This window comes from Canis lupus, chromosome 38 (genome assembly GCF_048164855.1).
Source record: "Canis lupus baileyi chromosome 38, mCanLup2.hap1, whole genome shotgun sequence".
NCBI classification, from domain to species: Eukaryota; Metazoa; Chordata; class Mammalia; order Carnivora; family Canidae; genus Canis; species Canis lupus.
This window is the reverse complement of record NC_132875.1, coordinates 4,240,112-4,312,200: the sequence shown is the minus strand read 5'-3', so window position 1 is coordinate 4,312,200 and position 72,089 is coordinate 4,240,112. Positions and strand designations below refer to the sequence as shown.

The window sequence follows — 72,089 nt, the reverse complement described above, 5'->3', positions numbered from 1 at the left end:
GAAAAGCTGAAGGAGAGAAGACGAAAAAGTTGGGCTTAGGTACAGAGAGAAGGGACCTTACTTTATGCCTTTTCTCTTGGTCAGATGATGTAAACGGTAAAATCAATTGTTTCTTGTTTAAAATTCATCTGGGAAGACTTTACAGTTCAAATGAATATAGGAAGTGAGATGACATTTCTGAGTGTGTGCTTTGAAAGACAGCTAACTCTGGACAACTGGGGTTTGAACTGCATGGCTTCACTTACACACAGATTTGTTACAACAAATATAGTACAATGTTATAAGTGTATTTTTCCTTGCTTATGATTTTCTTTTTTTTCTTTTTTTCTTTTTTTTTTTTTTAGAGAAAGAGAGAGCATGTGGGGGTGGAGAGGCATAAAGAGAGGAAGAGAGAGAATCTTAAGCAGGCTCCACGCCCAGCTCAATCCCAACATGGAGTTCAATCTCACAACCCTGAGATCATGACCTGAGCTGAAATGAAGAGTCAGTCTCTTAACTGACTGAGCCACTCAGGCATGTCCTCCCACACTTATGATTTTCTTAAATAACATATTGTTTTCTCTAGTTCACTTTGTTGTAAGAATACGGTGTATAATACGTATAACACACCAAATATGTATTAATCAGCTATTTATGTTATTGGTAAGGCCTCCAGCCTAAGTAAACTATTAGTATTTAGGTTTGGCAGGAATCAAAAGTTATATATGAGTTTTCAACTCATGGGGTGTCAGTGTCCCAACCCCACATGGTACAAGGGTCAATTGTATTTGCAATGACTTCTTCGGTTCCTAATGACACACCTATTTTTGCCTATGAGTGGTTACAGCTTCCTTTTTCCCCTGCTGCATTGGGTTACTGTCCTATTCCTTATGGCTTACCTATACTTTGCCTACACTTTTGTAATTAGTCCTATTATGGGTAAACCCTTTTCCAATTATCCTAATTTGAATGTGCCATCTGCTTTCCTACTGACACACTAGTATTGTGTCCTGACTATAGCCCAGGAAGCTTATAGGTGCTTCACATAGGTAAATTTGTTTAATCCTCACTTAGTCCAAAAACTAGCTACATTTATTAATTGCATCTCATAGATGAAATAACTGACATCAGAAAGTCTAAATAGCTTGCCTGAAGTCACACAGCTAGTAACTGACAGGTGTTTGGATTAAACCCAAGCCCCTAGCTCCAGAGCCTCTGCTCTTAGTCACCGTACAATGCTACCTCTCAAGTAAATGATTTTGAATACACGTGTTGGGATACAATATAGCATTTATGATGAATTTCATAGATAAATATGAAAGATCTTAAAAGTCTAAAGTTGAGGAAAAAAGAAAGTTTCAGAATTATTCCATCTTATGTGTGTTTTAAAATAAATATACAGAACTAGATTTAGATTGTTTATGGGTATATATGTATAGATATAGATATGTACTTATATATGGTAAAGTATATGAAGTAAAAATGAAAAGATACATATTTATATACAGCAAAATACAAAAAATGATTTGGATACAAATGAAATCTATCATAATGATTTTCTCTGTAATGGAAGGGAATGTCTAAGGAATAAAACAAAGGGGATTTCAACTTTATCTGTGATGATTTATTCATTTAAAACAACAAAACATTAAAGAATTTGAAAAAATTAGACAAAATGTTAGCAATTTTTTATTCTAGGTCATGATTGGATGACTGTCTATGTTATCCATCACACTCAAACAAACATTTATAAAAGCCCAGTTTCAAAAAGCAAACAGCAGCAATAAAAATATTTATAGAAATACAATGTGAATAGAAAAATAGGAGGCAAAGTTATGGAGATTGAATGTGGAAAAAATAAAGAATTTTGATCATGAGGGGAAAAGAGTCAGAGGTGGCTCTGGGCAAGGAGTTGAGATCAAAGGTAGATTCTTGAAGATAAGCAATGCTAAAGCAGGTGAAATGATAATGGAGAGTGAATCATAGAAAGAAAGAGATGGACGATGGAGAAGATGGGAGTTGGGGGGTATTTATACAAGGGAGCAAGACCTCTAGAAACTTCAAGGGAGGAGGTAAGTATTTGGTGAGGGAAAAATGAAGGAGTTAATTTCTGAATATTTCAAGTTCTATTTTTTTTTTCTCCAATATAATATGATGCAAGAATTTAAGGAGAAGATGTCAGACAGGTCTACAGTTATTTCAGCAAGTGGGAAATGAACTTACTAGAACAATCTAGGAGAATTGCTAGGGAGAGCTGAGTACCACTGGAAGTTGCAGATCACAAAATGGATGTGAAACCTGTTTATCATGTGATATCTTATATAATTCTCAAAAATGCTTGATTGCTTCTTGAACCCGGAGTTGGGTTTTTCCATACAAATAAGTTGGAGGGAGAAGATGTCAAAGGTGTGGACAGTGTTTGCCAAAGAGTGGTCATACTTTAGTTTCATGAGGTCTTACCTGGGAGAGGAGAGAAGTAGGGGAGGGAGTGATGAAGTGAAATAGAGAGCCTACTAGATGGGTGATCAGATGAGGTCAAAAGATTGTCTTAATGGGGTTACTCCATTAATTAATCTTGTAGAACAAGAGGTGGTGTCAGAAAACGGAAGGTTGGGATTTGAGATTTGGGAGGTGCAGTTTCTGGTTAGGACGAAATCCCAAGTGAGTCCTTGGTGGAGTGAGACAAAGCTAATTAGAAATGAGTTGGAAAAAAATCTTTATGTGTAAATGTCGATTGGCCCCTACCCGGATACTGACATCACAGTGAGGGATGGCAAGAATCAAAGTGTAAGAAAAGGTTGTGATCCCCAACAGCCAATCCCATCTAAAGATGAATGGATAAAGTTGTGGTCTATGTATACAATGGAATATTCCTCAGCCATTAGAAATGACAAATACCTACCATTTGCTTCCATGTGGAGGGAACTGGAGGGTATTATGCTGAGTGAAATAAGTCAATCAGAGAAGGGCAAACATTATATGGTCTCATTCATTCGGGGAATATAAAACATAGTGAAAGGGATTAAAGGGGAAAGGAGAGAAAATGAGTAGGAAATATCAGTGAGGGAGACAGAACATGAGAGACTCCTTACTCTGGGAAACGAACAAGGGGTAGTGGAAGGAGAAGTGGGTGGGGGGGGGTGGGGGGTGACTGGGTGACGAGCACTGAGAGGGGCACTTGATGGGATGAGCACTGGGTGACGTGCTATATGTTGGCAAATTGAACTCCAATAAAAGAAAAAGAATCAGAAAAAAAAAGGTTGTGATCTCACAGTCACGGTTCTTGAAGAATAAAAAAGAGAAATCAGAGAAGCTAATTGTCATATTTAGCTTCAAACATGGGTTAAATAAATAAGTTCTATTTTTCTTGCATAACAAGAAGTCAGGATACAGGCTCTCTGGGCTAATACCAAGAGGCTTCTTTCCTCTAAATCATCTTTAGCTTGTAGCTTTTGCCCTCGGGCTTGTTGCCTCATGATTGCTAAAATGTCATAACAAGTTGTGCTACCCAAGGCAGCAAATTGTCATTACAGTCAGGAAGAAGGAGAAGGAGACAAAAGTAGAGAGCCAGCTAGCCGAGTGGGCCTCCTTTTCAACTGAGTTCCTGCAAATTCTATCCAGTGATTTCTGTTTCCACCACATTAGATAAAACCATGGGACTTGGCTAATCTTAATTACAAGGGAATTTTAATTTTAATTTTTAATAGGTTGGGCATATTGCTGCTCCAAGCGAAATCCATTTTGTGTTTCGGAGAGAAAAAGAGAGTGAGTAGCTCATGGCTCTGCTATGTATTCTACCCCGGGAGTGCCAATCTTAGAGAATAAGTAGATCTTGTGAGAGCAAGGAGGTCTGTGAAGTGATGATGTATAGGGAGAAAATGAAATTATCTCCTAATCCTGAAATCCACAGGATGTGAAGGAACAAAACAAAACAAAAATAGCAAAAAAAAAAAAAAAAAAAAAAAAAAAAAAAACCTCTAATCTGAGAAGCAGTTCAATTTCGGTTAAGTCCAGGAAGTGGTGGGAATGATAAGAGAGGAAGCTAAAGATAAAGAAAGTAAGCCAATTTAATAAGTGACAGAAAGACCAGCAATATGAACGTGAGAAAGGGTCAGAGTAGTAGGAGATTAGTAGTTGGCAACAGGGAGGCTTTACATCTGGAGATCCCTGAGGTAAAAAAGGATGTGCAACATCTCACTGTTGATCCCTAATAGGATCTGAGATGAGGATGTGTGGGTTTTGTGACTGTGTTCTGGGTGCTTAGGTTGGTGGCATACTGGTTTCCTCAGGACAGCTGTCCCCTCAGGTTACATGCAGACCTGTGAGGAAGCTATGAGGACCCGCTGCTCAGGCTTCACAGGAGGTCAGGTGATGTATGACAGCAAAAGGGTTGCCCAGTACACCTGTTGGGGTTGCATTCTGAACAAGAGCCCATGACCAAGAAAGGAGCCTGGGGGTGAAACTCAGCCAGAGCCACACTAAAGAAGCCATGTAGGTAGGTGTTTCTGCCACCTGGACTGGCCTCTCTTTCCTAATCCTCATGAAGGTGCCAGCCCCAGGCAATGCTACAATATTTGAAGGTATTGCCATTTATTTAATTAACTCATTTTTTATTTTCAATCATAGATATTTACTGACACAAGCAGTCCATCCTACGTGCTTTGGGGAAGCCAAAGACAAGACATGTTCATTATTTAGCCCCAAGGCGCTGACCTACTGCTATGGAACTAAGGCACAAATGGCTGTAGACTCCCAGATTCAGAGCCCCAGAATGCTAGGAATGGAAGAGAGCTTAGAGGTCATCCACTGAAATCCCTTATTCAGATGCGGGAGCAGAAACTAAAACAAAACAACACTTGCAAGGAAGATGGAGATGAAAGACTGGAAGACTTATCCTTCATCCAAAAGATCCTTCTTGTTTCATGGAAAGGGAATTAAGTCCAAGATATTTTGGCTCAGAACGTTCAAGAAAGCCCTTTGTTTTTTAAAATGTCCTCCAGTGCTAAGTTGGATAATATTTGTAGTGAGAACATGGACTTACAGAATGTTCTTCCAACAGAAATTATTTGTCAGGGGAGGATGCTGTTCTCCAGGGAAAGGACAGCCGTTTTAACAGCCACTACTGACCTTGAGGATAAATACTGCATTAGGGTAATTATACCAGAAAAGCAGCTCCCACAGAATTATGTTGGCTGTCTGTGCCCTTTAAAGACAGAGCAGGACTCCTTGTTTTTAGTATCTTCTAGAGACAAAAAAGCATGGAGTCTGGATCCAACAAAGATTCATCCTTCTTCTGATTTAACATATGTAATGAGACACTTCTGGAATTTCCATGGGAATCATCTTGTTCGGCAGTTGAGTGGTGTTCAGATACAGTGAGGCCATTCTTAACGGAGAATTCCATCCATCAAAATATGTAATAATTTGGCAAAACATGGGGTTTCCAGTTGCAATTCTTCCATGAACCAAATGGAAACAGTGAATGAGTCTTTTCAAAATGTCTATGCCTTCACCTCCTTAACTGAGGAGATTAGGGCGACCAAAGACACCTGCTCATCTTCTGTTTTTTATCACCAGACATTTTCCTAGAATTATCATTCTCTCATTTTCCTTCCATTCTGTCTCAGACCTACCTCCTTTCCAAACCTCAGCCTATCTACCTTATTCCCCCTGTAGACAGGCTCATATTTCATTCATCCTTTTAAAGATAATTCTTACCCTTAGCACTGCTCAAGTTATACATCATTTCTCTTCTTCCAATCACCTCCAAACCTCTCAAAAGAATAGGCTTCACTCCTTGCTTTAACTTCTTTAACTCCCATTCATGAGCAAATTTCTTAAAATGGAGCGCTGCATGCACAACTTCTCCAGAAATTGTGATCTTCAAGGTAGTCTCTCAGGAATTAACTCGGTTAAAGCCTGAAACAAAGTATACCCTACTTACTCCTACTTCCTTCCAGCCCAGGCCAAGAATCCTAGTGTGAGTTTTCCAATATGCATGACCTAGTTTTAAACTCTTCATTCCCCATCCCATCATCCATGTTCCACCAACACAAGACAAGATCTGGTTCCAAACCAATGCATCCAGCATAGCCTCATAGACAGTAAAAACCTGTCCAACCTATAGCCTTTGAAACCATGACACTCCGTTAAAAATTCCTGCAGGAAGTAATTCCACAAAAGAATTAAATTCTACAACCAGCTCCCTTTTTTTTTTTTTTTAAATAAACACAAAAATTTGTGAAGTATGCTCCCACTCTTGCTGAAAAAAACTACTAAACCAAGAAGGAAAATGAACTGACAAAGAGTGGGAGACAATAAGCCAAAAAGCAACACAGGTTAAGAAAATCAGTTTAACATGAGGATAAACTTCTAGTAATTGTAAGGAACTAGAGAAAAATAAAACCAATAACTTACTATTTCATGTTTTTTTTTTCTTTATCTAGAAAATAATATAATTACAGGAGAGAAGGAGTTATACTCAAGCTAAATGGGTTTTTTTTTTTTAAGATTTTTTATTTATTCATTTGAGAGAGCAAGGTAGCACAAGCAGGGGGAATGGCAGGCAGCAGAGGAAGAGGGAGAAGCAGGCTTCCCACTGAGCAGGGAGTCCAATATGGGGCTTGACCCTGGGACCCTAGGATCATGACCTGAGCAGAAGGCAGACGCTTAACCCACTGAGCTACCCAGGCATCCTACAAGGTAGGGTTTTCATTTGGTGAGAGGAGAGAGATACTTCATAATGTTTAGACTGTTAAAATTAATTTACTATATATATATTAAAAATCTATGGATGGCCATTAAAATAATAGAACATGTAACTACCAAATGAGCAAAGCATAATAGAAAGGAATAAATAAACTCTGTCTGAAACATAAGGTTGGAAAAAAGGAAAGTGTTAACACAAAATAGGGTTATAAAAACACATCCAAATATATTATTGATTACAGCAAATGGAAAAAAAACTATATTCACAAATTATTAAGGGGCATAGGTTATCAGGTTTGAAACATATAGAGCTATGCTATTTAATGTTTTAAAAAGTAATAAAGACTCAGAAATGGTGAACATAGGCAAGTACTAACCAAAAAACGGTGAGGTGGAAATGTTAATATCAAACAATATAGATTTTAGAGCAAAATTAAATGAAAGAGACGATGACAGATATTATAAACAGATTTTTTTTAAATAAAAAGGTATAGTGATCAGACCTTGTCGACATTTAACAATACAGTTTCATAATATACAAAGCAAATACTGTCTTGGTTACTAAAGAAATGGAAAAATCCACATTAAATTTAGAAGTATTAAAAGATCTCCATCAGGAAGTGATAAACAAACATAATGAGTAAGCATAGAGAAGTTTTGAATAAAATGAATAATTACAATAGATGAAGATGTGTAGAACCTTGTATATACCCAACAAAAAGAACACAACATACAGTTTTCCAAGTGTGTGAAGAATATTTACCAAAAATTGGCTAACAGACAACAAATTTCAACAGAAACCCCAGGCCAAAATAGTTCTTCAAGTTTTATTTACTACATTTCTACAGAACAGATGTGGACTTCTGCTTATATTTATTTTTTGCCCCTTTTCTTGTTCTAAGAGTCGCTGACGATTTGGGTATTTCTAACAAATGGAAGAATGGCTGCTGTGTTATTTAGCATAAAATATTTCAGAATATTAGTATTTCCATTGTGAATTATGGCTTTTAAGCCTTAAAAAATATTTTCCTTTGTCATATTTAACACTTTTGGGCTTGAATTTCTTGTGTTAGATCAGAATTACTTCTTGGACTTTCTTGTTTTTGTATGTCCCTTATGCCCTGGTCCGTTTCTTTGTGTTTAATTTTTCTAAATAACTTTATTTTAGAAAGTCTTTATCTACAGAACATAGTTGGGTGTTACCTTGTACGTCTGATAACTTTCCTTTTTTTTTTTTTTTTAAATTTTTATTTATTTATGATAGTCACAGAGAGAGAGAGAGAGAGAGAGGCAGAGGGAGAAGCAGGCTCAATGCACCAGGAGCCCGACGTGGGATTCGATCCCGGGTCTCCAGGATCGTGCCCTGGGCCAAAGGCAGGCGCTAAACCGCTGCGCCACCCAGGGATCTCGATAACTTTCCTTTTAATAGGAGATTTACACCCACTCCCATTCACAGATACAACTTACATCATTGGTCTTAACTCTGTCATAATATTGTACAGTGACGTGTGTTTTGTAACATTTTCTAGTTTTTGTTCTCTGTGAAATGTGTATTCTCTGCTCTTTCATCTATCATTTTTAAAAAATTTTGGTACTTAGGTATTTTTGTACTAATGGTTACCTTTGTACATATACTGTTGGTGGTGCTTTCATTTCCCTGTTTCTTTATTTAACCTGTTCCTCTTTGGTTTCCCAGATTTCTTTTTTAATTTTTTAAAATTTCTTTTTATTGGAGTTCAGTTTGCCAACATATAGCATAACACCCAGTGCTCATTCCATCTAATCCTTTATCAATAGAGGGCAATCTTCATTCAGGGTGACTTCTTCTTCTTTTTATATACATATATATATATATAAATTTATTTGTTATTGGTGTTCAATTTGCCAACATACAGAATAACACCCAGTGCTCATCCCGTCAAGTGTCCCCCCTCAGTGCCCGTCACCCATTCACCCCCACCCCCCGCCCTCCTCCCCTTTCACCACCCCTAGTTCGTTTCCCAGAGTTAGGAGTCTTCCATGTTCTGTCTCCCTTTCTGATATTTCCTACCCATTTCTTCTCCCTTCCCCTCTATTCCCTTTCACTATTATTTATATTCCCCAAATGAACGAGACCATATAATGTTTGTCCTTCTCTGATTGACTTATTTCCCAGATTTTATGAGGATCCTTGAACACCAACCCAATGCCTATCCAACAACCAATGACCTAATTCTACTCTTCTCTTTCTTTTCTCTTCTCCCATTTTCAGTTCCATTATTTATACAAAGAATTCTTGCCTATCAATATTGAAAAGCCAATCAACAAAGGAGTAAGTTGTTTTAAAAATGAGAATAGACAACTACAGGAGAAAAACAACTGCTATGTGGCCCAACACAAAAACTACAGAAGCTCAAATCCACTTGTCATCAGAAAGGTATATGTTAAAATGGCATGATTCTTTTGCCTGGCAGTGGCAAAACATTAAAGCCTTGCATATGTTGTATATTGAAGGAAATGAGAGGGAAATGATGCTTCTATACATTTCTGTTGGGAGTCTATATTGGTCTGACCACTTTTTAATCTTGTAGTCTTATATTCACCAATTCTACTTTGTAGGATACATTTGTGGAGCAACTCCTCCAGGAGACACACATAGGGATATTATTTGAAGTCCTTTTGCCAGAAGCAAAAAATTGGAAATGATCTAAGTCTTCAATAGTAAGTCTACAGAGAAATGCAATTATATATGCTCATGATAAATTCTCACCATCAATTAAAAGGTATAAACTGGAGGTAGAGTGTAAGCTGTACACTTGCTGTGTTAGTATTAATGCTTTTTAAGCCTCAACAACTTCATCTTCACTTAAAAAGATCACAGTGTTCCTTTCTTTAAAAAATGACATTAGGGGCACCTGGGTAGTTCAGTTGGTTAAGGGTCTAACTCTTGTTTCAACTCAGGTCATGATCTCAGGGTTGTGAGATGGAGCTCCGAGTCAGCCTCCTGGCAGAGTCTGAGATTCTCTCTCCCTCTCCCTCTGCCCCCCCCCCCCCATGCTCTCTGAATAAATGAATGAAAGAATGAATAAATAAATAAAATCTTTTTAAAAATGACATTAATTAGAGCACTTATCTCATGGTTTCATTGTGAGAAATAAATATGGAAATGTGTGGAAAGTGATTTTAAAATCCCTGGCACATGGAAAATGTTCTGCGCTGGTGTAATCTAGAAACAAAAAATTTGTAATTCTGAATAAAAAAGCAAGGTAGGGATTATATTACTATATATATATGTATGTATATATATATATATATATATAAATGAAACATATATAGATTATAGTATTTATGAATCCAGTGTAAGTGAATAGAAACATATATAGGTTATAGTATTTATGAATCCAGTGTAAGTGAACAGATTTTTAAAAGAAAAATTTAAAAGAAGAAAACTACATACCATAATCTGAATAGGGATTGTGTATACTGAGGATGGGAGGAGAATGGAAATAGGAATGTGCATGTAAAAGGATTTTAAGTTCTATCTAAAGCCTCTTAATTTAAAGGAAAAAAGTGTGGAAGCGGATATAACAACTTGCTGGCAGTGTATACTCCGGGAGGCAGAATATAAATTGAACTAATACATAATTTTTTTAAAAAATCAGAAAGAAAGAAATCCAGCACCATGTAAGGTGAATACTTTACCTTATTTATCCTGTGCACTCTTGGCTGGCCTTAGGGTGGAACTTGGCAGCATTAAGAGAGATTAAGCAGTGAGTGGATGGATGCCTATTCACCACTGACCACATGGTCCTAGGTGTCCCCAGATCAGAGGTTCCCCCCACAATGTGCCATCATTGTTTATGAAAGGCATCTCAACAAATGTGTTGTTAATGATAGTTAAATAGACACATGATTTAGTTAAGAAAATGAATTAGAGGGCTGCCTGGGTGGCTCAGTTTAAGACATTAAGCCACTGCCTCTGGCTCAGGTCATGATCCCGGAGTCCTGGAATAGATCTCCACTCTGGGCTCTCTGCTCAGTGGGGAGTCTGCTTCTCCCTTGCCCTCTGCTGCTCCCTCCTCCGGCTCATGCTCTTTCCCCCTCCTCCTCCCTCTTCCTCTTTTTCTCTCTCTCTCTGTCTCTTGCTCTCACTCTGCACTGTCTCTCAAATAAACATATAACTCTTAAAAAATAAGAAAATGAATTAGTAATAAATCACAGCAATTCTGTGGGGTAGGCAGGAGACCTTTCCATCAGACAAAAAGCTCAATTATCCCCACTATTGTCGGCTCCATTGCTAATTCCTGCCTCTGTAGTATCTAGCACTTGGAGCCTGCAGCCCTGTGGCATCCTGCAAAACGGATGGATACCTCTTTGGCTTGTTTTCTGAATTCTATTCACTGCTTTTTTAGTGACCGCTCCTAACCACCCCTTTCTATCTTTTGTAGAGATTGAAACCACTCAGAATTGATGGCCTACTTCCCTTCCTCTATGTTATAGCTTTCTACATTTTTCATACATTTTCTATCATTTTGAGGGATGTTTGGGAAGGCAAGGAACAAAGATTAGTTCAATTTATTTTAAAAAAACTTCAAATTTATTTTATGTGAGTGTATTGGTTAATTTTATGTGTCAACTTGACAGACCACAGGGTGCCCAGGTATTTGGCGAAACATGATTCTGGGTGTGTCTGTGAGGGTGGTTTTGGATGAGATTAACATTTGAACCAGTAGACAGAGTCAACCCCTTGGCCTCCCCAAAGTGGGTGGGTCTCATCCAATCCTCTTAAGGCCCGAATAGGACAAAAAGCTACTGAAGGGAGAATTCATTCTCTTTTTGCTTATCTTCACTGGGCCATGGGTCTTCTCCTGCCTTCAGACTTGGACTCAGCTTGGAACTTACACTGTAGGTTCTGCTACTCCAACCTTATGAAGGTTTTGAAAACAAATAGATGCCAGATTCATTTTTATTTCTATTGCATCTTACATCCTTTGCCTGTTGGGCTCTAGTCTGCCTTTTAGTATGATTGAGATAGTTTTCATTCTTGAGTAGTCCACCCATTTGTCATACAAACTCTTCTGAATCAGTCAGAAACCCGCTTTGATGCTTTGACCTTCAGCCCTGGACAAGACATCACCCTGCTTTGCTCTACATTATTATTATTATTATTTTTTTTTACTTTATTCTATACTTGATCCTTAAATATCAAACTGTAATTTAGGCTCTTGCCCCATGGAGTCTCCTCTGCTAGTTTTATATCTCCAGTCTAAGACTCAGTGGTCAACAATAGTGTTCATATCTCTATGAACATTAAGTGTTGCATCACTCAGATTAGTTGATCAGCTGGCGTTTATGCAGTCGGCAATCAGCAGAACTTGGACAGTTGCATTTAGCTCAAGCATTATTTGTAAATGTCAATGTGCTAATGTTGTGTTAAGTGCTGGGGTTGCAGAGGTGATTATGACGGGTTTCTTTGTTAATAAAATATATGGTAGAGAGCTGTGGTCTTCGAACTTTTTTGATTATAAATTATAGTAAGAAATATAGTTAATATAGTTAATTTAATGATGTTGTTCACAGACCCATATGGATAATTAAAGCAAAAATCTCAGAAAAGTATCTAGATTTCTACATGCAATGTGCTTACGTGTCTATTATAACCTATTCATTTAATTTAAAACATTAGATCATAATAAAGTACACAGACTTTACAAGCCAGTAACGAGCCCTAACCAACAGTGTAAAACAAATAATTTTAGACAATGGGGAACATTATGAGAACCATCTTTAATTCTATATTTAGAGCTTTTCTTACAGATGATGTAATTGCTGTTTATTTTTAGCTTAGACTCATGCCTACCCTTCAGGCATCTGTATTTACATATTAATTTATCAAGCTCTTGGGTCCTGATAGGATGAAACACAAATAAGGTAGCTTTTGGATGGGAATAATCCTGGAGTGATTGGAGACAGGCAAAGGTCAGGCAAAGGCCAGGCAAGACTGACCAAGGGAGGTGGGGGCAGGGTCCAAGGAATTACCTGATGTTGTTATCAAAGTAAAGAATAATCAGAAGGACAATTATAGAATTAGGGGAACTTGGGGGCAATATCTAGTAGATAGAATGGTGTAGCATATTTTGTCTCTTATATCACTAAGTTCAGGGCTTATTTCCTCCCCCCAGATCTTCCCTGGTGGCCCTTGAAAGCTCACACATCTTGGGCCTGCCTCCATTGCTCACTTACATTGTATTGATAGGATGTTCTGGGGTCTTGAGAGCAGGCAGTGCCTTTCTTTGAATTCCTAGCACCCAGCTAACTGCCTGGCAGCCTGGCACAAGTAGATACTCAGTCCACATCTCAGCTTTTCCAAATCTCCCCTCCTCCACTGTGGCACAGTTAGGCTAACTGATCCCTGGGGCTCTTGCAGTCCTAACAGGCTAGGATTGTGACGGATCTGGGGTAGCCCAGGGCTGCTCTGTGGCTGGCTCACACTTATCCATTAAAACATGAATGGCCTGTGCTGGGTTTGAGGGCTCTGCCCTGCCCCAGCAGAATAGTGTCCTCACTGGAGCAGTGGGAAGCCTAGAGCAGCAGAGACAGGATCCCAGCCTCCAGCTCCTACAGTTGCTGCTGCTCCCCAGCCAGCGATTTCCTCTAAGGCCTGGATTGGTCCAGGAGCGACAGAGGGCTGGCAGAGAGCCTCTATATATTCCTCAGAGGGAGAGGCAGACTCAGACAGTTGTGAAGTTTTCAAAGTCTCGCTCTGCCGTTCAGAATTTGTGCTCAAAACTGAGGAGCTAAGCCACTTGCCAAAATGTGCAAAGGACTTGCAGCTTTGCCCCATTCATGCCTGGAAAGGTGAGAACCAAATTATTTGGGTTTAAGAGATGGAGATACGCAAAATCTCTGCTCAGGGGGGAGGATATCCAGGGGCAACAGAAAGCCATTGTTGTTTGTGCTGCAACAGGTGTAGGATTGTAGACTGGGGCTTGCCTCCTCTCTGCCAACGGTACAGAGGCTTGTGTGGCCTGAGCTGTAGGACACAGATCCACCATGGGGTAGTTTATGCACCATTTCATATCCAGAGCTTCATTTCCTCCAAGGAGATGCCTATTGCGTAGGTGCTTGCTCAGAGTCAAAAGTGCATGGTTAGGAGAATGGATTCCAACATCACACTGCCTGCCTTTGAACCGTGACTCCTACTGACTCTTTTGTGGGCTTGGGCAATTTACTCTTTCTGTATTTTGATTTCCTTCTCTGTGAAACGGAGATGCCAAGAGCATCTACCTCACGGACTGGTTATTAGGACTGAATGAGCTACTGTATTTTAAACACTCAGCACACTGTCTGGCACATATTAAAACTGTCTAAATGTTAACCTTTGTTAATTGATGTGTGTGGACTGAGAGAGGGGAGCAGGTTTGTGAGGAGGAGGGGATTTCTCATTGTTCTTTGTATCTTGATCCCATTAGATGGAAGTATCTGGATTGCTTGAGGGAAGAAAGACATTGGGACACAGAAGTTATTTATTAGCTAGGATTCTTTTTTTAGGTAAATAGGAAAACACCATTGAGATTCTCTGGTAATCCTTAAACTGGCCTGAATTCTGGAGGGAATCCTAAGCATCTAGGCTGACAACCCAACAACCCTACTTGACACGGGAAGCAGTAAAGATGTTTATCCTCCTCTTATTTCTTAAGAATAGATTTGATTACATTTGGGTCGAGTTTTCAGTATTTAAAAGTAATGAAGATGAATTTCTTGCAACCCAACTCTATCCATAAAGGCACCAGCAGTGTTTGCCTAAGACGATTTTGTTCAATGGGTTATTTATGATTTATCTCATCTCTTACAAGCTCAGGTCTGACTCCTATTACTACTTTATATCTGACATGTGAACATGAATATTAATATTGAATCACTTTTTGTGTCGTTGAGTGCACAGTAAAATCTTATGCTCCATGATATAACTAATGTTCATGTGGGATATTTTAGGGTGGCCAAGGAGCAAGCATTTTTTCCTAGATTGCCTAAACCTTTTAATTTACTGGCATGTGGTAGACTCTTGCAATTTCTGTTTCCTATTCATTTTTTTCACATTCTATTTCCATTGCAAATAGAATCCTATTTCCAATGACAATCCTGCCTGACAGGGGTGTTTTGGAGAAATGGAATTGTGGAACTGTCGAACTGTTAGCACACATGCATGGAAAAATCTGAGAGTATCCTGAAGCATAGGATGAATTTGGATGAATGAATGCATCCAAAACCACCATCCCTGCTCTTCTGTTTGTTTCATTTCCCTCGTCCTCAGAAGCTCCCCCTTTCCACTTCTCTCCATGCTGCAAGAGGAACGTGGATGGGCCTCAATGCTTAGATAAGATGTTTGAAGACTCCTATAAAATAAATCAGGACAACATAGATGCTTACAAAATGAATCTGGTTATAATGGAAAGCCCTACTGAAGAGTTACATTGCACCTCTGGTTGCATAGGAATAAAATTCAGTTTACAGAAACCAGATTAACATGTGATTGATCACAAGGGAAAGAGGACTTGCAAAAGAGTGAAAAGCTCACAAAACTCAGTTTTGTCATTATCTAAATTTGCACCCATGAGCAAGTTCTTTCACTCCCCCAGGATTCTATATTCTCATTTAACCAGTGAGAGTTGGAGTTACTGTCCTCTAACATCTTTTTCCATGCTGACATAGTTTAAATATTTTTAAACCACAATTTATGTCTGTGGCCAACCAGAGATGCAATTAAAGGGAAATTTATCCTAATTAATTTCTCTCTAAAAGTTTGGGAGCAGAAAAGAGTCAATTAATGAAAAATCATCCAGAACCTAACGCTGTGCTGAAATCATGGCAGCGGCAGAAGCACCTACTCAGAGATTCTAATTCTGATTTACAAGAAAGTAAGATTTACTCCATGTTCCAGGAGATTTAATCCTAGAAAATATTCCTTGTTTAATGTGTAGGGAAGCGTTATGCCAGAGTCATCTATGATATATTCGTAGAAACTATTTTTCTTTCTTTAGATCTTTAAGACTATTGCTTATTAAAACCCAAAGTTGACCTCACATATTTTTATATATTTAGAGAGACCAGTAATCCAAATATATGGGCAACAAATGGCCACCACCCCAAACTTCTGCCTTGTGGCATATTGAAACCAGTGCCGTGTGGGTAGCAATATGACAGTTGGTGGAAAAATGAAAAAGTTGAGTCAATTTAAAAAAAAAAAAAAAAGTTGAGTCAGTTCAAGTTCTTATTTTTTCACCCATGATTTTCAACTTGGGTTTTAGGCTTCTTTTGAAAATCCATTTTATTTCTAGAGTCTCTTGAATTTCTCTGAAAGAGTTTAAGTTTTAAAGTAAACACTGCTCTTTGGAAAATGACAAAAATACTGTAAAATTAAAGTGTTTTTGTGATGATTTCCAAAAAAGTTGTTAGCAAATATAAGGAAGCCAGCGTGATTATTAAGATTGTTCTCTTTCAGTACTGACCAGTCCTGTCGCCAATTTCAGTCTCTACTAACCTGAAAAGGAGAGTAGGGAAGTAATGAAAACTTAGCTTCTGACAGAGAGTTTTCCCTGGGATATTTATAAAGTGTCACAAACCTTATACCTCTGTCAGCATCTGCCGTAGCTCTGACTTTTCTGTTTATGATTATAAAGGCTGCTGGTGGTGAAATGTTTTCAATCCACAGTTCACATGGGAGCTTCTGGTCATCTCAAGTTTGTGACAATGTTGGAATTTCAGGACCTGTAGAAAGTTAATGAGGAAAGTGACTTTCTGGTTCTTTAAGTTTATTTTTATTTTTACTGAATAGATTCCATTTTTTTCTCCTCTCCTGATTTATAGATGGGTCTAAGTGTGGGAAATTTAGAGTAGAAAGTCGCCTAATAAGCAAGGCCACTAGTCAACTAATTCTTTAAGGGCAGTAAGCCACATGGAAGCACCTTGCTGAGTAGGCTAAGTCTCCTGGGTCTGAGGATTAAATAAATACTGCTTTTTCAAGGATATGAACATATCCTTGGGCAAACTATGGAGGGTAATTTGCCAATGAACTTGAACAAGTCATAGCTCAGTCAGAGTAGATAAAACACCATCAAAGAAGCCTACAGAGATAGTGAGAGTGCCTCTAGTTGACTTTAGGATCATGCTTTCTGGGAATAAGTATGAATCTGAAGCTTGCTGTAGCTCGTAGAAAGTCTTGAGATATAATCACCAGTATTTCAGTGAAACGTTATAATGTTAAGAAAGTAAAGGAACTGTTTAATAAAGATGAGATGTGGTGAGTCACTTTTGTTTTGGTTTTTATTGCTGACACAATATTGATTATTTCTCTGGATTGCTTTTCAAACTCCATACTTGCCTTAGGCATGAGGATGAACGACACAGACCCTGCTCTCAAGGAAACTGCAGTCCAGTCAGGGAGACAAATAATAAGAAATGAGTCTATGGTGTTGAGATCCTCTATGAAGGAATAAATGATGGAGTGCAAAGAAGTACAAGACTGGGAGGAGGTGGTGGGGAGCTCAGAGAGCTTTTGGGTCAGGGAAACTTGGCAAGAAGTTATAAGAAATGATACTTAACCCAGGCTCATGAATGAAGCCTTGGGAAGGAAGAGTTGGTCAGGTCTAGCTGAGAAGAGTCGAGAGAAAGAAGGCATCCCAAGGCCAAATCTCTGGTCTGCCTGAGCAGAGTCAAGGAAGGGAGAGGGCCCAAGGAGCTTGGCTGCTGTTAGGACATCTTTGGACTTTGTACTATCCCTGTATTATCTCTCTGAAGCAAGCAAGAAGGGAATTTGAATTTCTAATCAGTTAACCTCCCATGCCGCACATCCTGTGTACTGTTGCCTTGGAATTTGTTGAATTCCCTTCCACTCCTGTCTGTGAAGATCGAAGAGATTTGTTCAGGGGAAAGATATTCACCCCTTCCCCTTCGCCTAAGGAGTTTATTTACTAAATAATCAGACAAGCAGGCACATGGTAGGCACTCAATAAATATTTTGTGAAGAAAATGCACAAATACATTTATAAGTGGAGACAGGGCTGCTCCCAGTTTGGCCTGGTGCTTCATCTGCTTGCAAAGAAAGGGATGAGAAGAACAGTAGAGTAGCAGTGGTGTTAGAGACCATGATACGGAGAGTGCTCCAAAATAAAGAGGAGCTGGGGGGCAGGGGAGGGTTAGGAGAGGGAGGCAGGTGGAGAGGAGCCTGCAGCATTCCTGCAACTTCCTTAGGAAAAGAGGCAGGTCTTTCTGTCTCTGGTGAGGGTAGGCCTGGGGCTGCCTGGGGAAGCTTCTGAGCCTATCACCCTGGCTCTGTCTCCTGCAGCTGCTGTCCGAGCTTTCCCGTTGGATCACATCCCCGATTCTAAAGGGGCGCCTCTTCCTAGTCTTTCATTCAGTCTGGGCTAAGTTGAAACACCAAATCTCAATTCAAAACACGTTTGGGTCCCAGAACCTGAAGTTTGGGATGATCCTTGAAAGGTTATCTAATTTTTCCTTCTTGAGCAAAGACTCTCCACTGTTATGGGACAGCTGCTATCTAGGGACGGGGTTAATGCTTCATGGTCATGGCTTTTGTCTGTCCTCCTGGCCAGAAAGCAAAGGAACTGAACTTTAATTAGTTCAGTCAGGATCAATCCTTAGTAACAGGAACCAGGCTCTGGCTGGAGACCAGAAGATAGCAGGTTCCTATCTCTTTCTTCCTCTAAAGTCCCAATCAGTTCTCAGATAACACTGAGCCTGCACTGTATTTCCAAAGCTGAGTCATCCAGAGGATAAGGCAGTGAAAGCCTGTTTTTGATGGCCTGAGGAGGTAACTCCTAAGATTACACATTTTAGGAATATTGGAGAAAGCCCAGAGTAAAGAAGGAGGCAAGTTCACAGTCTACCCTCTGCCTTAACATCAGCAAGGAGGTGGAGTGGAAAGAACACGGTGCTCGTAACTCTACCTCTATTACTTCTTAGCTGTGCCAACTGGAGAAAGTCACTAAACCTCTCTGAGCTTCATTTCCTCATCTGTAAATGAGGATATTTTTCTTATTGGGGAGAAATGCTATAACCCCTATCAAAGAATTAATTTCCTTCCATCCTTCTTTCCCTCTTTGCGGGTAGTCAGGAAATCATTTAAACCTCAATTATGTGCCAAGGCCTTTGATAGAGCTTATTTATTTCCAACCTTCCTCATCATAATTTCATCTTTTTAAATAATAAAGATGAGTGTGTCGGATAGTACAGAATTTTTACCATTTCATCCATAATTCTTTCAGCGGATATCTCCTTTAAAAATATACCAACTTTTTACAAAACATTAAAAGCCATGATCATACTTAAAATTGAACAATTCTTTAATATTAGAAAATATTCTGTAAGCATCCAAATATCCTCAATGACTTTCTTGCAGCTGGATTGTTTGAACCAGGATCAAACAAAGGTCACACTTTTTTTATTGTTATTACTGATTTTTATTATTATTAGATAGATAAGCACCAGCCATTGATCTAGCATTGATTGTGTAGAAGTACTTCTTACAAATGCACTTAAGGACGCCTTGAGACTGAGAGGCCAGTGCTTTTATCTAGTGGGGAGACATTAGCAATCTTATTAGAAGCAATTCGACAGAGCAGGTGTGGTGAGGCAGGGAGCACTGTTCATAAACAACACTGACCTGAGAGGTTTGTCTCCAGTGCCCTTTCTCCCCCTCTTCCTGTCCCTTCACTGAGTGCAAAAAGCCTCTCACAGAGCCTGCCTGGCTTCTCTACATCAAATCACATTATCTTAGTCTCCAACTGCTTACAACACACCTTGCCAGGAGCTGGAAGTCTCTTGGGGTGCAGATCCTTTTTCTGTTCTTACTTCTCTTGGTGTGGGAACTAGTCCCCTTCCCTAACTTAACTGCTGAACTAGCTCACATGCAGCCAGTCACCCTTCCAGCCAGGACTGAAGGATATCCCCAAATCTCCCCCAACGAGCAGATAACACATAAACGGGCACTGAGGGGGGCACTTGATGGGATGAGCACTGGGTGTTATTCTGTATGTTGGTAAATTGAACACCAATGAAAAATAAATTTATTATTAATAAATAAATAAATAAATAAACCCCAGGATTGCTTGAGGGACCTTTAAATCTCTCTATAGTCAATAGGCTTCCTGTCTTTTATTTCTTTTTCTTGCAATTATTTGTAGAACACAGAATTTTTATTCATTTATTTATTTACCCCCCCCCCCACACCCCCCCCCCCCCCGCCCACAGCATGCGTGCATGCATGAGGGGGGTGGGGAGGATAGGAGCAGGGAAGGGCAGAGGGAGAGAGAGAATCTTAGGAAGTCGACACAGGGCTTACCACCCTGCGATCATGACTTGAGCTGAAATCAAGAGTCAGATGCTTAACCTACTGAGCCACCCTGGTGCCCCCGTAGATCACAGAATATTTAGATGCAAGTGTAAAAGGTTATATAACACATGGAAAAGGTAGTGGGTGGGGAATACAGGTGTCCTGAGCTGTAACCTTGGCCTCTGCTAAGCAGCAGCAGGATGAGCCCTGAGTCAGTGCCTCTCCCAGTCTCATCACCATACTTGTAATGGTGATGAGTCAACTCTGTGATCCTCTACCCTCCTTCCAGCTTCACTGCTTTATTGTCCTTAATTTGGACATTATATATTTTGAAGAAAGATTGTACTTTTATTCTAATTTTACATCTCATCCCAATCCCACAGGAAGGCCAGGGAGCTAACTTCTGGATGTAGCTTGAAAGCAGCAATCACTTAAAAATGTGCAATTTTCTTCCAGCCACTTTGGATCTCAAAGGACTAAATTAAGAACCCCATATTTCTTGAAAATACTTGTGACACTTTCAGAATAAACTTTGAGTTTGTGAAAAATATATATTTATGTGCAGTGGAATGTGACTCTTTTATTTTGGTGAATTCCAGGAAGGGAAAAGATGGTTTCAGTTTCTTGTAAAATTCGAGGATAATTTAGGTTCAGAGATCATGGATTCTAACAGTCTATGATTTGTGTACTTTGTTGACAGTTAATCTCAAGAGTGTAAGCTCCTGGAGGGCAGGGAAGGAAATGCGATATAAGGACACAGACATGCCTGGCCTTGGGGGTGTGGTTCCATTGACTGCTCTCATACCAGGTCATGTTTTTCTCCAGTCAATGGAAAGAGTGGGAGTGGCCCACCCATGCCCTTCCTAGTGCTGCCCAGAATGAGACTCACACTTTGCATTAACAGCAAAAGAGTTTCCATCTCTGAGGCTGGAATGAGAAAGTTGAATCAGGATTTCTAGGCCTTTTTTATATTTAAACAGTCTTCATCTACCAGCTGCACAGATCCTGGAGTCCCAGCAATTCTTGAAATGATGTGGGGACTGCTTTGGACTACATGAATCCATGCCAGGCGTGTAGTGCACAGTGACTGCAATTTCCACCCATAGAGCTTGCCTTTACCCCCGGCATTAGAAATTGGATCTTGGGGCACCCCCCCCCCTTCCACCCCGGTGGCCCAGAGGTTTAGCGCCGCCTTCAGCCCAGGGCATGATCCTGGAGACCCGGGATGGAGTCCCACGTTGGGCTCCTTGCATGGAGCCTGCTTCTCCCTCTGTCTGTGTCTCTGCCTCTCTCTCTGTGTCTCTCATGAACAAATAAATAAAATATTAAAAAAAAAAAAAGAAATTGGATCTTTCCTGGAAAATCTGAAGATGTAGCCAATCTAATCATAGGATGCATGTGTCATTAACACAGGTAATACACACATGACTGGTTTTATTCTCTCTGACCAGCACATTCCTGGAAAGTTCATACAGGGCATTTCTTTGCAGAGCATTCCATTTAGTTGCCATGTCAAGATAAAATAACTTGGCTTGACATTGTTTCTCCTTTAAAAAGGAAATTTGGTAGGGTTGAAAGGACTCAACCAGACAGTCTTTGAATGCTTTGGGCAGTAGGTAGCTGATGATCACAAGGGCTCCATGAGTAGTAAACAAGGCTAAGGTCACTCGTCTCTGTTCTACATGTTCTTCTTTCTGCTATCTGACTGCTTCCCCAGACACTTGTCCAGCAATACCTAGCTCTTCTGGACAGACTCTCACTCAGATCCTCACAACTCTACATTCCAGAAAGATGTTAAAACTATCCTAATAACGTCAGAGAAGGGCATACAGTGTGAGGTAAGACACTTGAAGAACGTGAAGTGGTCTACTCTGTAAGGTAGTGAAGCATGTGGAGCTGTTTTGGGTCAAGCTACTACTTTTTGACTTTTTCTTGTAGAACATCTCTTTCTGGATGAGGCACTTGTCTGTGGGGATTCAGGAAGCTTTGAAGGGGTCAAGACGTTCCGTTGACAGAGTCATTTGTTGTGTTTGGCAGCGTATTTTAAGTGATAGCTTACAAGAGATACCTGAGTTCAAGACCGTGGACCAAATGACGTGTGCTCTTTGGGACAAGGTCAACAGAGCAGGTCACACTAAAGACTCTCTCAGAGAAGCCCACTGTCTGAGGTCTGGTGCTGGTGCCTTCTGAATGACAAGCTTCCAGAATCTTAGACTCTGTTTCTGAATCCCCCAAATCTAAAAACACCTATGTCACTTGAACATGGACACCCCTGATATTTTTATAACTTGGTGGGACAAAAGATCAATTGCTGAAATCAGATACCCGTGAAGGCAAACTGAAAGCAAAGCTGTTCACAGAGATGAATGTAGATCGACGGGGATTTTTTTTCCTTCTTGGACAAATATGTCTCCCGTGCTCATGGGGTAGCATTTACACTTTCTCTGTGAGTTGGTAACATTAGGGGAAACCCCCTCTGTAAGTTGGGATTTTTTTTTTTTTTTCAAAATTCTCAGCTGAGGTATCAAAAGCCTTTAGTTTAGGTTTTATTTATTTATTTATTTTTAACTGCCCTCTAACTTTTATCTTCCAGATTTAGTAAGAATAGCTTAAACTTTGTCTCCCTTCCTGATCCACACAGAGCCCCAAGGTCGGTAATTAAGCCAAGATGAGTGGCAGAGTCTGGACTGCAGCGAGGGGAGGAATATGGGACTTTCATTGGCCACTCATGGAACATTTTATTAAAGGGACCCTGGCTTCCAAACAAGAAAAAGGCAAGAATAGCTAAGACAACTGTTGATCATGATAGTCTAGAAATGAGTTCCTTGCACAACCTTGGTCGCCCAGATGCAAGCAGTAAAGTCAAATGCCTGGAATTGATGGATTCTGCTTCTTGAGAGGGGGTATGATTTTTTTTTCTCTCCTCTCTCATACCACCAACTCAGAATCATAGTCTGTGAATAGTATTAGGGTCACAGACAAATGCCTTCTTTCATAGATAAGAAAATAGGCCCAGACCTAGTTTGGTGACTTGTCCAAGATCTCCTACCTGGTGAAAGTTGAAGCTAAATCAAGGTCGTCTGCAGACTGAGCTTTCACCTTTATTTTATTTTGTCTGATGGACTTTAATTTATGAATTTTGTGTCTTCACTTGTAAAATACTTATTCTTCCATAGACACTATCTTTCAGAAGGTTTGGGCTACCAAATAAACTGTAGTCTCTAAGAAAAAAAAATTTCCTCCATTTCTGTTTACCAGATGCATAGAGCTTCCAGTTAGAATAACTGAACAGCATGAGACAGGCTTATTACAGTAAGTAAGAGCCCAGGGACTGAAATGAGATTGAGTTTGACTCCTACCACTGTCATTTATCAGAAGATTTGGGGCAGGGGGATCCCTGGGTGGCTCAGTGGTTTAGCGCCTGCCTTTGGTCCAGGGTGTGATCCTGGAGTCCTGGGATTGAGTCCCGCATCGGGCTCCCTGCATGGAGCCTGCTTCTCCCTCTGCCTGTGTGTCTGCCTCTCTCTCTCTCTCTCTCTGTCTCTCATGAATAAATAAATAAAATCTAAAAAAAAAAAACTTAAAAAAAAAGATGATTTGGGGCAAATCCACACACTTCTTGGTAACTCAGTTTTCTCACCTGCAAGATGGGGGTAATATTTATACTTCCCTCATAGGATCGTTACATGCACTAAATAAGGTTATGCACTAGGTGTGTTGAGTAAACCATTTCATTACCTGGACATGTGCGATTTTTCTTAGTGTTTGATTTTTCTTAGTCATTTTCAATTGGGGAAACTCTGCAGCCATGTCTCAGAATGGGGCCAGAACAGGGAACTTCATAGCATCCAAAATTAAATGAGACAAGAACCCCTCCCAACTCCCCTTCTTCATGGCCTGTTTCAATGCCTTGTAGATTGTTCCTCTGCCATCTTGAGTGAACATTTCGCCAGAGCAGGCCATATCTCAAGGATTTAACTAGATCCTTTATACCATTTAGAAGACTTTGTTCTTCCCGTCTGCGTTCTGTGGCGTATCCCTAGCACCTCTCAGGGCCTGCTTCCTTGGGCCCTTTCTCCTTTGTGCTTTATATCTGATGGTCTCCTATCAGCTATGACTTGCATTTGCAAGACATGAAATTACACATGCATTTGTCTAAGATCCTTTGTGCCTTCAGTCTAGGGGAGGGCCCTCAGCTCAGAGACTCCTGCTTTGCATCTTTCTGGTGGCAACTGGGTGACCATCTGCATGGTTCCTGGACATTGTTTCTATCCCGAGCCCAGTTCTCTAACTTAGCAACTCCCATCCTATCCCAGTAACCACACAGGGTAGGGCATCCCCATTCTTCAGGTCCAGATGTGGGAGTGCCACGATGCAGACTGCGTTGCCCCTGGGGATGAATGTGAGGGAATGCTTATGAGACAAGTGTCCAGGTTTATGACCCAGCAACACACTCCCGAACTTTGAAAACTTCTTTGGAATTTTTAGAAAATGTCTTAGGTAGGTGGGGATTTCTACATCAAACTTTGGGAAGGATCCAGGGGAAGACAGAAGAAACACACAGAAAGCAAGCACCTGTGTGGGGATGCACACCGATTCCCCGTCCTCCCCAGTCAGGACGGGGTCCAAGCCAGATCATACATTCCCAAACTTCAACCCTTCAGGGAGACTTTCTCTGTTTCTCCCTTGGGGAGAAGCTAGCCCTCTATCTTCTTCACCCTCAGAGAACTTTTTCATCTTTCTTCTAGCTCATACCTCTTCTTCCCCTACTTCCCTCAGATTCAGCTTTGGTTGGATATTTGAAAGCAACTGGTTTAATTCTTACTCTAACCCTGTAAGGTAGATATCATCAGCATCATTGTTTTACCAATGAAAAAGCACAGATAATTATTTAAAGATTTCATTTATTTATTTTAGAGAGAGCTAGGGAGAGAGAGAGCACAAGCGAGGGGCGGGGCAGACGGAGAGAGAAAGAGGGAATCCTAAACAGACTCCGTGCTGAGTGTGGAGCCCGACACCAAGGCTCTATCCCAGGACCCTGAGATCATGACTTGAGCTGAAATCAAGAGTGGGATGCTTCTCTGACTGAGCCATCCAGGTGCCCCCACAGCACAGATAATTTAAATGTCAGGCCCAAGGTCAGACAGTACACTTGATGTGCATGAGTTCCAAGGAGCTGGTTTCAAATCTAAGGCTTAGTCCACCATATCACAGCTGCATTTCAATAAAATTATGTAGATGTATCTTCTTTGTAAAATGAAAGCTACTTGAGGTAAGGAACAATCTCTTCTTATTTTGTAAAACTCTCCCCTATGCTCTAGCACGGTGCCTGAAAGATGGGGGTCTTTAAGTCTATTGCATTTGTGTTGGATAAGTGAATGGAAATGAGTGTGTGAACCAATAACTAGATAGTTCTTGAAAATAGAAATCTTGAGAATAATAAGGGGTTGTTACCATATTTTGGTGGAGGGAGAGATGAAGTGGTATGAAATCAAATTCCATGCTTCAGACAAGAAATAGTTCTCTTCTTCTGCACACTTATGTCATTATTTTGCCTGACAAACCCTTTTAATAATTTGGCAAAGATAAATGTTAACCAACTGTTTGTGATTATTTGAGGTAATGAATTTGGATCTGTTACATGAATTCACAGTGAGAAGACACATTAAATTCTGGGAACCATAGTTTTATTAAGTGATGTAGCACATGTTACTGTTGAGTAAGGTCCCAGTGAATTTTATTTTGATGCTCTTCCCTCTCTGCCTTCTTCAACACTCTTTATTACCCACTTTATGTCCTTCTTTTGTAATGTATGAAACAAGTTAAGTAAGGTAGGGGCCATGTAGAACTAGAAACCTCCAGTCTGCGAAGTCCCTCTTCATAATTTAAAGCAGAATAACATGGAGATGTTCAAAGGCTATGGGTCACACCAGTGTTCAGAGAAGCTCTCGTGGGAATGACTCTGACCCCTCCACTTTGGGAACTCAAAATAAACCATAAATTTCTGTCTTCCTCAACTTGAGGACGATGTTCCCACTATTTATTATCTGCCTTCCAAGCTGAACTACCAAAAGTCCAGAAATCTTGCCAACAATATTTTGAATAAAACAGGGAATTGAAGGTCAGAGGGAAATAATCTGTTTCTATCCTGTCTTGTCCCCCCATGGCCTCTTTCATTACCCCCACTAACCTACTCTGAGTGATGAATGTGTCAGAGACAGGCCATGAAAGCATGGGAAATATCTCCATTTCCACAGGAATCCTTGGGTAGGGAGTAGCCAACGCCTGGGAAAAACAATACTCTTTTTTTCCTCCCCATTTTTTTAATAGCGGCACAAAGGGGGTAATATTACAGTGTAGCTCTGAGCCACTCCAGGTAGCAATAGACATCTCCAGATTGGCTTTTTGTGACACCCCATAGGGGTGTTCTCCAGCAATGTATTTTTTTCTATGCCCTCAGAATTAGTTGCATTATTCCAAGGTGGAGGCCTTCTGAAAGGGGCCTATCTTGCATGTTAGTCAACCAGATCCTTGTTGAACGTACTCCATTCCATTCCATTCTGTTTCATTCCATTCCATTCCATTCCATTCCGTTCCGTTCTGTTCCATTCCGTTCCGTTCTGTTCTGTTCCATTCCGTTCCATTCCGCCCCATTCCATTCCATTCCATTCCATTCCATTCATCCAATAAACATTTAGTAGTAAACACCCATGTCCAAGACATTGTGCTAGAGATAGTGGGGCAAATATAATTAAACAATAATAAGAATATATAACCTTTTTTTTTTAAATCAACTCTATCAGCTGACTTTTTTTTTTTTAAATTTTTATTTGTTTATCATAGTCACAGAGAGAGAGAGGCAGAGACATAGGCAGAGGGAGAAGCAGGCTCCATGCACCGGGACCCCGACATGGGACTCGATCCCGGGTCCACAGGATCACTCCCTGGGCCAAAGGCAGGCGCCAAACCGCTGCACCACCCAGGGATCCAGATATATAACCTTAAAGACTATTTACTACGCTCTAAGTGCCATGCTAAACATTTCAATGCATTGATTTATTTAGCCTCATAACATATATATGGCACAGAAACTAGAGGCTCAGAATCTAAGTTACTTACCCAAAGTCACCCAGCTGGTAAGTAAGAGTTGGAATATAAGCCCAAGCAGTGTGGACCTGTGATCTTAGGATTTATGGCAGCTTTAATGTACTTAATTTCAAGATGCTATGGGAGACCAAGGAAGTAAGATATGCTATTAGCCCCCAAGAATGTTGCTATCTCTTTTGGAAATGCATACATCTGGAGCTCCTAGATGTACACTCATGAAGGACTAACATTATTTCTTGAAAATATGCTGTCCACAACTTTGCAGAAAAAAATGTGTTCTACCCCTTGCACTGTAACTTTTTAGAAATCTTAGAATAAGATCTTGTGAGATTCTGTAAAAACTTTTAAATTTCCATAAACCTCAGTTTTTCCACTTTTAAAGTAAGGAGATGGCAAATTAAAAACCCTCTAAGGTCCCTTGAAATCTGGATGGTTTGGCTCCAACATCCATGCCCTTACTCACCATACTATTCCATCTCTTGCCCTTTAATTTTGGTATTTGATTTTATGGGTAAGAGCCCAATACTCCACTTTATTGTCCCTCTAGGAACAGCCTCTTTGCTTTACAAACTCTTCCAGTTATATAACCTGGGACAGGATTTTGCCACAGTTGGGAGGTGGACATTTTCTTTGCCAAGTGCAGGGAAGAGATTGAACACGATTGAACATGTTATATGTCGCTGTAATAATGGAGTTGAGATCTGGAAAGTGTCACATGAGATCATCTGAATAGATCCAGGTGGTTGGTTATACATAACTTACATTATCCAAAACAGCTGGTTGCTTGTCTTTTCTTGATGACTTTTTTTTTAGCAATGGAAACTTTGCCATGTATAGTTCACTATTCCCATGGTTTCATCACCATATGGTTACTGAGTTCTCCTGAACACTTGCTGTTTTAATTTAAGCAATCTTGTATTTGTGTGGGGCATGCTTTTCCACACTTACAAGTGTCTGGTTTTGAATAATTTAAAATGGATGCATCATTATTTATGTTTCTCATTTGAAGCTTCACAATGCCTTGAGGCCACTCCTCAGACCTTTGCTTGGGTCTGGATATCATTTTGGGTGAAGCCAGGAGCTCTGGTGCTAGCAGTCAGGTCTCATGGGCACCTTCTATCTTTCCCCCTCTGTGCTCCTACCACCTCCCTGGAGTCCTGCAAAGGAGTATGTGGAGTGGATGAGGGTGCTGGTTTGAAGAGTTGTGGAACACTGAACCATAGTCCTCTGACCTCTGACCTTGTCTCAGGAATGCTCTCTTGTCCCTCTCTACCTTTCTGCTTCTTCTTTTACCATTCATTAAAAGCAGTCTTCCTCTTTGGGAACAGGTCAGCCTATCTTCCCAATGAGTTTAGGGTCTTGGACAACCAAGACCAGAAATGGAATATTACCTTCTGTTAACATCTGCTTTTGGCTTCTCCACACAACTCCCTCAGAGGTTAGAAAGCACAATGGCCTAGTTATCTCAAGCATTGTCTCAGAACAGCAATTCGGGGAATATAGATTCTTGAAAGTCAGAGGCAAAACTCTATCGAGAGGATTACATGAATTAATGCCTCGATAAACTAATACTGTATGTAAACTGTTGTTTACATAAACCTATTATTATCTTTAAGAATTGCTGTCAATCATAGGCTTTCTACCTATTTGCTGTGAGGAGGAGTGACTGATGTAGGAAAGGCATTAGGGTTCAAAGCCAATGGCCAAGAAATTCTTGAGACGTCTTTAGTGCAGAAAGGTGGTTTTATTGGAGCACAGAGACAGGATCTGTGGGCAGAAAGGGCTGCCCTCGGGTCATGAGGAGTGGCCCTTATATACTTTCAAGTTGGGAGGGGGTTAGGGAGCACAGTAAGTCTCTCAGGAATTTTGGAGCTAGGTTTCCAGGATGTTGGGGTTCTAGCTATTGTTAGGAAAAGGTCATGTATTACTGTTTAGTAAAAACTCAGTTATGGTGCTCTTCAGATATATACCCGTGGGTCATATGTTTGGGGTATGATTGCCAACATGTATTTTGGTGGGTTTAGAGAAGGAAGTTTCCAAAGGAATTTTTATATGTTGAAGTAGGCTTACAGGGTCTTGGGGGTTGGACTTAAGGTTGCCTTTTGCCCTTAACAAAGTATTAATATCAAGGCAGCTGAGTTCTTAGAGAAGTGTCCTCTTGCCTGTTTCAAGGACTTGCCAAGGGGCTGCAGGTAGTAAGGAAATTTAATAATTTTTCTCCTGCCTTCGTTTCCCACATCATGACCTCTTGACCAGATGGAGAGCTTGCACCTAGATGCAGGAACTGTGTGATTGAAATGAAAGTCCAGTGACCTCACGTGGTCCTCTACACTTAGATATACCAGGGATCTGGAGAGACAGAGGGTTTCTTCTCCAGATGACTGAGGAAGAAAATGCATCATCAAATAGGACTGGGCTTTACTCACCTACCCACATCGAGTCTGTTTTTGATCAATTGGGAGTAAAGAGGGTGCCACAAAGATAGACCTTTCCACACCACTTATAGGTGAACCAGGCCCTCACTTTTGTTTTTGGTCACTGCTGAGACCATCCTGGCTTTTCCTACCTAGCTTTCCTCCTGTCTTCCCCAGGGTAGGGTCACGAGGAATTACTTCTGACATTTCCTCATTCTCTCACTTTGGTATCGTCGTCATTTCACCAAGAAAGTAATGTTGAAGGCAATGTCAACCAAGCAAAGGGGCAAAGCTAAAATAAAACAAAAGCATTTTGAGGGTCTCAGAATTGCAATGCAGAGAATACAGATCCAGGTAGCACCTCAAATGCATTGTTTCCACCCCACCTCCTCCCCTCTGTGAACGAAAGTCAGGGGTTTTTAAAGACAAAAGGGAATACTTATATATGTTGTTTACAAAGAATTTCTATTGGTGTTGGTGGCGGGAAGCAAATCTTAGCTGAACATAATTGGTTGCTAAGGCTATCACTAAGCAAAAGCTCTTACTAGAGCAAGTTGCAGGTGTTCAGGCTGAGCCCTCGCAATATTTGCAGTTTGGTCCAGTTGAAGGTTCATGATTTCATACTATGAGAACATGCATAAGGCCCAATTCTTTAATGGCCTCCCGGCTTCATTTTAAAATCCCTGGACATAAGTAACTCCGTTTCATTTCACCTTTCACAGCATTGAGTTCATTTATTCTACCCAGAGAAAATGAGCTTAATGCAATCAAATGCCAATATCCCCAAAGTTAAAGGAAACTGCTATAAACTGTAATACTAGGTGGTATAAGATGAAGTTTTGTAAGTATGTAATGAAGACTGTGGTGATGATGGTGATGATGATGATAATGATGATGGTGATGATGGAGATGGTGGTGGTCATGAGGATGGTGTTGGTGGTGGTGATCATGATGGTGATGGTGATTATGGAGATGATGTGGAGATGGTGGTGATGATGGTGGTGATGGTGGTGGTGGTGGTGGTGGTGATGATGATGACCATCACCGTATATTGCATGCCATTTATGTTCAGGTACTGTGCTAATTTTTACATACTTTATCTCACAAATTCCTCACGGAAAGTTTTTACTGAAGGCACTAATGCTATCCCTTTTTAACAGATTATGGAACCAAGACCAAGAGATATTATATCACTTGTATAAAGTCACACAGATAGGAAGTGGCTGTTGAAAACAAACCTAAGTTAATTCATTCATATCCAACTATCAGATTCTTTTTGGTAGATAAATGTAGCTATTAATCTTTAGTCATAGATGATGGTTACTTCTTTCTTTTTTTTAATGATTTTATTTATTTATTCATAGAGACAGAGAGAGAGAGAGGCAGAGGCACAGGCAGAGGGAGAAGCAGGCTCCATGCAGGGAGCCTGATGTGGGACTCGATCCAGGGTCCCCAGGATCAAACCCCGGGCTGCAGGCGGCGCTAAACCGCTGCACCACCGGGACTGCCCTGGTTATTTCTTTCTCCACAACTTTGCTACTGGTTTAAGAAAGCAAGACCACCGTACATATAGTGAAATCCAATTGGGCCAACTTATTTAGGCAAATTTGTATCAATAAGCTGGTCAAAATGTTTATACAACTCATCCTCTAATCAGTAAAATCCTCATTCTTTGTGTTCTGACCACAACTTGTAGGAAAAATTCAGTCAGACAATAATATTCTGAGATAGGATTCTGATACCCTTGTAGGTGGTATCAGGCAATGGGGCATCTCAGAATCAAGGCGTAAATGTAGGACTATTTTAGGGATCAAGCTACAGGTGCCGTCTATATGGGTGAAGGGGTAATTACCTTTGTATAACCTTTCTATGAAACAGGTTGGGGTTTCCACAACAAGTCACCGGTCCACATGACTTAGGCCATTATCATGACAGGAGAGAGATCATTATCTAATGAACAAACCTACTTGTAAAAATTCATTTCTAACATATTCTGCTAACTGCCAAAGCATCTGATGTTGGTCCCAATCAATAAGGACAGCTGAGACCCCTACAACAATCCCCTCTGGAGCATGATCTTTCTAAAATGCTTATTGATAGGGGATCCTTGGGTGGCTCAGCGGTTTTAATGCCTGCCTTCGGCCCAGGGTGTGATCCTACAGTCCCGGGATTGAGTCCCACATCGGGCTCTCTATGTGGAGCCCGCTTCTCCCTCTGCCTGTGTCTCTGCCTCTCTCTCTCTCTCTCTCTGTCTGTCTTTCATGAATAAATAAATAAAATCTTTAAAAAAAATAAAATAAGATGCTCGTTGATCACCAGTGCAACGTGAATTCCTTATTAGGGCATGTAGCTGAAGCTAACTCCTACATACATAAGGTCATACTGTAGTCATACTGTCATACAACCAGCTAACATTTTTCATTGCATTGTTTTGATTCCTTGTTTTGTGTTTGTCTTATTCAACTAAAATATAAACTCCATGAGAGGACCTTTTCTCTTCGTTCCACTGGGGATTTCAAAACCTATAATAGCGTATGGCACATGACAAGCATTTAATAATTTGTTGAATAAACAAGTGAGCAAAAGGAGAACTCTACTGAGGCCAGTCTTTTCTATCTCTACTATAATCCTATGAAATAAATCAGTTTATTTAAATAAGTGCCCTGGTCGAGGGACCTAAGGATAACAAGTTAATCTGGGGTGGTCAAGGTTGAAGACTGAACATAAACAAGGAGCGGATTATCTATAGTTCATATGGAAGTAGGTTAATTCAGGAAAATGGCAGATGCCAAACTTGATGCATTCTCTCTCTACCATAATGACCCGGCACTACTTTCTCCCTACACATGAGAGTTGATCTTGATTTTAAGAGACCACATTCCAACAACCCTGGAGGGTTGAGAATTTCAGTTTCTGAACAGACCTGATCATTCACTTCTATTTCTTTATGTTCTGCTAAGGGTTTTCAAGGCCTTTTACTAACCCCTGCCTCTCATGAGCCATTGATGAGTAACAAACTCCATTCATCTTGAGCTTTAAAAGAACCGCCAACAAGAAGGCTTTTTCAGTCTTCAACCAAATGAATCTTTCCAGATGGGTCCTGCCTCGTGAACACACACCCTCTGGGCTCCCTTTTTTCTGTCAGCCTCAGCTTGGGTTCTGTCTAAGGGATTCACACCTCGACTGCAGGAACTCAGAGGAGCTAATTTTTTCCTTTGCGTCTCAGAGCAGCTGACTCTGGTGGGTGCAGTACTCTCCAGAGACCAGTGGAGACTGGTTGCTAACAAGTGTTTTAGAGACTGTTGTTTATCTTTTCTGGGTATTTATTGCACTTTCAGGAGCCAAGAAAGGGCATGTCCTTTTTACTCCTGGGGTGTCTTTTCAGAAGGTGGCCGCCTGGAACACAGAGGTCTGCTCTTTAGGTAATTCCTCACTGACATACACACTTCCCCACGACCAGCAGGGGGCATCTGCCACACAGATTTAAGCTGAATTCACTTTAAACTGGATTGTCCTTGATACCTGACCTGTTGGGACACTTCTTTTGGAAATGTAAAATCCCTGTTCTATATTTCCCAAATGTCCTCCATCTTGTCTTTCCTCTTGACTGTTCCTAATAGATGTCTGGAGTCTAGAATGAAACCTGCCCGTGATGACCCCAAGTCTTCCAACCACAGGACGGGTCTGTGCCTCTGGGCTACTTCTAATTCTTTTAAGTCCTGATAAATTTTGGTCTCACAATAGATTCTGGTCAGGCTGCTAGAGGTTGTAATTGCCTTCCCTGCCCCTTCTCCTCAGAGTAGACCTGGTCTGGGGTGAGGAACTAAATGAGCACGCTCAGTTTGAGCCTTACTTAACTTTCAACCTCTTTAATAGATGGCAATTGAATCCAGTTACCTTAGAGTCCTTGTGGTCATTTGGTGACGTTTTACATCCCCTCACCCAGTTAACCAAATTAAAAACAGCCTAGTTCTGGAGGCCTTATTCTGTGCCACACTCCAGTATTACACTCACCCCCGTTTTTCATTCAACCCAAAATGTAGTTTTGCTCTCAGCTAGAAATTGAATTCATTCATTCACTTTTTGATTCATCGGTTTATAGAGAAAATCTTTTCTGAGCACCTATTAAGTGCCAGGCCCTGAGCTGTGTGCTGAGATTAGAACCGTGAACCAAACAGATATTGTTGGAGACCTGCCATGCTAATGGGAGAGAGAGAGACAGGACCCAAATAAAAATACAGAGATATATGTGCAAATTGATAAGGACCATAAATGAAAAATACAGAAGGCTCTGTAGGGGCAGCTGTTGAAGCCATGTCTCTCTTTGCACTGCTTTTGTGTCATCACGTTAGCACACACTGGAACTCCTTGACGTTGGGGTCTATATCCTTTAATTGGCATATCCCACCCACGGTGGTCAATGACTAGAAAAAAATCTAGCATTTAGTTTGCATGTATGTGTCCTACATTCAGCTGTTCCAATTGTCTCTGAGGCAAGGAACGGTCTCTGTTACCCTTGAAGCCCCTAGCACAGGACTTTACATATAGTTGGCTACTCTATATTCTACTTGTGTTTTTAAAAATTCAGCTAGATTTGTTTTGATTGATTGCTTGTACTGTTTTTCATACTTGTATGCAGTAAGGTAATATCTTTGACTCAATTCACCCGTTAGAAGGAAGGGCCCAGGTGGCCTAGTGTCCTTTTGAAATTTGATTTCCTGGCCAGCGTACCCACAGAGGGCACAGATTTAAAACCGCAAACCCTGCAATTACTCAAACCCTTTCCAGTTTGAAATCACTAATGTGAGTCATCTACAGAAAGAATTATCTTCCTCTGAGCCTTTAATTAAAATTTCACCCAGGCATTTCCATCGATTTTATTTCAAAACAAGGTTTTCTTTGTAAAACAAAAGGATACCAAGACGGGGATGAGATGGGAGGAAGTAAAAATTGTTTCTTGTTCACCAGCATTAATGTTATGTACCCAGGAAAAATGCCTAGTGTCGGGTCGAATGGAGCCCAAGACTCCAGTTGAAATCACCAAAGTGTCAGAAAGTTTTCTTCTTTGGGCGAGGTTGTTGTTGACATTAAATTAATGTCAGATTCATTCAAGTTGATTTTTTTAAGGGGGGAAAATAAAATGATAGGTTTGAGCTTTTGTTTTGTTTGATTTTCCACTTGGTTTATTTTGTTCCCATATGTGTGTATAGGGAGGGGTGGGGAGGGGAAGGCAAGGGGGGGGGGATGCCTCCCCCTTGTTCCAGGAATTTCTGAGGAGAAAAACAAATGTAGTAACATCATTTATCCTTGCAAAAGAATAAAAGATTTCAAGTGGTTTCAACTCCAGCATCTGTCAACTCCTTACCCTGTCAACTTTTAGTGTTTTAGAAGAGGAGATGCAATCATATTATTCATTCTCCGTATTCCTGCAAACTCCTAATTAAATCAAATGGACTTCCCATTGTATATATTCTCTTTAATGTCAGATATTTGAACACGTACTAAGTCAGGAGTTGGAAGCCATCAAGAGAAGTTTTAACAGAGCCCTGCATCTCCTTTCCCTGTTTCATCCCCAAGGCAAGTATGAGGAAGAGAATAATGTGATGTACTGGTAGGTTTGCTACCCTGAAGAATGGAATATAATTTTCTATAGGCAATGTTCTAAATGGCCATTGATTTCTAGATCATCCCACAGAAAATTTATTTAAGCAGTGATACAGATGAAATCATACTAGGGTTCTGATTCATTCTGGATTCACTTTATTTTTTTTTTAAAAGGATTTTATTTATTTATTCATGAGAGAGGCAGAGACACAGGCAGAGGGAGAAGCAGGCTCCCCATAGGAAGCCCAATGTGGAACTCGATCCCGGGATCCTGGGATCACGACCTGAGCCAAAGGCAGACAGACGTTCAACCCCTGAGCCACCCAGGCGTCCTTTATTCTGGTTTTAGAAGGCTTCCGTGGGATGCCTTAAACATTTAACCACCATTTATAGACAGTGTTTTTATGGGAACATACATCCTGAAAGAGTTAACAGAAGAAAAACTTGAAACAGATTGAGTTGGCAAGACCGGCTGCCACCTGTTTTGGGAGAGACAGTCTTTGAGGGCACCTTCCAGGCATTTTACCCTTTTTTGGGTTTTCTTCCAAAACTGCCCTAGGCTGAGTGCTGTACAGAGGCTCCTGTGTCATCCTTCCGTCCCCCAGGTAGGGTAGGCAGAGCAAGCCGGCTTCACCCGACATGGTTTCTGCTCTCCCTGTCACACACTTTATGCTCCAGCAACAAGGAAGCATCCCTTCAAGCAATAGGCACATTCCCCTCTTCTTGCCTGGAAGGACCGTCCTTGTCTTGTCTGCCTGGCAAACTGCTGCTCCCACTTTGCCTCCCCTGAGAAGCCCCCCTGGTTTGCCCTTGTGGGGCAGAGCTCTGCTGCCCTCTGGACGTCCTCTCCTTGAACCCCTCCTTGTGATCACTTGAAAGCCTGAGGCCCCAATGGGCCGTGAGCACCTTGACCGCCAGGACCTTACCCCATGGGTGTTCGTACATTTCCTGCGTACTGCTGACAAGTGTGATCAAGGAGTAAAAACACGGATTGGCTGGCTGTCCCAGGGCACACTCGCCAGCATGCGTGCATCCCCACCTCGTTTCTCTACACTCGTAATATTTTCTTTCTATTCCAGATAAATATTAGATTGGTGATTCTTGACTCCAGACCAGAGCTAGAATATGGCAGGCGGTGGGTGTAGTAATTCTTAGTAACTTGTGGGAATCTTTTTGGATGCTTTAATTTGGTACTTGAAGCTAGGGAACACGGGTTGAGCTTAGTTGGAAAAATGATTATGCAGTTAGAGCTAACTTTGAAGAAGCAGTATTATATGCCAACTGCTCTGCCAAGTGATTCACATGCATTAGCATATTTAATCATCACGTAAAAGAGGATGTACTATTTTATCAGTCCCGTTTTCTAGGCAAAAAAAAAAAAAATCCAAAACATTAGTTAATTTAAGCAACCTGCAGAGCTTGGAGTCAAAATGACACTTATTCTCAAGTGTTATACAAGCTCCCCCACGGAACTTGCCCAGTTTTAACCAAAGTGCCATGCTTGGGTGAGCTTGATCTGCTGGGTTTGGGATCCAACTTGGCTTCAGCTAGAGAGAGAGTCCTAGGGAAAGAATGGAAGCAGAAAGAAATGGAAAGGAAAAGACATTGTAGAAGGGACTAGATCATAGTTTCAAAATTATATTTATGACACTAAAGGAAACTATGATATGATTCAATATTTATAGATTTTTTTGTAAGGTATACAATACATGTCCTTAACTTTTCCTCTCTGATATTCATGATTGTTTATCTCACATGTTTTGTTTACTTAAATTGTCTCATCACTGTCTCCAGTGAATGGATGGGGAAAATCTACTTAGAGCAGCAAAACCCTATCTGGCCACAAGATGAATCCCATCATAACTCTTGAAGATTTGGGTTAGGATCAGCTGTGGCTGAGAGATAAATGTTAGCAGATTCGTGAGGAACACATTCTAGATATTTCTAGTTGACTCTGGTGAATGTTTTGTTTTGTTTTTAAGATTTTTATTTTGTTTATTCATGAGAGACACAGAGAGAGAGGCAGAGACACAGGCAGAGGGAGAAGCAGGCTCCATGCAGGGAGCCTAATGTGGGACTCGATCCCTGGTCTCCAGGATCATGCCCTGGGCTGAAGGCAGGCGCTAAACCACTGAGCCACCCAGGTTGCCCTCTGGTGAATGTTTTTGAGTATTGACTACGTCACCATGCATTGTGCCATCACTGGAGTTAAAGGTATTCAGAACTCTATGCCCGTCTTCACAGGGCTTGAAAAACAGACATGAATCAACCACCATGATGCAATACAATAAATCCTATCTTAAGAGCATGTGTAAAGTGCTGAGGCAATAGTGAAAGAGCTTTGTGGATCTCTCAATCTATAACAGCTTGGCTCATGGATTAATGCTTATGATTTGCTTGGTGTTCTTTTGGGTGCAGACTCGCCATGAAATAATGGATAAGGTTAGTCTTGAAACAAAGCATGAAAATAGTTGCATCCTTTGGTAGAGGAATGCACAGAATTCTGACTACATCTGCTCACTAAAATGTTGAGGGTGGAAAGCAGTGATGTAATGTGGCTCTAGTTGGTCTATTGGCAATTCATACTCATCTCCTGAGGCTTACTGCGTGTGAGATACCAATAGCCATTATGGAGCAATGGGCAAGCGGTTGGGGAAAAAAATCAGATCCCTCGAAATAAAAAATGCTTTAAAGGGAATACATCTTCAGGAAGAATAACTTAATTTTATAGCTGGAGAGAGCTGAAGAAAACATCTAGATTAACTCTGTCACTTTATGGATGAGGGAACTGAGGTCTAGTGATAAAAAATGATTATTTTTTTCAAATATTCCATGTCTAATTAATGGCAGATCTGGGACCAGAGCCCTCAGAAGACAGGTAGGCAATGCAGTGGGTAGCTCACCTGTGAATCCTAGAGTCAGACGGTGTGGGCTCTGGTCCCATCTCCACCACAGACTGGCTGGGTTATCTTAAGTAATTTATTTAAACACTCTGACTTTCAGTGTCTGCATCTGCAAAATGAGAATAATACTATAGTCTCTGTCATACATAAAATGAAAAAAATCCATGCAAAACATTAATTAAGAATGAGATGAGGCAGGGGTGCCTGAGTGACTCAGTCAGTTAAGCATCTGCCTTCAGTTCAGGTCATGATCCCAGGGTTCTGGGATTGAGCCCCACATTGCGCTCCTGCTCAGTGGGCAGCCTGCTTCTCCCTCTCCCTCTGCCAGCTGCTCTCACCCTGCTGGTGCTCTCTCTCTCTGTCAAATAAATAAACAAAATCTTAAAGAATGAGATAATGCATATTAACCAGGGACATAATAATAGCTTGATAAATGTTAATTATTAGAACTCATGTGTCCCGATTTCTATTTTTTTTTTTTTTGGTGTGTGTGTGTGTGTGTCCCGATTTCTACATTAGTAGTCTTTCTGCCACAACAGTGAAAATGGGATTTTGTTTGTTTTTTGTTTCTATGACACAGGAAGAAATCTGTGTCTCAGATCCATATGCTCATGTGGTGTCGGTGTTCCCCTTACATCTTCTCTTTCAGGGCCAAGGAGATCAAGATCAAGTTGGGAATTCTCCTTCAGAAGCCAGATTCAGCTGTTGACCTTGTCATTCCATACAATGAGAAGCCAGAGAAACCAGCCAAGACCCAGAAGTGAGTCATGAGCATGGATTCCACTCCTTTTCCCTCCAGAGAATGGCTATTTCTCAAGTGGATAACACCATCCCTCATCTGTAGAGCCCTCTACACTATTACTCATTGAAGATCATAAGATCCCTCAGAGAGTTGGTTTATAAATAAGCATTTTTTACTCTCCTATGTCTGGAGCTTAATATTGGCTACAATCAGGTTACTTAAAAAATAACAATAAGGCCCTGCTGGGGACCTCGTTGGAGAGACAGATGGTCCCTTACAAAATGGCACCAGCCTCCTCATCAATTTTTTACCACCCAGAAGTAGGACAAAAAAAATACCTATTCACCTTTGGAGTCAGGTAACTGCTCCTGACCCAATTACTTAAGATCACTGGATGCTCCCCTGCTAAGGAATGAGCCAAAGCTGCTTCCTCAGCAGGAACTTAGAAATGGAAACATTTCCCTCAGGAAGATGCTAAGACCAAGGCAGATAATTTAAGCCTAATAGCTTCTTCACCAAAATAGGATTCCTTCAGCATCTGATAGAGGAACAGAAGATGGTTCCTTGACCGAGGAATGATTTCTTGCCCAGTCTATTCTATTTAAAATGTATATTAATCATTTTAACCCCAATCCATAAATTAGTATTCCTGGCTGGACTTCCTCAGTTCTCTCTCCCTTTCCACCCACCTCCCCCTACACACTTCCACTGATGCAGGCATAGAGCGAAACCATAATTCTATAGATTGAAGCTAGTGTGGCAGGGAGTGTGGCTCACCATTTGCACGGACTCTGCTGTGACTTGGTAACACTATTCCAAGCATGCACGCTGCTTCCCATTGTTCCACCAGCCATGAAGCCAATCCTTGCCTAGACACACACCCTCCATCTGTCCCTTCAACCATTCTCATGGGCATGAAAATCAAGAAAGGAAAGTGAGCAGGAGAAAAGCCAAATGTATTTGAATTCCTTCACTCTGCTATCCTAAAGCATCCAGGAGATCGCAGAAACACAGGAACCCTTTTAACCTCCATTTCTTTTCAAATTTGACATATGTATAAACTGGCCCATCTTTTCTTCATCCGAATGACCTTCAACTTAATAGAGCTGGAGTGGCTGAGAGATAAAAAGACGAGTTCTTCTTTTTAAATCTTTTTTCATCAGCCTAAGTGGATGTTTCCATTTTCCTCTTATTACTTCAAAGGGATCTCAAACCGGAAGTGAGGCGTAATTGAGTTTTTGCATTTAGAAAGGCGAAGCTAATTCAGTGTGGAGTGGCAGGTGCTAGGCACCAGTGGAGAATAAGAACCACATTTCACAGCAGCAAGAGATCAAAAAATCTATTTTGAAGAAAACAGTGTGGTGGTTATGGATCTGTAGGAATTCACTTTAAAAAATATATAAAAATGCATTTTCTGATTTTCTGCTTTAATGTTCCGCAAAGACACTGGAGCTATGTAGCTTCACAGGGACTCGGAGAATAGTTTTGGAAGGAAACCTGGGGTTGGTATTTATTGGATGATTTTCTTCTCCTGTCTTCTATCTCCTTTCTTCTTCCAGAAGTTTGAATTGTTTTGGGGAAAAAAAAAAATCCTTCCTATCCCTAGAGACTATTTGTGTGTCTCTGCTGCATTTCTCACAGTGACCATGACAAGCCTTTCCCACCATCTTCTGAGCCCTTAAACCAGTTCTACCTCCTCAGGTTTGGCAAATTTTCCATGCCTTTTAACTAACAGGAAAAGACTATGTTCTGCATGAGCTCCATCAATTTCTCTTCTCCCCACATAAGATTTCTTTGTATTTTTGTACCCATGTTCTTCTCTCAGAGAAGAAAATAAACCTTCTCCAGACTGAAGGTATTTTTAACCCCCTCAGCTTTTAAAAAAAGCTATCCCTTTTTTTAAAAGAAAGTATTTTCTGGGGCGCCTGGGTGGCTCAGTTGGTTAAGTGTCCAACTCTTATTTTTGGCTCAGGTCGTGAGATCGAGCCCTGTGTCAGGCTCCATGTCAGGCTCTGTGCTGGGTGTGGAGCCTGCTTAAGAGTCTCTCCCTCCTGCTCCCTCTGCCCTTCCAGCCTTCCCTCTCCCTCCCAAAAAAAGCATTTTCTATTTTTAAATGTTTTTATTTTTCTTATTAGAAAAAAAGAAGTAAAAAAAAAAAAATAGAAAAGAGTAGCCTAGATCCCTACCAGCCACAGGCAGCATCTGTTACCATTTTAGTATTCTTAATTGCTCTTCTCCCTATGGGCCCATGTTCCACTCTGAAAAAAATCCCTCTCAGCCCCTCATTCCTACTCTTCTCCCTTTCTCTTACTTTCATCAGGTAATTCTAGAAATGGAACATGTCAATCAAGAAGAGACTATGAAACAATCAAAGCATTTACTTGGGGTCGTGGGGATGGCAGTGTAGGAGACTCAGGGTCAACGGAAATAAAAAATGTGCTCCCAATTGCCAGCATGAAGTACAGGCTTATAAAGGCCAGATCAAGGTTATGTAACTCATTTTGAAAGAATTGTGATCAACCCTGGCCGATTTTTAACTACCTACTGCACAACTGGCTGTTCAGCCAACAGGTGTTACACTGTCTCTATCTCAGTCCAAAGTGGAAGGGTGTGTTCTAGAAGGAGGTCCAGAAGCAAATGACAAGAGTCAGCTCAGAGATGTGCTCCCCTTGCTCAACGTCCTCTCGACTCTATTCTGAGTGACTCTTCGCAATGCTTGCTTGGTTTCAAAACTTCGTTCACAAAAGCCGCTGCTTCTGGTATCTTCTCTTCACTCTTCCTTATCCAGATTAAACCTTACTACTCACAGGAACCCTCTCTAAAGCCTCACCTTTGACCCTTTGCCAGCGTTTGCCTCTGCTCAACTCTTGGCCTCCTGAAAACTCCCTTCACTTCTAACCCAGCCTTCTGGGATCCCTGGGTGGCACAGCGGTTTGGCGCCTGCCTTTGGCCCAGGGCGCGATCCTGGAGACCCGGGATCGAATCCCACGTCGGGCTCCTGATGCATGGAGCCTGCTTCTCCCTCTGCCTCTCTCTCTCTCTCTCTCTCTCTGTGTGTGTGTGTGTGTGACTATCATTAAAAAAAAAAAAAAAAAAAAAAAAACAATCATCCTAACCCAGCCTTCTCCTCTCTAAGGACTCTCACTTTCGCCCACCCTCTGCATATGTGACCATTCCCCCCAGGCGGTGCGCTGGGTCCTCATAAAGAATCATAAGCATATTAGTACACCACATAAATTTAGTTTACAATAACTGTCATCATGGCTTGTCATATAATCGATTGTGAAACGCTCCGGAGCTGATCTAGATATTCCTATAAGTTTATTTTATATTCCATATGTTCCTTTTCCCCCTGCCTATGCGACTAATCTTTAGCTACATTTTGTGGTGTTTTGCCACTTTTATAAGCCTAAAATGACCTCCACATAGAAGCAGAACCTAGCTGTGTACCGATGAGAACAGTTACCAAGGGTTCCCCTCCCCAAACTCTCCCCGGGTAAAATGCTGAGTGAGCCTCACTGCCAGGATTACAGCTCTATGTACCATGTTTGGCCCACAGACAGACCACAAAAAGTGGCAGATGTTTTCATCTGCATCCCCTCCTGGGCGCCCAGGTCACTTTTGGCCATGGAGCAAGGGCTTAACAAATGTCCATGAATGGACTGGAGACGAATCATGACCATATTGCCCTGCGGGGAGAGAAGGGGGGTCAGAGCCGGCACACAAGAGCCAATAAATAACTGGGATTTCATTTTCCTTGTCAAGAAGAAAAGCATGTGAGAACATTACCAGAAGGGTTTAAACATGTGCCAGGGAACATGTAGATTAAAAACACAACAAAACAAAAAACAAGGAAAGGAAACCACTGGTGTTTAGAGAGGTTAAAATACTTCCCCATGGTTACAGCTAAGAAGTGACAGTGTTGCCACCAGTTGTCATAATGGTTTGTGGGGCTAACACTTTCGAATTCTAAGTTTCAGGTTATTTATGGCTTTCATCAAGCAGACTAACTATGGGCACATTGAACCATCATTAATGTTTGCATTGGGCGCATGCTTGTGGCAAATTAATGCTGCAGGGGGTGCACCATCAGACAGGCACAATGGGAAAAATTCTCCACGACTGACAAACTCTACCTTTAGGCAGTGGGTGCATTGTTGCCACGGAAGACATTCAACAAGTAAATAGGTAAGAGTAGAGTAAAGAGAGAGAACACTTCCAGTCGAGATGGTCACTTCCTGGACCAGTTGGCATTTACCCTGGGCATTATAAAACACACAGTTAATCATCTTTACTAATGTTTATTTTGCCTTTCATATGAACTGACTTCCTCCCCCTCCCCCTACACCCACCCACACATGGAGACTCAGTGCCCACTCTCTGTGGTCAGTGATGACCTTGCAAACCAGGGCACTTACTGGCCATTTAGATCTGCATCTATCTTGTTTCCAAAGAAGTCAGACTTAATGAGGGCTGGCAAATTCTGAGAATCAGGACAGGATGAACCTCTGTTACCTCCTAGGCTGGTAATCAGAACACTGGGCTCTATGCTGTGGGCCATGCGTCCCGCTCATCTGTGTCCTTGAATCAATTTGGACTAATTTAACCCCCAGGCGGGCTCTGCATACGTCCTTTTCAGGAATTTAATCTTGGCTGTGATGTACTGCTGCTATTAATCATTAGTCTGGTTCTAACAAGACCATTTGGGACAAATTGGATCTGGTAGCGTGCTTAAGCTTGGTGCACCTGCTTATGCCATTTCTTCTTCCTGTGGTCCTCTCCACCAACCAGAGGAAAAGAGGGGGAAGGAAGGTGATTTCCTTTTTATGAGAGTCTTTAGAAAATCAGAAAGAGATTCAGTGAGTGAGCCAGGCCTTCCCCTTTCTGTTTCTTTTGTCCAATTATTTAATGTCCTGCTATTTCTGTCAACAATCAATAGAGCCTTGGTGGGTGTCTATTATATGCAGAACATTGAAACCGGTGTAGTGAAGAAATTAAGATGTGTAAGCCTTACTACTAAGAATGTAGGTATGAAATAATGTATACATAGGAAGAATTGTCCGTATGAGGTAATAAAGGAGAGCCAAAAAAGACTTAATGACCTCTAAAAAACAGGTCCCTTTCTGGTTAGACATAAAATGAGGCAAAAAATATAGGGATGTACTTGTGATCCCTTCTTCATGTCATCTCTCTAACCAGAAGAACACAGGGGGGAGGGAAGGTAGTTAGTTCACTTATTAAAAATAAATTTCCAAATAAATAAATAAATAAATAAATAAATAAATAAATAAATAAAAATAAATTTCCGAGGAATTAGTGTGGAGCTCTTGATCAACGGCACCCGTGTTTCTAGCTAGGGAAATAGAAACCACGTGAGATTATTTCACCGGGTTTGTTACCCTCACTTTTGGCATGTTTAGTCTTCAAATAGTAAAAACATAAAGCCTTATGGAAAATCAAATAATTAAGGCTCAAAATCTGTACATATTCTGCACTGAAGAACATAGAAGTGAAGGCAACATTCACAGCACTTTAGCCAAAAAATCTACTGCCACCTTGGACTCTTTACATAAATAAAGTGAAGCTGTATCCAAGCCTGGACAGCACAATGAAAAGTGGAATTAGTAATTGTCTTATCAACCTCAGCTGCTAATCTGAAAGCTTAAAACTCCAAGATATATATATTTTTAAAAAAGATAGAAGCAGGAATGTTCCTGGACTGTCTGAACAGTAGAATAAAAAAAAAAAAAAGTGAAGTGCTAAGGAAATTCCAATTTAAGGAAAACACCTTCATTGGCCTTAATATTCTAATACACACCTTGTTAGCTTCTTTTCACTTGACAGGAGGAACTCACATCACAATGCCAAGAGTGAGAGCAGGTGAGCCCCAGGAGAGCACAGTCAGCCATTTTTCCCAGACAACGGCCGCCTGCCTTGACACAATTCTTCTGTGAGAGAAGAACTGGCTGTTATAACTGCAGGGTTTCTGCATATATAAATGTTAAAATAAAAACAGCCTAAGGGGGGCTTTTGTGTTGGCTATTACCTTCCTCCTCTGAGTCAGCATCTAGAGAATTTATGTGCAACCTTCTTATTCACGAAGTATAACCACTTTTCTTCTCATAAAGAGAACGTTTTAAAAATCATTATCCTATCCGAACTGGGGGAGGAAAAATGCAACCAGGTTTTTTAAAATGTAGACATAGCATGATCACATTCCTACCGTGAGGCAGCATCCCACCTTCCATCGTCCACCAGCCTTAATGATGTTAATGGGATGTGGATGCAGAATCGAATGCCTTTTGCTGATTGAATTGGGTGGCTAACGTGGAGCCCCGGTGAGGCAGAGAATTTGAGTTCAATCCCTACAATGGGGCAACTGGATTTCGTTCAGTCATATTCGGGGGAAAATAGACCACAGTTGGCAATACTGTCACAGGATATACAAAAATGTCAAGACACAGCTTCATGACAAATAGATTATATTTTTAGACAGCGATAGACCTAAAAAGTTTGTAAAAAAAGGAGAGGAAAATGCATAGTATTGACGTGTGAAAGCAAACCCAGCCCACCGAATCTGATTGCAGGAAAGAAAGTAACTCAAACCCCCTCATCCTGAGGATGGGTCATTGGTTGTAGTGTTTCTAAGAAAAGCAGGTCTGAGACATTGTCAGTGCATGTGGCTAATTCCCTTCTCATGGCTGTTGCCCTTTTTTTTTTTTTTTTTTTTTTTTTTTTTTTAATTCTTGATGTAGACCCTCACTGGATGAGGCCCTGCAGTGGCGTGACTCCCTGGACAAGCTCCTGCAGAACAACTGTAAGTTGGAATTATCTTCTGGAAAAGGTCAGGGAAGGGACAGAGGCCAAAACTCGCCCTTGTATTGCCTTTGTCCTTCTCCAGTTTTGACATGGCTTCAATTTTTCAAAGTGGCCTTAACAAGGGGAGGATGCAGGATGCCTGGGTGGCTCAGCGGTTGAGTGCCTGCCTTCCCCTCAGGTTGTGATCCCGGGGTCCTGGGATCGAGTCCCATATCAGGTTCCCTGCAGGGAGCCTGCTTCTCCCTCTGCCTGTGTCTCTGCCTTTCTCTCTGTGTCTCTCATGAATAAATAAATATAACCTAAAAAACAAACAAACAAACAAACAAAAAAACAAAGGAAGGATGACAAGGGAGTGTGGTTATCCAGCTCACAAGAGGAAGGTCTACTGCACAGTAAGAGATTGTGGAAATAAAACGTCCTGAGGACTGGTGACTGCAGGTTAATTTCCCATCTGCCCTGCTTCCTCGTGTGAGCAGAGCAAGCAGCCTGACCTGTGTGATTCTTCAGGTTTTCATCAGTGTGAGAGAGAGATACTCCCTTTTCCAGCTTAGCCTCACGGTGGCGTGGCAAGGATTGGCTAGAGCGGCGTGTGGGTCACTGGGTGAAGAATCACAGGTTGGGCACTATGTCCCTGTTCAAGCTGCTCGTAACTGCTTTTGTGGCCCAATGTGGGGTGTTCTCTCCATCAGCCTTGTTTCTTCCTTGGTGTTTGCCTTTTATGTCTTCACTCAAGACACCACCAAAATGCCAGCAAGAATCGTTTCCAAGCTAACTCCTGCCCACCTGGGGACTCCTTGCTTTTCCCCTAATGCAAATTCTTGCTGATTCCCAAGGTCTATGATATCAAGTTCAAGTTTCCAAGGTTTACCAGTCTCCACAATAAGCAGACGGGTGGTCTGTAGTCCAACTGAAGTGCTCTCCCCTCCCGATGCAACTTCTACATGCAATCCCTTTGGTTGGAATACTTTGTATTCATGTCTCTACCTATTGAAATTTTTCCTCTCTTCTAAAAGTGAATCCAAATACTAAATGCTTAGTCTTCCTTAGCCATCCAGAATGATCTCCCTCTGAGCTTTCACGGCAACTTGTCTGAAATTCTTTTCTCCTGCTTAATACTTATTCCATGTACTTTTTCATTGGCGGCTCCCTCCTGTGATAGATTATAAACTCAGTGACAGTCAGGATCTGAATAATTTCCCAATAAGAAGTATACAATTATGGGGAGGATAAATGGTTGAATAGTTCATCTTAAAAATATGATTCCATTTCAGACACCCTACCCATATTTCTCCACCTTTACTGCAAGAATGGCAAATGAAATGTTAGATGCTTTGCAAAATTGAAGATTTAAAACATATTTCTCACAGGAGCATCATGATCAATAGGCACAGAGTAAATAACAAAGAATATACATTTAATTGTATATGAATTTTTTTTTATGTCTTGTTTTTGGTAGGGAAACTTCTGTTTACCTGAGATAAAATCATTATCTTGTATTTGGACAGTCAAACATCGACTCTGTAACTTTCTTAATCATATCCAATTTTGATTCTCTTTTTATTTCTTGTGCTAAACAGAATACCCTGCCCTGACACATATAAAGTGTTGACTTAATGGGTAAATGAATTAACTCAATTTGCCTCCTGGACCCAGAAATCGCATGAAGTCGACCAAGAGAAAATTTTTTATGTTTCTATGTTTATCAATTGACTTTATTTCTTACCTTACACAATAGTTTTGGGGCCAGTTGCAACCTGACAGATGATATATTGATATATTGTGAGGGCTAAGTATCCTGGGTGCAGGTATTTATTGCTGTGGTCAAGAACCCTGAGAATTAGCAGAACTATTTTCATGTTTGCAAAACCATTAAGGAGAAGGATATATATTTATGTGCCCATATGCAACCCTTTTCAGTCATGCTAATCCGTTGGGCCACACATTTATAAGTTTCAGGCGTTTAGGGGACAGGGAGCTATTGGTATAAGAAAGATAAGGGTAGAAGTTAAGCCAGAGGCAGTTATTACCACTTTAGGATTTGTTGAGGAACTGGAGTCTTCCAGGTTGCAAACAGATGATGCCCATGTTGTGAGCTTGATGCCTGAGATTCTCACAGTAATGTTTTCTACTTCTCAGTGCAGAAAATATATATTCATGTGTGTGTGTGTGTGTGTATATATATATCTATATATAGCATTCACATTTCTCTGAATTATATATATTTAAAATTACATATGCATATATATGTGTTACATAGTGTGTATCTGTGTACACATGTGTGTGTCCATATACTCATTTTTAAAGATTCATTTATTTATTTTAGAGAGAGAGAGAGTGTGTGTGTCCATATAATCTTCAATTCTACATAATTATCCTCCTAGGTAACTAACATTTTTAAGACTTGGGCGATTGATATCTCCAAATGATATGTGGGAAAGCATTTGATAATCACTCAGGTCAAAATTCTTCCTTTGAAAGGGTATCTCTCTATACTCAAACTAGCTTAAGTGAAAAAGAGGGGTTCTGGTATGAAAAGACAGACCTCCTGAAACAAAGGAGAGCCACGTCCTAGGGCAGGGCCTGCCATTAGTAAATAAGACAGACTCTCTCTAAGTCTAGTCCTCAACTCTTAGTATCCTTCTGTCTCTCTCTTCCTCTTTATTTCCCATCTCCCCTTCTGCCCCTGCTTCACTCTTGACTCCCCTTCGTGCTCTGTGCCTCTCTCTTGCCATGTTGTCTTCGCTCTCTGCTTCCCTCTCTGGCTAGCTATCCCCGGAGAAGGACTAATGGAATGACTGGCACACTCAATAATTCTACCCTGGCACCACTGACCTGAAGAAACAATATTTGACCCATTCTTCCAGATGCCAACTATTATGCCTCATGAATAAATTTAAGCCAAACTTGAGCAACTCAGTTCTCATGAGATGTTTTTATTTGAATCTGTTAAAACTAATGATCCAAGACCAGAAATATCTCGCATTACCTGTGATTGATGCAAAATAGGTAACGAAGAAAGGTACATTTGAGAAATCTATGCATTTGAAACTCCACAATCTCCTCTTGCATGATTGATTGGATAAACTAAACCATTTAACCTTGAGGAGTATAGCACCTTTGTTGACTTACAAAGAGTATTTGTCATTCTGTTCCACTAATGTAAGGTATTGACTCACAATTGATATAGTTCCCAAGCATTCCTGAATTTAACCACGTTTTTCTTGAGTGGAAATTAAATCAATTGGTACTTAACCTCTTAAAAATAAGACAATTAAGGCGCTATTCAATCTTTTCCAGCTAACAAGGTTTCTCTTACCTTTCCTCATTTAAAAAATAAGTTTTAATCCTCCAATGTATTTGACTGTGTTTTGAAAGTATGCCAATTTCTTACACATTTTGTGTTCAACTCTGTAGGTGACACCATCTGTATTTATCAGGTCCATGGGACAAATAACCAGTGTATTGTTCATTAAACACAAAAATAGATTGCATATGGGAGCTTAAATATGAAATTTCTCCCCGTGACTGTCTTTAAGAGCAGAGGAGGAATGAAACACTATCTAATAGCAGCAAAGTTTTTATGTGAATTATTTTTTTCCCCAGGAGCTTCAGAAAGTCAGAACATTTCCTGAGACACCCTTGAGATTTGGACTCTTCCATGAGGAATAGAGTAGCCTGGATCTAGCTCTCTCTCCTCTCTCTCTCTCTCTCTCTCTCTCTCTCTCCTTTGTATTCACCTTCTGTTTCTCACTCTTTGGTTTCCAATATTATCCCCTTTTTTGTAGCTGTTCTATGTCTTCATCTTACTCACTGGCAGCCACAAATTTCTTTAAAGCAATAATGATAATGATATCAAGAATAATAAACAAGAGCTTCCATGTATTATTCACCACATACTAGGCACTGTCCAAAGAACTTTGTATATATTGGTTTATTTAATGTGTGTAATACATTGAGGACTTGGGTACCATAACATTCTCTATTTTTCAGAAAAGCAAATTGAGGTTAGGTAACTTGATTATGAAATAAAACATTAGAGTAGTAGCAGAAAATTTATTTTTCTTCTAAGTTTGTGTTCTTCAGTTCTGTGACTTGGGAGCAAATGCTTCCCTTAATGGGTCTTATATAGTTCAGCACAAATCTATGAAATGTTAAGTACAGGGGCATCTGCGTGGCTCAGATGGTTAAGTGGACGACTCTTGCTTTCAGCTCAGGTCACGATCTCAGGGTCATATGATTGAGTCCTGTGTTGGGCTCTGTGCTCAGTGCAGAGCCTGGTTGAGATTCTCTCTCTCCCCTGCCCTTTACCCCATCCTCCCATTCTCACTCGCTCTCTCTTTCTAAAAAAAAAAAAAAAGTATTGGGCACAGATTTAGATAGGAAGTGGATGTGAAAGAGAGGCAAAAACCAATGAAACTCAAACCTTGAACTCAACGAATTGACAGTCTCCTGGAGAAGACAATTATGTAAGCGACAGTCACAACAAAAGAACAAAGAGAGCTCTTCCCTCATCATAATAAAAATTTTCAAGAGCAAGTGGATGGTGGTATACCTCCCATATGAGGCAACACTTGAGTTGGGTTTTAGATAGTGATAAAGATCAATTTTAAATTGGGCATGAATAATAATGATAAAAGCCAATACTTACTGAGTGAGCTATCCTGTTCAACACCTGGTAGGAGCTTTCCATGGATTACTGAATCCTTACAACAACCTTATCGAGTGGGTTTTATGATTATATCCATTCAGCAGATGAGGCAGCAGAGGCTCACAGAGGGTGGGTAACTTGCCCTAGCCACCGTAGTAATGTGGTGTGCTAGCATCCACCCACGCAGCCTGGACTCCAGAGCCCATGCTCTGAACCAGTAAGCTATGCAGTGGCACCTATCAGGTATCTGTTCATTAAATTTCACTATTTTTCCTCTAGGACAAGAAATTTATTCTAATCTTGTTTTCAAAATTTTTATTACACCAAACTGACTTGGCTTTATCTGACATTCTTTTTATTTTCCAGGGAAAATATAAGTGGCTTCATTTTCTTCTTTGGGAGGGCTGCTTCGCTATTTTGCTCGGATGTCAAAAGTGACACCATTCATTAGGGCCAGCTCTGGGACTATAATGTGGCTCACAAGCCAGACTGCTGCCACAAGACCAGAGATCAAGCGGGCTTCCTCTGCTTCGTAGGTAGTGGACACCTGAAGAGGTATATTGAGAAGTACTCTGAGGCTCTGTGCAGGCTCAGCTGGGAAGAATGTGGCGATTTACAGGGATGCACACTGGAAGCTCCACTGGGGTGTAGAGTGGGATGGCAGTGGTGTGGGCCATAGAAGACATGTGTATTCTTTGCAGAATAGAGACATTCCTCCTGGAGTCTATTTGGCTCTAACCCAAGAGGACTTCCTCAGGGATTATGGGAATTGAACAGAGAGTGTTGAGGAATAGACACTCAGAGGCTAAAGAGAGAAGGTATCTGGAGACTGTCTTGAGGATCCTACTAAGGGGCCATCCAGAGAATTCTCAAAAGCCAGTTGAGAGAAAGAGATGCTTGAAGCATCTCCTAGACTAATAGAGTATAAAGCCATTTTATGAGTCTCCGTTCAAAGTGTATGCATTTTTAAAAAGCCTTGAAATCATACTGTAGAATTCAATGAGAATGATAAAGCCAGTACCCAGGAAATGGACTTACTTCACTGGAAAGTTATTTTCCAATCTCACCCTCAAGATGCCTGGTAAATGTTAACACTGTTCTGGAGTCCAAGTGTGTGTCCTCAGGTCATAAAAAACAATGCTTGGGAGGACTGGGGTTTTATCTCTACCTTTAGATGTGGAATGGGTGATTCAGAGTGCCTGATAGGTTGTGGGGAGATGGGCCAGATGAGAGTAAATTTGCCACAAGCTTATTCTGTGAAGTTATAGCTTCCTCTACAGTCTTGCGTGGGCGCTCATAAGACTTCATTTTTGCTATCATTTCCCAGCAGCTAGAAAATGCCTGGGAATCTTTCCATTTCAACAGAGACTATCTGACACCTCTTGTTTAAGAAACAATGAAAACTTGACCCATGACAGAGAGATCTAGGCCTTCTTTCATCATATATGCTGACTCCTGTGTCACTAAATTATAACAAATGGTGCTAGAAATATAGAAAAAAGAAAAAATATATATATGAGCAGGGATAGAGGGAAAACAAGCTGGGGGAGAGGCAGAGGAAGAGGCAGAAGCAGACTCCTCGCTGAGCAGGGAGCCCAACGTGGGGCTTGACCCCAGGACCCCAGGATCATGACCTGAGCTGAAGGCAGATGCTTAACCAATTGAGCCACCCAGGCACCCCATGTAAACATATTTTAAAATAATCTAAAGTCTATTCTACATGAGCAACAGCACACTGAAAACACAATCACAATCATTGTAATTATATTAAATTGAATATGTTTTAAAAACCAATTTATGATTGATAGGCATAGGGATGACTCAGCATGTGGTAACTTCATTGGATCCCTTCTCACCCATCCTCAGGTCTCAAACTGAATGTCCCTTTCTCATGGAGCCTCCTCTACACTTCAAACGAAGTTAAGACCCTTCTGTTACCCTGTGGCCATCTTTCATATGGTTTTTCCTTTGTCTTGTCAATGGTATTTGTGTCTCTTCATTTTCTTTCTACTTCACCCAGAATCTACAAACTCCATTAGGGCAGGAACCATGATGACTTTACTTACCATAGGGACTTATCATAATGCCTGGAACAGAACACCTGCTCACAAATCATCTGTAGGAAAATAAAAAAAAAAAAGGATCATAAGTAGTTTGCACATGATGATCAACAGTGGTATTACATGACCAAACCAAGTTGCAAATATTTTTTTTTCCTTTTTGGTAATTGATAAGTATCTAAAATGGTATTAGTGTTTGTAGTATTCCCTGATGCTGTATACAGATAACCCTTATCACCAAATATAGGCTGTCTGGATTTGAATCTCGGCTCTGTCACTCAGCAGCTGGTTCATTAAGAGCAAGTTACTGACTTCTAACTCTTCGTAAAAGAGGACATTAATAGCACCCACCTCAGGTCCATAATGTGAGTAAATGAGTTAACGCTTGTAAGGTTCTTACGTGACAGAAATACCCAGTAAATGAACCTAGGCTATAAAGTAGGATATAGTGTTAGTAAACTAGCAAGCACGTTTATGATAAATATGTAATATATTTTTGATGAATTTATAATGCATGTATGTATACAGGTAGTGCATATGTATTTATCCATCCAACCGACCTTCTCCCTCACTAGATGGACTTGCCAGCTTCAAAAGTTTCCTGAAGTCTGAGTTCAGTGAGGAAAACCTTGAGTTTTGGCTTGCCTGTGAGGACTACAAGAAGATCAAGTCCCCTACCAAGATGGTTGAGAAGGCAAAGAAAATTTATGAAGAATTCATCCAAACAGAGGCTCCCAAAGAGGTAGGTCTTGATGGGAAGGTGGGTTAAGTTTGGCCACTGTTTTCTGAGCTGGGCATCGGAGAGAATGGGAACCTTGCTCCTGGCGCATAGTAAGCAGTCAGCAAATGTCTGTGAGGTGAATGGATGTGGACATCCTAATCCTGGGCCTTCCTCCATGTGTGACCTCAGATGGGTCCCTGATTAAAGTTCTCCCATCCTCAGTCCCCTTCGCCGTAAACATCTCACGTGCATATATGTGTGTGTACCTAGAGCATGTTTAAAACTGCAGCTGTTATGACTCTAAAAATTCTCCAGGTCTTGTATGTTGACCTAAAATTTACCAGTTTACATTGATGCGCAGCGGATTGAGCCATATAACACACTTGTGCAGGCAAGTAGCAATCTAAAGTTTCTTTCTCCGAATAGTCACCTCAGCCTTTTCTCAGCAGGAACTGGTGGAGAAAATACAGTAGTAAGAATTGGAGCTAAAATTTTGAAAAGAGAAATGGCCACGCATTGTTCAAAAGTGCAGATAATTCGTACGCTGCAAATTGTCATTTAACCATATCTAAAATTCATCAATAATGCTTTCCTGGCTAAGTCAACAGATGAATATTTATCAGAATGATTCATTAGAGGAGGCCTATGCATATAAAAGTAATAGACAAATAGCAGTTATTAGTTGCTGGATACAATGTGTTAGAGAGTGGTAAAGACATTCCTTCTTTTATTTTTTTTAAAGACTTGTTTGAGAGAGAGAGAAAGAGAGAGCAAGGGGAGGGGCAGAGGGAGAGGGAGAGAGAACTGCAACCAGGCTCCCCACTGAGTGTGGGGCCCGACGCAGGACTCTTTCTCATGACCCTGAGATCACGACCTGAGCCGAAACCAAGAGTCGGATGCTCAACCAACTGAGCCACCCTGGTGCCCCCAAGACATCCCTTATTTTAAACATGAAGGTTAGGAAAGAGCCTCATACTTCTTTGATACTCAACCGTTCTGAGTAGAATTGCCTTCCTAGCTCAGCATATACTCAGTGTTAGAGAAGGACAAAGCATTGATTTAGTGTAGCAAGAAGAGTAGCAGATTGGGAACAGAGAAATACACAGTATGGCCTGTCCCTCCGGAGCGTTAGTGGGCATGTAAGTTGACCTCACTGGGCTCAGAGTCTCCACATGCAGAGGCCAGTCCTGGACATTGGCTCTGAGGCTGCTCTGTATCCTCTTCCACCACACCTGCGGAAAGCACTCCAGCCCTTCTCACCACGATCTCAACTCCTCCATCCTGGACCTTGGAGCACAGCTCACGCCCCCTGTCCAGACCATTCTGGCCTGGCACTCCCCAGTCAAGCTTTAGTCCTTGATTCTGCCTCCAGCCACACCAACGTCCTCTGAGCTCAGATAGCTTTTCTCCATACCAAGGATGTCTAGCAGCTCAGGAGAGACCGGAGACATTTTCCAGGGTTCCAATTCAGAACCACAGGCTGATTTGGATTCTGTTCCCTTCTCTTTTATGGACAGAGAACTTAAGAGTCCTTAAAGCATATATGAGATGATAAAACGGGGATCTCTCTCAAATCAAACTCAGGCACGCCTGTGCAGGCTGTAGAGTGCACAACTCCAGGGGGGACCATTCACATGGACTCTAATATGAATGACGTTTCCGAGACGCGTGCCATGTGTCAGCACTGCACTCAGGGCATAAAAGTCACAGTGCCTTCCAACACTGCGGCCTGCTGGTTAAAAGCTACATTGCCAGGTTTCTGAAACTTCTCTCTACCACTTATGACCTTGAGCAAATCACTTAACATTCTGCTCCTTGGTTGCAAGATGTAGAGGTCAGTATCTGCCTCAGAGCTGTGAGGTTAGATGCGTTCACCAGCACAGAGCCTGTAAAAGCAACGTCCCCAGCAAGGAGCCTGCACAGATGAAGCACTCAATAAACATGAGCTGCTATTCTTATTGGTCTTCTGTCAAAAGCACTGTTTCATGGTTTGTTTCAGGAAAGACCAAGTTTCCTACCTCTTCTAGAACCATGCACGAGGTCTTGAGTCCCAGGCAGGACTCCTTTCCCCCTCTTCACTCTCTCCCTCAGGCAGGAAACCAAACGCTGGGGAAGGAAGGATGAGGGACTAGGCATTGGGACACCAGGATCCAAATTCTGAGCCTTTGATGCAAATACACATCTTAGGTCTGTGGCCTTGAGAAAGCCACTGAAGCTTGATATATATATATTCATAGGGCCGTCGTGAGGATTAGGTGCCATATGCACGTATTAGCTGCCAGGGGAGGGTCTGACACCTGGCAGTTGTCTAACACTGATTGGATCCTAATGTGACTCGTGCATGTATTGGAACTTCACTTGCCTTACCCCATTGCCCATGAAACAGAAGTGATGTTTCTTACTTTTTATGACCCTCTGCCCCTCAAGTGTTTTATTGGTGACAAATTCCACTCCCCTCCCCACCCCTCATCAAATCCTGCAACCTGAGCTGACTCAAGACCCTATTTCCTGGCCCACAGGTGAATATCGATCACTTCACAAAGGACATCACCATGAAGAGCCTGGTGGAACCTTCCCTGAGCAGCTTTGATGTGGCCCAGAAGAGAATCTATGCCCTGATGGAAAAGGATTCACTGCCTCGCTTTGTGCGCTCTGAGTTTTATCAGGAATTAATCAAGTAGTAATTCAGTCGAGCTATGAGAATCACCCTGTGAGTTTTTCCTCCTTAATAACCCTGCATTTTCTAGCAACCTGCGTATCTTCCCATAACAGCTTCTTTCAAAGATCCCCAAACAAGGAAAATCCCAGGGAGTGTTGCTTACTCTTTTTGTGCACTTTGTTTTGGATGTTTATTGTCTGAATGTCTTCCTTTCCCAGTTTCTTCTTCCTGTCTGATCCTTAATTAAGTTCTCCTCAGTGTGTTCTTTTCAAAGCTAATCAGAATCACAGAAAAACTGTGCTGAAGGCAAGGAAGTATAAGACAAGAATATGGTATCATTGAAAGTGGGTCCATATGGTTTAGGTAATGAATCTCCACCTAAACTGATCTGAAAAGAATGTAGATGTAGAAAGACCAATTTCACGTGAGATTAACTGATCTCATTTGCTGTTGTAATTCTGACCCAGAGGCAATGACCCCTCCATTTCTGACCTTGGTTAGTAAAAGGTGAAATGAATTTTATGAGGCAGCCACTATTTGATTTGTTTAAAGCACATACATTATTTAAAACATCAGTCTTCCATTTAGAGCATCTTTGTGTTGGCTGGAGATCACTAACAAGAGGTATAACCATGAATACGTTGTGTTTATACAACATCAATCTGAACACAATCCGTATTGATTCTTTCCTTTTACCTCTCTCATACCCCCCCACCCAGTTTACCAAATTCTGTATTAAATCAATGACCCGACAGTGGAGTATTTCATAAATGTATATATGCCTCTAGCATGTAGTCCCAATGTTTCCATTTCCAAATTATTTTAAGTCCATGTGAGTATGAAATTCCAGAATTTTCAACTCCAATCATGTAAAATAAAACAGATGCTGTCCACCACAGTGTCTCTTACCTCAATATCAGGAGAGCTATACACTAAAATGGAAAAATTTTGTCAAGCCTAAAATGGTTAATTACCCTATGATGCCATCTGTTTGTTTAGGAAATGATGATTACCTTTAAAATACCAAATTATCTTTAGAAAAGTTAATTTGACTACATGTAGAGGTTTTCTAAGTGAGACAGAGTTTCAAAGGACCCTGCATTTTGCAAAATGATATGATTTTTTTTTTTTAGCAACCCCATCTTGCCTCCCTATTTTGCTCCCTGTATTAGTGGATTATACTTACCCTCAAGGTGCACATTTATATCCTAACGTGACTCGCACGCAGCTGACTGATAAGCCGTGGTATTTTTTTTTTAGTAGTTTTTAACTTTTAATTCTATCTTTCATTATCATAAGTCTTGCTAGATTTTTTTTTCTTATCTTTAGGAGACTTGATTATGTAGTGATTTACACAATTTAGTTGTAAGGCGATCAAGCTAAACGCATACGAGGCTAAACAAGATGAGGTTATTGAGTTAATTTGGAAAGAATTTATGAAAGGATTAATAAAATTATGAAACATTTAAGGAGAAGATTGCATTGTTTAGTCTTGTATTTCCTCCTTGTATATTCCTTTTTCCTCCACACACTCCTTGTTTTCCATGTTCATGGCTCATGTATTCAGTGGTTTCCTAACAATATTGAAAGCGAAGCAACCATGTTACTGTATTCTTCAGGCAAAAACTGGTTGTGTTGGTTGGCTCATCTCCAGGTTTGCTATTTTGAAAGATAGGCTGCCCTTCTGAATACTCGCTATTTCACATTTGGAGAGTGGGTTGGAGTGAGTGAGTCCACTGCCAACAGTTGCCAGTGTGGTAAGAGTCCATTCATAGTTGTAAATATTGCTCACTTCAGAGAAATTTGTCATTAAGCAGTTGACAGCTAGGCCAGGTCAACACTGAGAGCACTGAGAAGTCCTCACCACGTGCATTTGTGTAGGAGTGACACGCAACTCAGAGCAAAACTTCCTGACACCACCTTGCCCAGCATCTGTTTCCATGGCCTAAATCAGTATAAAATCTCCAGCCCTTTACTTTCTCATGAAGCTAGAAACGCTAAGAACCCAAGCATCTAGGTGAGTTATTGTTCTTGAACGTGAAAACATTTTCAAGCAAAATGTTAATTTAATTGAAAATTCAAAATCTTTCATTCACATTGTCTGAAAGAGTCAAATGTTTGAAAATGCTCAGAGAATTTGCTAGATGTTACAGAGCTCACCCAGATGGTTGACGTCACACAGACCCAGATCAACTGTATTCATGAACTGATTGCACACCCTATGGCAGTGGGTAGGACTTGTCAGTGGAGGCTAAGGAGGGCCTTCCCCTTTTCATAGGCTGAACTCAGGAGGCAAAAGGCAGAAAAGCACCACCACAAGGGCAGTGCAGTGAAGGAAAAAAAAAAAAAGAATGAATGCTTTCCAGCCAAACGATGGCGTATAATATATATTTATGTATCTGTATATGTGATTTTAAATTTAAAGTAATATGCACACACATCAGAAACTATTCAAACGCATGAATTGATAAAATTAAAAGGAATACAAGTATCACAACCCAAAATGAGAAAGCAAACATATGAAAACTGCCCTTAAAAAGTTTTTTCAAATCTTTTTAAAGTGTTCTTAAACTTAGGAAAAGGAAAACACACACACACACACACACACACACACACACACACACACACACCAGTGTTACTAGAAGTTTCCATGGTAACAAAAAGAAAGTAACATTCTTTTAATTCTGGGAAATTAGAAAAACTGGGATCATCTTTCCAGGAAATAAAGAAATGTGTAACATCTCTTTACCACTCCCTCTCCCTTCCCACCTCCCTCCCCACTTTCTCTAGAGTAAATTGTTGGGAAAGCAAGAAACTTAATGCAAGAGTCCTGTGGTGCTTTCATTTTCCTCCCTTGTGGAGGACGACGACGAACTACAGTTGCAAGTGATCTGGGATGTAGAGAGGTAGCAGAGCCAGACTGTGGTCAATGGAAAGAGAAGTAAAGGCTTCTCACTCTTGAAAGAAACCTAGATTAGGCCAGGGAATGGCCCACGACCTAAAATTTTCTGCCTGGGTTTGATACAGTTTGGGGTTGGCGTCAGATTAGGATCCAAATTGGACCAGAGTAAAGAGGTAGATTGTTGATTCTAGAGGAAATTAAGGAGCTCTGTTTATCTACTAAAGCAGTGCTTGCTCACATGAACAACACACACACTCTCTCTCTCTCTCTCTCTCTCTATCCTTCTCCCAGACAGACCTTCTGAGATGGAAAACTGAGGCATTTCAGTCCCTTTGATTTCACATCAGTAGCATCCAATGTATAGAAACATTTTGCTCCCTGTGCCCCGTGAACTCCAATTCTCTATTGTATAAATTATACTATCAGTAGATTTCAGTTTTTAGTGCATAATGAGAAAAACTTGGTGAAAGAAATTGCTTTTATTTCTACCCTCTACAAATCCATGGATTTGCCTGATTGGTGGGTTCTCTCTCCAGACTTCATTCTAGTGGGATGGGGTTATTAACTGCCTCCCAAAGAATAAGAGCTGTTCAGAAGTTTCAGTAAAAACTGACTATCAGCAAATCAGTGGATACACTCGTAAGCATCCCCTGCCAAGGCTTTGTCAAATTATCTATCTCGATCACAGATTTGATCATGAACATTATTTAAAAGGCTATCTGTGTCATAGCAGCCCATTCTCCCTATTTCCTGGGACTTTAGCAAGTTTGGGAGATAAAGGCTCAGGAGGTAAAACGGAAGAGAGGAGGGAAGGGTAGTGGTGAAGAAGGGAGTGCCCAGACCTCTGAAGTTAATCCATTTATTAGGAAACATTTAAGAACAGCTCCCTTTAGCTGAAAATCAAACCGCTTCTCGCTGTCATCACTACGGTTTGCAAACAAGACACGCCTTGATCACAACGCAGCTAGATGAGAAACTTCATTTCAAATCCTAGAGAGTCTTGATTAGAAGAAAGAATAGATGTAGAGATCTGCTTTCCCCCACTTGGCTCACTTGTGCGGGCAAGAAGAGAATGGAGAACTGAGTTTCTAACACCCAAACGTCTAAACCCAAGAGCCAGGGAACTCTATGTAGGTTCTGGACGTGAGGTCTTCACGCATCTCGGTCTATCCTGACTGACTTGTCATTAGACCTCTGAGGTTTTCTGGTCTCCATTCTACTGGATGAGTATGTAGGTAACACTTGTTTGGGAGGAGGCTCTTCAGTTAACAATTTAGCAACTGCCACCTGTGTTAAACATACTTTCACCCAAATAGGGCATGTGGCGACCAGAGCAATGGATAGTCAAGGAAAGGCTTTCCCCAGTATCAGTGAACCCTCATGGAACTGAAAAGATCAACTCTTCCAACTGAGGAGACATTTGCAGCTTTGAATGGAAACTCAGAGGAGAGAGTGAAGGGGGAGAAAGTCTTGGGAATGTTATCCTCACCTCACAGTTTAATAATAATCTTCTTATCTTATTTTTCTAGTAGAGAAGCTACACATCAAACTTATTCAAATCCAGTTTAAGAAGCCTCTTGCAAGTTACTTGTTTTCTCACCTGAGGTACTTTCCCTCCCAACCTCACACCTCTACCCCCTTCCTTTCTTCCCCCCTGCAAGAGGAAACATTTAAGATAACTGAGTCTAATCACAATTATGTAACAATGGATACATTAAGAGCATTTAACTTCCTAAGAAAATGTGTAAGCTAAGTTGTAGGCAAAACAGGGGGAAATGCTGAGAAGTTTTCCAATGGAGGGAAATAATCCGGATCATTTCTTCTAAAAGTTCCTTATAAGTCGTACAGTAGCAGGATTTGGGAAGACCAAAAATTTTTTTTAAATGCCAGAACTCGCATCTTTGGGAGACACGTCCCAGAGACAGGAGAAGAAATGAAAGGCTGAAAATCCATCTGTCAGCATTTATCCCATAAGTTTTTCATTTAGAAACAATTGTTTATCTTCTGATTTTGTAGTCAGTATGTTGTGTACTATGTGACTTATACTTCTTGATAAATAATGCACCAAACATGTATCATGTAACCACGATCACCTATATTGTATTAAATATATATCTGTATAACAACCTCTGTGAATCCTTCTTGACTCTCGAACATGCTTGATATGAAACTATTCCTTAAGACAGGCTTTTGGGGGGAGGGGCACCTGGGTGGTTCAGTGGTTGAGCATCTGCCTTCTGCCCAGGGTGTGGCCCCAGGGTCCTGAGATGGAGTCCTGCATTGGGCTCCCGCAGGGAGCCTGCTTCTCCCTCTGCCTGTGACTCTTCCTCTCTCTGTGTGTCTCTCATGAATAAATAAATAAACTCTTAAAAAAAAAGATAGGCTTTTTTGTTCACTAGGTGAGCTCTTGATCAATTAGGATGATCCTTATCCTAATAAACATCAATATAGCCTGACAGCAAAACTCATAAAGGGAGCAACAAGGTACCCTAGACTCCTACGCTCTGTTGACTACTTTCCTTTGATTGGAACAGCAACTTATTGATGTGGCTGTTCACTGTTAGAACCAAACACATTACATCATTTGGATCCTGCAATAATCAGTGAGTATAGCCATTCCTTTACCCCTTGCAGTGGTGAAAGAGCTGAAATCCTGATGCCATCGTAAGCAGCTCAATTCTATGACCTTAGATTTGGTGCTCAGATAGTTTAGGTAACGGGCTGAAATTATCCAACTAGTGGGGTTGGGACTAGGAGATAGGGGAAAGTTTGGGTATAGAAAGAAACATAAATGGAAGCAGATTTGCAGGGAGAAATAATAATGAAAAATGTCGGGTAGGGGGAGAGAGAAGGATCAGGAGAGAAATTTGAAGAGAATATCTGTCCAGGTCTGCGACAGTTTCTTAGATCTCATTCCAAGTTCCTGTGGAGCCTAACTATATTTAACGTAGATGCAATGGCCCCAAATCATTTCAATGCCACTTACTCTCCTCTTTAATTATCTTGGATGAGGAGTGCCTGAGTGGCTTAGTTGGTTGAGCATCCGACCCCTGATCTCAGCTAAGGTCTTGATCTCAGAGTTGAGAGTTCAAACCCCACATTGGGCTATATGCTGAGCCTGAAGACTGCTAAAAAAAAATCTATATATCTATGTATATAGATATGTATGTGTGTGTATATATATATATATATATATATATATATATATATATATATATATATCTGGGATGAGTTTCTGAGGGTTTCCATTCAAGAAGTATTACAATCTTATTTTCTGAAATCTGGTCATCCCTCTATGGTCAACATGGCCCTATTCCTGATGCATCAGGTAACAAGTAAAGATTTACAGACACAGAACAGTCTTTCACCCTACATAAGATTCTCGCAACTACTGTGCATTGTTTTACTCTTTAGTGGGATTTCAAGAACCAGCAAAGCAGTCGTGATCAATTTTTCAACTACCGTTTTCAGTTTATTCCATGTTGTTAAGCATTGCCCATCATTTAAGTGTTCTCCCTTTTAATTTTAAGTCCCTCCCATTTAAATGCAAATTCTCCTGAGGGGAATCACACAGAAAAGCTTTAATGACAAGGAAGAACAGAGCTTCTCTGATCATGTCACTCCTCCTATGATTTATCTCATCACGCTATTCCTCTGTTTAAAACCTTTCAATGGCTTTTCATGCTCTTGAGCATCCTAGAGGCTCCAGACCCAGGAGTAGAGTTTGTAAAGATTATGAGTATCCTTCACTATCCATTGGTTAACACCTTGCATTTCCAGGTATTATTCAAATGTTCGAGTTTTAAAAAGCAAAATGCAAACTATACTTAAGAAAATTCCTGAATTTCTATTGTCATTTCAAATATTTTAAATTAGAAGTTTAGGATACCGCTACTCTTATATGGATGCCCTAAAAATTACTCTTAGTCTTAGAAGTTTGTTTTAACTCTAAGATTCTGATTGCCATGATCCTAAAGAATAGCATCTTAGATCCTCAGCCCAATACAGAAAGGTCTTAAGCCAGTCAGCCTTCCATGACATGTTACAGAACTCCAAATGCACCCTGCTGTCTCACGCTCTAGGCCTCAGTGAGGTAGTTCCTTTTACTATCTTCTCTTTCTCACCGAGCTAACACCAATGCATTTTTAAAGAATTAGAGCACAGATACCATCTTCCCCAGGGAGACTTTCTTCATTCCCATCAGATCCCACATTCCTCTAGTCTGGCATGCTTCACTAAAGACATGTCCCTACCAATTGGATAGGGTAATTGTGTGGCATCGCTAGGGAATTCTTTTCTTTAAACAGTGTCAGAAAAGCAAAAAAGATCTGGTATTTTCATTTCTGAAAAAGTCTTGACATGAAAACTTCCAGACACCCCTCTCCTCCCAAGCTCCTAGAATAGTCCCAGGTTTAAGGAGGTTTAAATTCTTGTGGCTTATAACTGCGTCCTCAGGAAATAATATTCATTGAACTTCTTGGCTCTGTGGCTTTGCTCCTTTTCTGTACAGGTAGGTCAGAACTCTCATGTTCTTTAATCCCTGCACACCCCCAGCTTGCTAAACATTAAAAATAGTGAAGAGATGTGAGCTATTCTTATTTTATGACAGGTAGCTCTTGTGACTTTTCATCATACTATCATTTAATTTTAATATCATTTCTGCTTCGCTCTAGGAGGTAGGCAGGTATTGGGGTCTAATCTTATCCCTTTGAAGCTGCACTTTATTCCTATAAAAAGGTTTAATGACATTTGGGGATTGTATGTCTCTCATCTTGACAAATTCTTCCCAACCAACTCCTTCCAAAATTACTAAGAACAGATAAAAGAAGAAAAAGAGGATATATTTTTAGCTTGTGTGAGGGACCTTCTATTTTATTTATCAGCTGTCTATAAAGTGTCTGCATCATGAAGATAAAGGCATTTGAAATCCAAATGAAAGCATTTATTCAGATCTTAGCTCCTCAATAGGCAACAGGGTTATAAGAGATTTCAAAGATACAGATGGCATATTTTGGTAAAAACTAAATCAATGCCTCTTTGAACTGTAAGTGCAGACTTCAGAAAATCATGTGTAGATAATATTAGGCTTTAGAGCTGGAAAAAAATGGCTTTTCTAGTTATAATCATCATTTCTCTCTAGTTGGCTCAGCATATGTGGCTTAGAGTCATAAAATTTGAGCTGTCGGCTAGATTCTTCCTCTATTCCATCTTGAGCATATAAGTAATTCCCTGAGCCTCTGTTTGCTCATCTGCAAAAATGGGGCTGCCTAGATTTTCCATCACGGAAATGTGATGAGGAGCGAATGAAATCATATGCATGAAATAAGCTGGTAACCTGTAAAATAAAGTCTCAGATCCCCATTTGGGTCAATTTGCTTCCTGTTATACCTTGCAGATGTGAGTCATAAGAAGCTTGATCAGAGAAAGTAGGCACTTCTTGAGGTATGACCAAGAGAGACAGCAATATGCCCTTTATTCTACCCCATTGCCCCTTCCCCCAGCCAATTCCTAACTGTGATATGGAAAAAAACTGGGGCCATTTTTTTGTTCCTTGATGTCCTTATGTCCTGAGAGTCTAGAATGTAATTTAACCAACTGTCAGAATGAGGATTGGCTAGCTGGTCTACCAGTTATCTACTTGAGCTATTTTGGTTCCTTCAGTACCACCATCTTCTCGATGACCTAATAATAACTAATGTTTGCTTAGCTTTTTCTTACCTTATTTCACTTGATTGTCATCATAACTCCATGAGGTGGTTAGAGCAGGTAGGGTTAAAATGTTCACTTCACATATGATTTAGTCTGAGCCTCGTGGAATCTAAAGGACATGGCAAGGTCACACAGTTAACACCAGCAGAGCTGAACCTAGACCATAGGTCTTCTGGCTCTGGTTCTGGTTCTGGAACTCCTTTTTTTTTTTTTTTTTTTTAATACCAGACTGAGTATGCTGCTAGCTCAGCACTGAAGCATCTTTTTAGGGTTGGGTAAAAGAGTGAGTGACCTTGCATAATGTCTGTGTGCTCTTTATTGAAGATTCATGGATGAATGTGTAGGTATATGCAGAAAAATGTGATCTTTCCTTTTAAATCCTTTTCTTTATGAATACTAATAAAGTCACAGTTTACCTAAGTGGGTAAGAAAAAGAGAAGGATGCAGGAGTGCATACATGAAGATTTTCCTTTAGTCTTCTGGCTTATTTACAAAGTCTTTGCCTGGTTCCTTTGTTTAAAACGGTGTTTGATCTCCGATTACAGCCAGCTGGGCCATCTGGTACCTTTCCCCAAACCTAGAATTCTTGACTGACATCCGAGGTGATACTTTCATGTCCCCTGTGAAAGCCTGATAGTGGCTCATTCTGCTCACAGTTCTGTTGCTTTCGTGTTTAGTGACTTCTCACATCTGCAAGTTTCCTTTAAACTTTCAAATCATTTGCACATATGTGATTGCATTAGCTTTTCACTTCTAGTTTCTTTTCCCTCAGAGTCTTTGTAGCTACTCTGTCTCTGGTGTTGCACTATGCTATTTTGGGATTCAATTTTATCATTCATTCTTGGATTTATTCCTTCCTGTCTTATTTTTTTCTGAAATTCTTCCTTTTCTCTCTCCTTTGATTCTTCTACTACTTCTTTCTAATTTTTATAATACAGCTTCCTTCTTACCCTAGATTTAATTTGCTTCCGTTCTTGGTGGATAAACACATGATTTTATGATACAACAATTTTTAATCCATTTTGTTGTTATGAAGAACTAACATTCAAAGAGAATCAGTGATGAGCTGAAGGTCATGCAGCTAGAAAGGATATGGGTAGCTATGGATACTGAACCATGTGTTTTCCTTTTCCTTTCCTCCCTTAATTTTCTTTCTTCTGCTTTTAACTTCAGTCTGGGCTGTTTTATCCTAAATAAGACCTGTTTTTTTTGTTTTTGTTTTTGTTTTTTTTTTTACTTCTTCGAAGGCATGTATTGCATGTGCAGAGTGTATCTTCCATGTCCCTTCCCCCAGCGCATTCAGTCTATGCCAATATTCCAGACCTCTGTGGAATCCCACTGAATCCTACCCAAACCCAAATTCTTACCAGCCACAGTCCATCACCTTGGGGTCCCTGAAGAATTCATATTTGTCTAAGCACAAGGAAGTAAGGGGCTATACTAATAGCAACCAGAGGTTACAGAGATTTTCTAAGACAGCTGCCACTCCAAATACCCTATTTCATCTTTCCCCAAAACTACACTTGTCAGGTCATGTGTTCTGGTTTGGGGTTTAGAAAATATATGTACTCCAGCTAAGCTGTAATTCAGCCCAGACAGACCAGGTATGTATAGCCCTAATAATGTTAATACATCAGGAGCTGTAGAAACATTCATTCCTAAGGGTCAAAGGACAAACAGCTGACTTTTCTAGATCCTGAAGGATCACTGGAACAAGTCACATAGCGCCTAAGACGCTTTCTCTTAGAAAGTGGTGGTCTATGGGTTGCCTGGGTGGCTCAGTGGTTAAGCATCTGCCTTCAGCCCAGGGTGATCCCGGAGACCCATGATCGAGTCCCGCATCAGGCTTCCCACATGGAGCCTGCTTCTCCCTCTGCTTGTGTCTCTGCCCCTCTTTCTCTCTGTGCGTCTCTCACGAATTAATAAATAAAATCTTAAAAAAAAAAGTGCTGGTCTAAAGGGATTAACACAAAGATCCTAACTTGATCTGGACAAACATTACTACTTATGAAGTCTTTGCATTTCCAGCAAAGTCAGGGGGTCCCTGCTCCCCTGCCCATAACACTTTGTTCTGAACTTGATTCTAGCACTTGTCACAGCCGTTCAAGATACATATATTCACTGTGTTCTGTGTGTGACTATGCTGGTTAGGGATGTGAATGTGAATTAAACCGAGTCCCTGTTCTCCAAAGGACTTGCGATCTAGTTGGGGGGATTTGTTACATAAACGGGTTTCCAAAAGAAGGTGGTAAGTGGCATGCTAGCGACTGTGAATGTGGAATCTGTGAAGGAGCCCCGCTCTGTGTGGCTCAGCTCAGTGGGAACATCTGATCATGTACTCATACCACTCTACCCTTTATCTTCTACCTGAATGAGTACACCAAGCCGAAGGTGCACTGCAGACCCCCACATCCATCCTCCTCACTGCCAAGTGCTCCCACTTCTTATCTGCAGAATCTTGTCTCATTCTTACCCAAGTGAGCCTTTCTTTAAGGCTTAGCTAGAGGCTTAAGCATTTGTCTTCAGCTCAGGTCATGATCCTGGAGTCCTGGGACCAGCACCTCACCTGGCTCTCTGCTCAGCGGGGAGTCTGCTTCTCCTTCTCCTTCTGCCACTTGCCCTGCTTGTTCTTTCAAATAATTAATTAAAAAAAGACTTAGCTGGAGGGTCACTTATTAATGGAGATAATCTGACCATACTCCCTCCAGAGTAAGATCGATTCTTTTGCTTTGTACTTTCTCTCTAAAATAATAATGACATAAGAATAATACAATAATCATTTGTACTACATCCTATACATTTGTCACATAATTTCTATCCATTTTCATAGTAACCCAAGAAACAAACACAAGGTACTTGTTAGCAGTCTTATTTGGAAAATGAAAAATGAGGCTTAGTAACTTGCCGAGGGTTGCAGTGTGTGTTGTATCCATCTAGAGTATCAATCCGTGTTTTATTTAGTTGTGTAACCCAAGGATGTGGGACAGGATAGTGCCTGTGATAACTGTATTCTTAAAAGACATTTGTGAAATGAATGAATGAATGAATGAATGAATGACAAAGATGAAACTCACTTGATTTTCATTGCAACTTGGTGAGCCAGGAAAAGCAGATATACTTATCCCCATTTCACAGGGGTCTCACAAGAAAGGGACAGATATACATGTCATGATTCCAAGATGTGGACACTTCCATGTCCCCTCCTCAAAGCGCCACCTCTTCAGATGCCTTTTCTGACCCTCCCACATGTCCAGATGCAGAGTGGACTTATGCTTAGTCATGTCATGTCAATGCCAAAAATCAAGCTGAGTTCCAGGATTTCATTATTTGCAATCTCCTCCCTCTAGAACATTGAATTTTGTGTTCATTAATCACAAACATTCAGCAGCCACACACTGCTCCCAATTCTAGGTTGTCAAGAAATAGCCCTTGAGGAGAAGGATTTCCCTGGTACAGACCACCTGGAAACTGATCCAAACACTCTGAGGCCTCCCAGTTCTAGCTACAAGGTCACACCTAAAGGAAGGTTTAAAAACATTTTTTTACTACTTTTTAGGTACTTTGAAAAGGTAATAATCAGCAACTTGCCACTCCTAGACAATTGGCTCCAGGGTTTCTGTGACTGTCTGCTAATTTTATGGCAAAAATGTTCCCTAAGTTGCGCTTGAAATTCAAAGCACTTTCATTGGGTATGGGGAATCCTATTATACAAAAATTCCTGTTGGGAATTAAAATGCTCCTGTAATTCAGGAATAAGGTTATATCAGCCATTTCCTGAAATTAGCACCTCAGGTGACAGATTCCATTAGGATTTTTTTTGTTTTTAATTATAATGGGATAAGATATATGGTTCAGAACAGAGTTTTGGGGATGCCTGGGTGGCTCAGTGGTTGAGTGTCTGCCTTTAGCTTAGGATATGATACTGGGGCGCTGGGATCAAGTCCCACATCGGGTTCCCTGTGAGGAGCCTTCTTCTCCCTCTGCCTATGTCTCTAAAGAATAAATAAATAAATAAATAAATAAATAAATAAATAAAATCTTAAAAAAAGAGAAAAGAATAGAGTTTTGGATTTGATTGTTGTTGTACAGGAAATAGACGTGGATGTTAGATGGGGGAGAGCACAATCAAGCTGTTCACAGTGCTTGAGCAGAAGTCCACAGTGAAAGACTGAAGTCAGTGCTTCTGATCCTGCGGGTGCGGGTGTCCTGCAGAAGCCAGGACCTGACTTACCAGGTGGAAGGAGGGAGAGGGAGGACCCAGGGCCCACCCAGCAGAGAGGGAGAACTTAAATAAAAGCATTTATTTGAGAGTCTCAGAATTATGATTTGGGAAGCACAGATTTGGGCAGCAACCCAGATCATGCCCCCTAGGGAACAAAAGCCAGTTTTTTGTGTGTTTTGTCTTGTTTTGTTTTAAGACAAAGGAGAACGCTTGTGTATGTTGTTTACAAAGAATTTTGATTGGTATTGGTGGTAGAAAACTAATCGTGGCTAAACATAACTGATCGCTAGGGCTCCCATCAAGCAAAAGATGGTTACTGTAGTAACCTGCAGTTGTTCCAGCAGCATCCTTGGAATAGTTGCAGGTTGGCCCAGTTCAAAAGTTCATCGTTCCATCAGGTAAGGACATATCCCTCCTTAATGGCCTCTCAACTCCTTTTTAAAACCCCTTGGCATAAGTGACTCCATTTTATTTCATCTGTCATGAGGGGATGGCATAGCAATTGCAAGCTCAGCTGCTGCTTCAGCCAAAGGAAGCAGCCGGCAGATACACAGCCGTGTAGGTGAGCTAGAGTGCTAGAGCCCCTGCGCTCTATCTACCTGGCACCGCACCTCCCTTGCAGCCTGTTCTCACTAGAAGCACACAGGGAAGGGAATTCTGAGAAACACAGTTCACCCTGACCAAGGTGGCACAGTGCAAAACCACCACATATCACCCCCTTGTCAGTGTGGCCCCCGTACACATTTCCTTAAACCATATTTATTCTCCTAACACAGACAATAACACAGTCATGCTTCTGCCTAAAATTACAGGAGAATCCCTCAATGGCCACCCTTTTGCTGTAAGAGGACACCAAGTTCCTTTTGGTCTTTGAGTGATATCCATTCCTATCCTAGCTGATTGATGTATCCCCTTTAATATCCCACAACTTAAATAATGAGACACAAGTTAATCACCATTAGCACGTCTTACTAAATGATGAGACGGTGAGAGGGGGGAGAAAATTAAAAAGTTGCATTGCGGGGCACCTGGGTGGTTCAGCAGTTGAACGTGATTTTTTCTTTATTCTGTTAGCATCATGAATTATGTTAAGTTGGAAATCCTCAACCAATCTTGTATTTCTGGCAAAAGCTCCACCTAGTCCAAATGTAGTACCCATTTAATATATCACTATTTGGGGGACACCTGGATGGCTCAGATGGTTGAGAAATTGACTCTTGGTTTTGGCTTAGGTCCTATCTCAGGGTCATAACATGGAGTCCTGTGTGGGCTCCACACTCAGCAGGGAGTCCGCTTGGGATTCTCTCTCCCTCTGCCCCTCCCTGACCACATGATCCCTTCCTCTCTCTTTCAAATAAATAAATGAATCTTAAAAAAACATACATGTCACTATTTCTGAATTGCTACTATTTTATTAAGGATTTTCATAACCATTTTCATGAGCATATTCTATAATTTTCTTTTTTCACAGTATCCTTATCTGGTGTGGGGATTAGGGTTATTCTGGTCTCATACATCAGGTGGAAGGTTTATCGTCCTCTATTATCTAAATGAGTTTTCATGAGATTAGTATTATCTCTTCCCAAATGTTGATGGAACTCAATAGTAAGATCATCTGGGGCTGAAGTCTTTTTTGACATATGTAAGGCTATTGACGTTTTCTTTTTTTCTTTGCCTTTTTTCTTTCCTTTTTCCTTTTTCTCTTTTTTTCTCTTTATTTCCTTCCTTCTTGTTTGTTTTTGTTGTTTTGATGGTTGAGCTTATTTATTTGTTACTCTTGAACATCCCCTTTTTTTTTGACCTCAGACTCAGAGGTGGAAGCCCTCAGAGAGGACAGGCTCCGTCTCTTGGCAATCTGTTGCTGGCATTTTTCTTTGGCCCGTTCATTCTCTTGGTCAAAAGTTTAGCATAATCTTTATTTTTCTTTTATTTACCCTTTTATTTTATTTTTTTATTTAGCCTTTTATCTTTTTATTTAGCCTTTTATTTTTCTTAGTACACTGTTTGGAGCAATACACCCACGTTTGTGTGGCAGGAAGAGCCGAGTAACAAGACGCAGAACCTGGGCTGATTGGTCCTAGGTGTCCTATCTTCCTTGCTTTGGAGCTTTCTCACAACATACTGGGGGGCAGCATCTTCTTTAGAGAGACTGGTCTGTGCATTCTGCAAGCATTTCTGGGTCCCAGATAACGAGGTGCAGTCCTATCAGTGAGTCCAGGAATATCCTTCCCCTCCTTGTTTTTACAAGGACCAAATTGAGAACCCTCAGATGGGCATCCACAGATGTGTGTGTTCATTCTCCAGTCCTCCTTGGTCTGTAACAGGAATGCCCATCATTCAGTAGCAGATGGACATAGCCGTGGGTGGAGACACCCTGCTTCATGGGGAAACCTTGCTTGTCATTCCCACCAGGAATTCACACCACATAACCCTTCCATTCTTCACCCAGAGTATCAGCAGCCACTTTTGCTCCTCATAAAAGATAAGAAGTTTGCAAACATCATCCACTTCAGTGAGTTCCTGACTGCCCATGGCTGGGAAACATGCTCAGCTTCATCCCAAAGCAGCCCACCATTTTGAGGAGCCGTGAAAAAGAGTGTTCTTTACCTTTTCTATTTTCTCTTATACCAGTTTTATTAAGTTTTGATTTATTTTTTATTTTTTAAATAAGATTTTTATTCTTTTTTATTGGAGTTAAATTTGCCAACATACAGCATAACACCCAGTGCTCATCCCATCAGCGCCCTTATCAGTGCCCGTCACCCAGTCACCCCCACCCCCCGCCCACCTCCCTTTCCAACACCCCTTGTTCGTTTCCCAGAGTTAGGAGTCTCTCGTGTTCTGTCTCCCTTTCTGATATTTCCCACTCATTTTTTTCTCCTTACCCTTCTATTCCCATTCACCATTCTTTATATTCCCCAAATGAATGAGACCATATAATGTTTGTCCTTCTCTGATTGACTTATTTCACTCAGCATAATCCCCTCCAGTTCCATCCACGTTGAAGCAAATGGTGGGTATTTGTCATTTCTATTCCATTGTCAATGGAATATTGTATACATAGGCCACATCTTCTTTATTCATCATCTTTCGATGGACACCGAGGCTCCTTCCACAGTTTGGCTATTGTGGACATTGCTGCTATAAACATTGGGGTGAGGGGTCCCGGCATTTCACTGCATCTGTATCTTTGGGGTAAATCCCCAGCAGGGCAATTGCTGGGTCATAGCGCAGATCTATTTTTAACTCCTTGAGGAACCTCCACACAGTTTTCCAGAGTGGCTGCACCAGTTCACATTCCCACCAACAGTGCAAGAGGGTTCCCTTTTCTCTGCATCCTCTCCAACATTTGTGGTTTCCTGCCATGTTAATTTTGCCCATTCTCACTGGTGTGAGGTGGTACCTCATTATGGTTTTGGTATGTATTTCCTTGATGACCAGTCATATGAAGCATCTTCTCATGTGCGTGTTGGCCGTGTCTATGTCTTCCTCTGTGAGATTTCTGTTCATGTCTTTTGCCCATTTCATGATTGGATTGTTTATTTGCAGATGAGTTTCATAA

General features: G+C 40.9%; 1 protein-coding gene across 1 annotated transcript; it reads left to right on the top strand.

Moving 5' to 3' along the window:
• Positions 1-13,206: 13,206 nt before the first annotated feature.
• Positions 13,207-60,722, top strand: RGS5 (regulator of G protein signaling 5). The gene is made up of 5 exons (XM_072814512.1): positions 13,207-13,524; positions 38,695-38,805; positions 45,543-45,604; positions 52,890-53,056; positions 55,555-60,722. Exons 1-5 carry the CDS (start codon positions 13,481-13,483, stop codon positions 55,714-55,716), a joined length of 546 nt encoding a protein of 181 aa, XP_072670613.1. The 5' UTR covers positions 13,207-13,480; the 3' UTR covers positions 55,717-60,722.
• Positions 60,723-72,089: the final 11,367 nt, after the last annotated feature.

Coding starts and splice junctions, on each gene's coding strand:
- RGS5 (XM_072814512.1), top strand. CDS start 13,481: ATGTGCAAAGGACTTGCAGCTTTGCCCCATTCATGCCTGGAAAG. Junction 45,605..52,889: donor CAAGCTCCTGCAGAACAACT/GTAAGTTGGAAT, acceptor CTCCCTCACTAG/ATGGACTTGCCAGCTTCAAA. Junction 53,057..55,554: donor AAACAGAGGCTCCCAAAGAG/GTAGGTCTTGAT, acceptor CCTGGCCCACAG/GTGAATATCGATCACTTCAC.